This window comes from Malania oleifera, chromosome 2, assembly GCF_029873635.1.
Source record: "Malania oleifera isolate guangnan ecotype guangnan chromosome 2, ASM2987363v1, whole genome shotgun sequence".
NCBI classification, from domain to species: domain Eukaryota; kingdom Viridiplantae; phylum Streptophyta; class Magnoliopsida; order Santalales; family Ximeniaceae; genus Malania; species Malania oleifera.
The window spans coordinates 113,843,930-113,916,018 of NC_080418.1; the positions used below are offsets into that span (position 1 = coordinate 113,843,930).

At 35.6% G+C, this 72,089-nt stretch overlaps 2 protein-coding genes across 2 annotated transcripts; both read right to left on the minus strand.

The window, feature by feature from the left end:
* Positions 1–9,836: 9,836 nt before the first annotated feature.
* On the minus strand, positions 9,837–33,815 carry LOC131148317 (L-ascorbate oxidase homolog). The gene is made up of 11 exons (XM_058098032.1): positions 33,665–33,815; positions 24,104–24,241; positions 23,901–23,989; positions 21,961–22,158; positions 14,526–14,635; positions 14,169–14,439; positions 13,788–13,893; positions 12,876–13,221; positions 10,819–11,187; positions 10,560–10,638; positions 9,837–10,374 (listed from the first exon to the last, which is right to left on the minus strand). Exons 1-11 carry the CDS (start codon positions 33,813–33,815, stop codon positions 10,162–10,164), a joined length of 2,070 nt encoding a protein of 689 aa, XP_057954015.1. The 3' UTR covers positions 9,837–10,161.
* A 5,694-nt stretch (positions 33,816–39,509) lies between these two features.
* Positions 39,510–45,337, minus strand: LOC131148475 (L-ascorbate oxidase homolog). Its single transcript, XM_058098171.1, has 8 exons — positions 44,807–45,337; positions 44,588–44,697; positions 41,876–42,146; positions 41,434–41,536; positions 40,989–41,334; positions 40,512–40,877; positions 40,236–40,314; positions 39,510–39,922 (listed from the first exon to the last, which is right to left on the minus strand). The coding sequence occupies exons 1-8, from the start codon at positions 44,957–44,959 to the stop codon at positions 39,710–39,712; spliced, it is 1,641 nt and encodes a 546-aa protein (XP_057954154.1). The 5' UTR covers positions 44,960–45,337; the 3' UTR covers positions 39,510–39,709.
* Between the last annotated feature and the right edge of the window lie 26,752 nt (positions 45,338–72,089).

Consider the following 72,089-nt stretch of genomic DNA (forward strand, 5'->3'; position numbering starts at 1 on the left):
GTATTCACTTTCCTTTAAGTTTACACATATTTGATATAGAAAGAAAATAAGTGGACAATGGAGGTGGTTGTGTGCTGTTCTTCAGCTTTGCCTCAGTCTTCTTTCTTGTGGATGGCGTTCCCGGGCTAAGTTGTTGATTATTTAGGAATCCTTTTGCTTTCATTGTCTTACGGCTTGCTGTTGGAGGGTGCTACGCCTTGATTCATTCTGGAGTGGATATCCATCATCTCATGACATTCTTTCTGGTGATGACTTGAGTTCTAAGGTATCTTATTTCCTTTTGACTGAATTATGGTATTTAGTTAATTTTTGGTTTTGGTTTTATAGCTTATTGCCCCTAGGAATGCTTAGGTTTGATGTAATAGTGATAAACTTTTGATGGAAGTCTTATTTGGCTTCCTCTCGGGTATGCCCAGAGTTTCTGTACATATCCATTTAGTCAATATATTTTATCATTTACTCATAAAAAAAAAAATGGACAATTAGTTTCTTTCCCGTTTTCCTTTTCTTTCCTTTGACAAAATCCTTGATCCAAATGAATCTTAAAGCTCCACTTGAAACTTGAAAAATATTAGGATAAGGAAAGAAAAATATTAAGGAATCCTTATTTTGATGTTTGGTCATCAAGAAAAGTGAAAAAGAAAATAAAAAATATACCAAATTTATGAACAAAATTCTAATTTTACGCAAGATTAATATTTAATTTTTATTACTTTTAATTATATTAAAATAAATTTTTTCTTTTTATGATATTTAATAGAGAAGGAAAATATAAGAAAAAATGAGTCTCTTCCTTATTTTCATTTTGTTTCCTTTTCCCAATTAAATCTTTGATCCAAATAGATCTAAAAGTTTCTTTATGCAAATATAAGGTTGTTTAGTCACTTCTAAAAATGATAAAAATGAAAATTTAAAATAAAAATTAATATCATAAATAAAAAAGTAAATATTTGAAACCTATTAATATGTATAAATTAATAGTTTTTAAATTTTCAAATAAAAAATGCTCATTTTTGTTCTTGAATCAACTAATAATTAAAGAATATAATTTTATAATGAAATATAAAATTAAAAATAAAATTATTTTAATAAAATAGAAATCATATTTCCAAACCAACTTTTTAGTACTATAAGAAGAATCTTATTGCATATAAAAATTTTTTTAAACAAAAAAACCAAATGACGTATTATTTTGTTTTCAAAATTATAGAAAATTTATGGATATTTTTGTTTTAATTATATTTTCAATTACAAAGTCATTTCATTTTAATTTGAATTAAAATATGTATAGAATGATGATTTAACTAATACAAGTTAATTACGTATAAGAAAGTATTATGACAATAGGTTGGGATCTTTGAGAGTTATCTTATTGTGTATTAATATAGTTATTCGACTTTAATTTGGGTTATTCTCTATGTTTCTTTTCTAGTTGTATGTTTATGATCAAATTACCAAAAAAAAGGTGCATTTCTACAAGTAACATATTAGACTGCCATTATTCAATTTACTAATTATATATTTTTATCTTTATAATTTTGTAAAAAATTATTCTTACATTATTCAATTTACTTTTTTACTTTTTTAAATTTTCTATGGGAGAAAATACAACTTTCACTTTTTTATTCTTCCATTATTCAATTTACTCAAAAATTTAAGACATGACACAATGAACAATATAATAACAATTTTTTATCTACCCAAAATTAATAGGTACATTCATAAGGGCATGCCTCTACCACTATAAAAGGGTACTTCAAGAGGAGGTAAGCATCTCATTCTCAACCTTTCTTCTTTACTACCTAACTTAAGGCATCAAAGTCATCCCCCAAAGTACACCTCGGATCCTCCAAGCCATTCTTTTTTGAGTTATTATAGGTGGTCATGATCGAAGGTTAATCCATGTACGCCATTCAATTTTTGGCAGCAACAATTGGCGCCATCTATGGGCACTTGGGGAGGTTTTCCATCTTTTACCATGACCATGTCATAATAACTCTAAATCAAAACTCGCTATAAGATACCAATCGCCCTAGTCAATCCATTCTACTCCGACAGACAATTCTTTATCGAGTGTGCCTCTAATTGAATTTTTGGCTTTCCAAAGGAGGTGATATTTATTTCTTAGTTGTTATTGTTATAAGTGAAATTATCCACAAAGACCCAACTCTTTTTCCTCCCTCATGCACTACCCCATCCTATTTTACAAGTAATACCTCCAAGGTTTGAAAATGTTGACAGTGTCCTACAACACTCAAACTATAAAACTACCACTATAAACTTGGCTAGCTATCTAGATCTTCCAACAGTTCCATTCAAGAATTGTATTGATCTGCATATTTGTTTCGTCGTTGTTGGATTCAATCGTTAAAAGCTACCTTTAGACACCAAAAACAACTCCCTATGAAAATTTGAAAGCAAAAAAAAAATCCAATGCATACACAAAATAGGAGAAGCAACCGACACTCATAGTAGTGGCCGTATCTTCAGGTGAGGAGTAGTTGATTCTAAGTGGTTACTCCATTGAGAAGCAAGGGGTATGATTTAAAAAATGTCTGTAGAGCTTTGTGCCTTTAGAAACCCTAGAAAATGGCGGTTCACTTGGGAAGCCCTTTCTCACAATCCCCCTCTCAGACTACCTCTCTTCGATTCGCACACCAAAATCGTCGATCAAAGTAAGAATCTAAGCATCGATTTGAATATCTAATAATCTTTGTCTCTGGTGAACTTGCTCGAGGACGTTCAAGTCTTGCTTAGGGTTCCTATTCCTAAAGTTTTGAATGATGTCGAATCCCCCACTAGTTTCAGCGCATTGGAGAATCACATCCGAGTTAAGTTCGTTCTTCTTCCTCTCCTTGATCACCCTATTGTTTTTAACTTCAATTCCATGTTGAAAAATTTATCTACATATAATTCTCAAGGGGAAGATGAATTATCAAACGACTCACTGCCAATTTTGTTGGATTCTGATTTTAAAGAGTCTAACTTCAAATGAAGTGGCATGTTGCATGTTGATTTTGAAGGCATTCGAGGTCCAATCGACTATATGTTAAGTTCGGTCTACTGATCATATAGTTTGGTCAACCCAATCAAAAATGAACTAGAGGTTCAGTTGGTTAAACAGTTGGGTGTCAGACACAAGCCAACTCGGTCAACTGAAGAGGATATGTTCAAAATCGTTTGGTCGGCTGAACCATGGTCAAACAGTTGACTCGTGAGTGGTTTGGTCGACTAAGCTTAATATGCACAGCTGGGTTAGGTCGACCAAGCCCCCTTCAAAGTTCATTCTAGGTTCTGATTTTGATAAGTAGTCACCCCTATTCATATACTTATAACTCTTGAGTTATAGGGGATTTGTCATGAGGTGCTTTGTGGACCAAGAGTTAGTCTACGACCTAGCATTTTAAATTAAGGCCAAAAATTCGGCTTCAATCGATCAGGTTTGGTTACCTATGGTCATTTTATGGCTTTTGAGCATTTAAACCTTATCATGCATGCAGATGCATTATTATAGACCATAATATATTACATACCCAAAAATGATTAAAATTACAAGTTAAAACAAAAATCATTCTTCATGCGCTGCTCCTTTGCAATTCCATGGAATACGTCGGGGTATGCTTGTTTCGGTGTTCTTTATGGCTTCCAAATTGCATCATCATCTGTGCTAACTAAAACATAACCTACTCAAATACTCAAAAAACACAGATGAGATATTGTGGTTTGTCATAATCAAAATAGGGATCTGACCAAAAAGTCAACAATAGGATTACAAGCAAATCAACCTTGTGGTCAGGATCCATATTAGGATGCACCACCTGCTCTAGCTATTCCATATACTGATGCTCCTTCGTGGTTCATGAATTATCATTGACATATAGACTCCCAACTGAGTGCCTTTCGTGATGATATGGATTCAAAGTATAATCCACTCCAGTCCAGTGTCAATTCATTCGATCAAAGGCTCGCACTCATTGAGAGCCATATGGGTAGTTCTTCCTCTTTGAAAGGAAAAGCTCCCATGGAGACGAGTTCAGATGATGAGGATAACAGTAATGATGAGGATGAGGAGACTTCTTCTGGTGGTGATGACGTTGATGCTAACTAGTTATTTGCTTGAACTCAGTTGATGAAAACAATTTGGATTGTAATATTGTGATACTATCTTTTCTTTTTCTTTAAACTCTTAGTTATTATGACTCCTAAACACTAATGATATTTTCTCCTGATTACTACATTCATATTATTTTGAACTACATACTCGAAAAAGGATCTTATTGATGATATGTTGCATGATGGTTTAATTGACATTGCTAGATATTGTTTGAGAATGGCATATTGATATTGGACATATTGTTTGTGAGCTGAATGCTGGTAACCAGTCCTTTTGAGAACTACATGCCGAATTGTCCATTTCATCCCTTTTTGTTGATGTCAAAAGGGGGAGAAGCTTAAGAAAAATGAGAAGTTAAGTTAAATTGTTGAAATGTAAATGATAAGTTCAATGCTAAAAGTTGCTTATTTGCTTAAGGGAATATGATATTAAGGGGGAGTGATACATGTTATATTGTTATGTTGATATATGTTATATTTGCTGAAGCTAAACTATGTTATGTTGAATACATGTTGAAATTCTGAAATAAGATTTGTAAGCTTTGTTGAAATTCTGAATACATGTGTAAGTGGAATACATAATAGAATATGTTATTCTTGGAAAATATGTTTTATAAATGACTTGTTGAGGACAATTTTTTGAAACAGAGAAAAGCCAAATCATGGTTAAGCTTGAACAAGTATATGTATATTGATTATGTTTTTGTGTTTTATGCTTATTGTAAGGGGGAGCCTTATCAAGGCTACCTCATTTTGCTCCTTATTTATCATCATCAAAAAGGGGGACATTGTTAGCCTAATAAGGTGTAATCTCGTTTTGATGATAACAAATTAAGGATACTTATTGTGCTTTCAAGATTAAAGTTTAGGTATTATATTTTGCACAAGCACAATGGTTAAACCTGATGAAAATTGACTAAAGCTAACCTTAATTTCATAAGTCGTTAAGAATACAAGTTTACTAAAGTATTGATCAAGCTTGGACACCGTTAAAGTGATACGACATGAAGAGTTGGGATTTAAATGTATTTAATTATTCTTAGAGTCTCATGTAAGTATTTTTAAACTTCAAATTTGTGACCAAAACTCTTAGGAATTAGTACTGGACTTAGTGACCTGCTTAAGAATGTGGAAAATATTTTGATAAAGTCCAAAATTCTTTTAAAAGTAAATACAAACAGGTTTTGGAATCAAAATATGAAAAACACTGAGTTACATAGTGTCTAGACGACTGAGGCTTATTGCTCACGCAACTAAATTGCTACTGCCAGTGTTAAAAAAAAATTAGAACAGGGTCAGGCGAATGAGCTCACGAGTTCAGACAACTGATATGCTACTACCAGTTTAGAGCACATATTTTAAATGGTTTAGGCGACTGAAGTCTATGTTTTAAACTTTTGAACAATAATTTTTTTCCTAAATTAAAAGTTATGGTTTCCAAACTTAGGGAAAACAGTAAGATTTCTTCCTAAACTATATAAGGACTATTATTTTCACATTAGGGCAACCAATAAAAACCAATACACATGCATACACATTGAATTCTCTTTGATTCATACTCTAAAATAGCAATTGTGCTTATTCTTGAGACCTAATTGATTTCTAATTTCTACTACTGATTTTCTCAATCCACAAATCAAAAAACCTTCAAATTCTTAGTGAGCTTCAATTATATATTTTTTATTAAGGGTGCATAGTGTTTATTATTATACAAAATCTACTCTATTGTGAGAGTATTCAACTTGTACGAACAAATTGATTTGCTGTTTTTATAATCTAACGACTCGGGGATAGAGTTGTTGCCTAGAGAGAGGGTGTTCTTGTTAAAGAGGGGTCTCCACCTTCAAGCGAAGAGAGGCTACTCCACCTATTGAACGAATTAGGTAAAGGAAAATCCTCACAGCAAGTTGTTTGGGGCATGGACGTACGCAGGAAGACGGACCTTATAAAAAATCTTGTGTTCAATCTTCTTTCCCTAACTTTAATTTCAAAGGTGGACAATCCATCTACTTTTGATAAATTTATGCCTATTAGTTTATGCTCTGTGGCTTACAAATTTTTTTCCAAGATTATTGTTTTTAAGCTAACTGAGATTATTGATAAGTTGGTCTCGCATAAGCAAAGTGCTTTTATTCCCGGGTATAGTGTTTTTGAGAATATTACGCTTGCATAGGAAATGGTTCATTCTTTGCACAAAAAAAATGGTTGGCAGCAATGTGATGGTAAAACTGAATATGGCTAAGGCTTATGACAGAGTGAATTGGAATTTTCTTCTAGAGGTTCTTAAGGCTTTTTGCTTCTTTGAGAGGTTTTGCAAGTTCATAAAAAATTGTGTGGAGTCCTTGTAGTTTTCCATTATGATGAACGGAACCTTTAAAGGGGTTTTTCAATCGACTAGAGGCTTGAGGCAAGGGGATCCACTTTCTCCTTATTTATTCATTATAATGGAGGAGGTTTTGACAAGGTTGCTTAGAAAAACTATGAGACAGGTCGTATTGGACAATTTAATCATCCGATTGGGGCCCCTTTGGTTTTGCATTTTCTTTATGCAAATGATATTCTTATTTTTGCAAATGGTGGGAAAAAGTCTATTAGAAATTTGATTTACACTTTGGAGATGTATGAGAAGTGGTTGGATCAAAAAATCATAAAGATAAAGTTTGCGTTATTCCTTTCGAAATACATTAATCCCACTCGGAAACGTGGTTTATTGAGAATCACAGGTTTCATGGAAGGTAAATTCTCAATTACATATTTGGGTGCGCCTTTGGTTTCTGGAAAATTGTCTTCCAGGATCTTGGAGCCTTTGGTGGAGAAGATTAGGAAGAAAAGTACAGGGTGAAAATTTAAGTTGCTCTTACAAGGTGGAAGATTGATTTTATGAAGACTTGTGTTGTCTAGCATGCCGATACATTTTATGTCGGTTATTAATGTTTCGCATGTCACATTTTCTCGCATCAACTCTCTTCTTGCTAATTTTTTATGGTGAGAGGTGAAAGGTAAAAAGAAGATTTATTGGCACTCTTGGGAGAAAATTTGTAAACTTACCTCAAAAGGAGGTATGGGCTTGAGAGATCTTAAAGAAGTCCAAAAATCGCAACTCATGAAATTTGCCTTCAGACTGCTCACTTATAACAATCTATAATCAGGTATTTTCAGGGCTAAATATTGCAGAAATGATCATTTATTAATAATGAATGGGAGACCAAATAATTCTCGGTTTTGGAAATCAATGATGGCCACCATTCTGAAAGTTATGGATAGTGTTAAAATTTTGGTGAGAGGTGGGAACTCTTCTTTTTGGTTCAATATGTGGCTTACATCAGGCCTGTTAGCTGTGCACATTAAGGATAATTCGAATAAGAAGCTAAGTATTAAGGATTATTGGCTGAATAACAACTGGAACTCTATGGTTGGGGCCGATAGAACAAAGGAAATCTTGCATAATATGCCAACTGGGTAAAGTGGTCAGGATATATTGATCTGGAAGCCTGCCCTTGACGGCAATTTCTCTACAAAAACAGCTTGGGAGGCAGTGAGGAGCAGAAGTCATAATTTTGACTGGAATGACTGGTTTTGGCATTCTTTATTGCCTAGAAGAATATCAATGTTTTTATAGAAAGCCTAGTTTAGATGCTTGGCAGTAGATGATAGAATTCAAGCCAAAGGAATATTGATGGCTTTGGCTTTTGATTGTTGTGTGCAGAGAAGTTAGGAAAACACTAATCACATTCTTTCTTTAGGCGAGGTGGCTTTAGAGGTTTGGCATCAGGCTGGTGTGATGTTGGGGATTCCTTTCCAACGAATCCTTCCTTGGAAAAATAGGATTGCAAACTGGTTCCACTATGCTGGAAAATCATCTATTAAAGGTATTTTAATCGGTCTAATTTCGTGCTTGATTACGTGGTGCCTATGGAATTGAAGATGCAAAGTGAGAATGGAAGGAGTTTATCAAAGTGCGGATCAGACGTAGAGAAATGTTTGATATTGGGTTAGTTCTTTAGCTGAGAGCTTTAATTCTTTCCGAAAATTGAAGATATTGGACATTATGATTTTGAAAGAATTTCAAATTTAGCATTAGGGAGTTTGGGCTAGGCCCGGAAAAATTATTTCGTGGGTTAAACCCCTTAACAAGGTGGATAAAACTTAATTGTGATGGGAGCTGTAGGGGCAATCCAGGAACTTCAGGAGGTGGGGGAATTATTCGAGACTACCATGGCATGGTGAAAGCGGCTTTTTCAAGCTATTTTGGCAATGGTATGAACAATAGTGCGGAAATAAAAACAATTATGAAAGGAATTCATTTATGCAAACGACTTCATTATTTTAATATGATCATTGAAAGTGACTCCAAATTGTTATTGATTGGCTTCGGAAAGGTAGATGTACCTTATGGTATCTTTGAGATTTTTGGGAGGACCTCATGGTGGAGCTAGAAAGAGTGAACTTTATGGTGATCCATCAATATAGAGAAGACAATAGTGCGACTAATTTTCTCGCTAGGAAGGAGAAATGAGAAACAATGTCATGTATGAAGAACAACATCTTTTACCACAATTTCTGAAAAGTATCCTTTGGATGGATAGGTTAGGTCTTATTTCCTTTCGTCATTAGTTCAACCTCTCGATTTTTATTTGATTGGTTTAGATTTTTTGATTTTAGTTTATTTTATTATTTTTGGTTTTTGATAGGCCTACTTAGATTTGTTTCTTATTTAGCTTTATTTGAATTTGTAGTCCTGTTGTGGTTGGTTGTTAGTGTTATTTTTGGGAGGCCTTTAATTTTTTTATCTGTAATCTCCCAATGCTTGTCTTATAATCACAGTTTTCATCTCTAAAAGTGAGGGTATATTAATAAATAAATGGAGGTGCCGCCCTCCTTTAGTATTTAAAAAAAAAAAAAAATCTCTTTAATTTATGCACTTATTAACTATTGTGTATGTTTTAAAGTTAATGGGAAAATCTGTTGAATGCTGAGATTTGATTGAGTTTACTTTGAATAACTAAATTCGTTGGTTAATGTTGTGTATGGTTTATGTTTCCGATTGAAATTCAGACAATTGCTAAAACTATGAATTAAGTTTTGGTTGGCTAAGGTAAAGTTATTTCAAATTGTTTGATTGTTCAAGTATAGTAAGGATACTCACTTGATTAATATTATTGAAACTTATTTTAATAATATACTTTTTTTTTGGTTGGAATTCTGAGTTAATATTTGACTCACTGAAGGTAAAATTTAGTTTTTGTTTTTGAATTTCATATATACCTAGGATTGTCTATTAGTATAGTAAATTCGCTGCTTAGTTTCTTTTTTAAAAAAAAGAAGGGCGGCACCTCCATTATTTATAGTAAATTCGCTGCTTAGTTGATTGTATTGTGATTGATACTGTTGAAAGGTTTAAAATAAACCAATCTTTCGCGTAATAAATTTTAAAATAGCCAATTCACCCCTATACCGTTACTTTCATTTATGATTCTCATAAGCACCCAACAAGGGTTAGAAATGGCTAGAAGTTTAATTTGGACGTAGAAATTGGCATGTCATGCATGTTGAGAATGTACAAGAGGCCAGCAACCACATCAATATGGTAAAAAAATTGGAACTGTGTGATGTGGATTCGAATCATACTTTACTTCTCCTATTCGGGGAGCTTCCCCTCCCTGGAAGCATGTAAGTTTGATTACCCAAAATAAAAAATCTGATAAGAAAAGAAACAAGCACCATTTAGCACCACGTAGTTTCAAGTATTATAGGAGATATAAAACAATACAATACTGTCTGAAGACAACATTACCACTGGTCTAATTGAAGGGAAAAGGTTAAAAAGTCACTGAAAATAAAAGGAAGAATGTTGAGTTACACAAACTGGATTATTTAATTCCAAATCAACTTGGATTTTCCAAGAAATAATGCAACATGAGTTGTTGAACTTTGCAAGTAACTTGCACGAGTAATGAATATATTTTTCTTTTAAAGAAATCCAGTACTCAATCCATATCAGCATCTTCATCTAGCATTCCCTCATGATAATTAATCGATGGTAAGGGTTCATAAAGGTCTGGTCTTATGGCCCAATGCCCGACCACAGAGACGAGCACCCGTTGGGATGGGATATTCATCTCTCCAAGACAGTTTAGGAGAATAGACCCGTAGATAGAACTGCTCGCCCAAGTATTGGCGTGCCCAGTTCTCGGACCTTATGTTCCACATTCCCACATTGTCCAGAGCCATGTATATTGCAGTCCAAGATTTGGGATACACCTGTGCTCAAATCGAAATAGCAACAAATCAGGAATACACCATCTTAATATTATTATTTTGCTTCCTATGAATCATCAAGATGTCTTTAATTGGCAGGTACTTTTATTGAACAGCTCACAAATTTATTGAATGATATAATCATATAATGATTGAATGAACAAAAAAGATTAGGCAACTCAATGTACCTGAGTAGTGCAACGAGAAACTGCATCTCTTAAATTGTAAGTTTGTCTGCTCTGATTAGTCCACTGCCCATTTTCCATCCTATTCATATATATGTATATATATATCACAATGTATCAAAGTTGAAAAACTGACTCGGCAAACCTATAGCTCTCATCAGAAAAAAGGCAACAGCAAATTCCAAATCAAAACTCACAACTGACACTAACATTTTTCTTATTCACACTATTCCACGAGTAGTGAGTTGCAAGAAAAACTCACCCAACAACAAAGAATGCATAACCATCAATGTGCCATGATTGTAGAGTGTCCTCATTGTTCTGGAAAACAATCTCGACAAAAGCTCGAAAATTGGCATCCATGACTGATGTCTGGATGGTAGGATAGCCAGTGATGGGGGGATTGTCCAGGATGCTCCCAAGTTTGAAAACACCAGAGATGTTGAACCAGTCAGCCAATTTAAGTGGCGTGTCGGCAGGGATGAAGGACACACTATTCACAGCATATCTCTGCTTCCCATTGAAAATTGGAGCAGTGTTGGCCAGGAAGATTGTACGAGAAGCATTGATCATTCCGTAATGATAAGAGCCTTGGGGATTGGGTCTTGGCCCACTTGCTGTAAGATTCGTCCTGGTTTGAACAGAAAGATGAGTAAGACATGGTCTGCAGACGTCAAAAGGAACATAGAACATGAAAAAGATAATATTTTGCATCAAGTGATATATGTTTATTGCACTAGGTTAACTCATTAGTAATTAGAGAAGTTTAATATTATTATCCTATATATAGTTTAATGATTAAGATTATTAGAAATCTCATGCAATAAATGCAAATGTATTCCACGTAAGTGCCCAGTACTCCAGTTTATGTGTTTGCTTATTGCAAGCGCATAGAGCAATAGTTAAACTCCTGCATGCGCATAAAAATAAGGAGATGAGAGCTTTGGGGCTTCCATGTTTCGAATTCATATTTTGGAGGATTAGAAAGAGGCATTAGATGGGAAATAGATTTCCCGTCATTCTGTATTTCAGGCAGAACTCAAATGCAGAGAGAGAGAGAAATAGACTCTGGGAAGTAGTCAACACTCCTAAACTTCTCAAACCTTTTGGTATTCCCACCTACTATTATACGTTTACTACCTTTCAATAAATATGAGAGGAGGACTTAGTAGAACTTACATGAAGCATCTACTGTCTGCAGATTTTAGGAGGCATGTTTAAAAGAAAAAAAACAAGAATATATTAGCCTTTTTTTTTTTTTTTTTTTTTTAAACCTTCTATAAATGTAAAGATAATGCTAAATTTAAATTTTCACTTCAATTTTCGTCATGGAGCCTACACTTTGCTCCTTAGGACACAAATCTTGTTTTTGCATAGCATGCTGTGTTTGTGTTCCAATCTCAGTATGATATCATTTTCTTTCTCCCACTGAAGTTCACGCCTGATAAAAGAAGCTTGACAAGATTGAAACATATTCCATCCTTATATACCCAATATCCTCCCTAAAAATCGCCTGGATGGTGACATGGCTTTCATAACTGATCTTTGACAAGAACTACACCTCTCTTTAGACCCACCCACATGGCAATGCCCCTAGTGTAGTTCTGGTGTCAAATATTATGGCCTTGGCTCAACTTCTCTTGAGGATTATTTATTTTAACTCATTCTACCTTATGGCTTTACCTCATAGAAGGCGCATAATGAAATCTACTTCATCCTAGTATGCCAAAGATTTCCTTATTAAACACAGTGTGGGATCGTAACATGCAGCTTTGTAGAATTTAGAAATTTTTTTTGTTCGTTTATTTATTGGTAAATTGGAAGAGTAATATAGACTTTCATAATAATGGTGGTAGCTTATCTATCATGCATCCTAAACCCATTTCAATCCTTAATAAAATTTGAATCGACAAGCTCCAACATGACTATTGTAATCAAGTTAGTTTGTCCCTAGTAGGAAAACAATAAGAAAGAATATTTTGAGTGTAAGACAAAGTCCATAGAATGTACCCAGGGGAAAAGAAAAGCCAGAAGATCAACTTAAAGCCTCAGTTGGTCAAATGATTCCTTTCTTTTCTTTTTCTGAAGCAATATTTCTACTTTCCTTTTGTTTGATGCCATGTCTCAAGGAAAAAAAATACATCTCAATAATGTCAACAAAATAACTCCCTCAAATAATTAATTAAAACAAATTTTGCTCCAAGCTAACAAATAAAACTTTAAAAAATAATTTTCTTATTTTTGAAAGAAAACACTTTCTGTCCAACCAAACAAACAGTGCATATGTGAGATAAGTTTAAGGTGCAGTGACAGAAATACCTGATAGATTTAGCTTGCTTAAGAGAATAATCAATCTGATAGGTTGGCCCAACAGGAGGAAGACCAGAAACATGTCTTGCAGAGTTGCTGTAGCGAAGAATGCAGGTTGCAGTGAGCACTTTGGGAGTGAAACGGGAAGAAGCAACAATGAAGTAATCTTGGGCTATTTGGTTGGCAGTAACCAAAACAGAGTAGGACTGCCCCACATGGACGTCAAGAGAAGAGTAAGTGTTTTGGAGGGTGTGGGTTCCCTCCACCTCCACCAGCAGCATGCTGTGCCCCTGTATTCTGAAATTTATTGAACTTGCAGATCCCACATTCGATATCCGAAACCTGTATGTCTTTCCTGTTCAACAGTTCTCTCATTCATTAATATTAAACTCTAGGCTTAATTCAACCCTGTAAATTAAAGCAACGGACAAGAATGAATATATATATATATATATATATATATATATATATATATATTGCTATGGGCTGCTACTGCTATATAGTTCAAATCAAAAGAAAGCCCCTTAATGAAGGTACCATGTGGATAAGAATGTTGTTTTAAGAAAAGGAATTGAAAAGAAAAGAAGACAAAATGAGAACAAAATTTATATATCGTCGATTCAAAAAAGTTCCTACTGCCCAGTATCTATTCATGATTTTTCCCCTAAATAACCAATCAATCAACCCTAAACAAATAAAAGAAATGATAAAAATTGAAATATTTTTCAGTTATATTCCATAGTGGTTCAAAGGGTATCATTTTCGAATGAAATTGTATGCCCTGGTTCTTTTTTATTTTGTTAGTTTACTCAAGAGCTGTTCAATGCATCTGTTGATTCCAAATCATAGGTAGACGACTTATTTATGATTTTTTCTAATTATTTATATTTGTGCTGAAAAAAGAAAAGGAAAAAGATTTACCTGGATCAACTGTGAATATCGAACCATTCGATGCGATTCCATTAATCATCAGAAGCCCATCAGGGAAAGGGAGCATTTGTCCATTGTCTAGATTTTTCTTCAAATCCTACAATTAAACTCTGCCCGTTAGCAAATGCACAAAGCAGGGCAAGCTGAAAATAGAGTTTGGCTCGCCAAATCTTTCACAATTTCTGGAAATGCAGTAACCATAACATCCTGTTTTCTTAATTATTTTGGAGCTGAAAAAGTGATACCGTAATATTTTGAAAACGAGATAAATATCTAATTTTTGGAAATAAGAGTTGTGGAATATATATGTTACGGAAAGAATCTTGAATTTCGCAAACCCAATGAGATGTAAAATGTCAATGGGCAGCTTACTTTGTGATATTTGGTGAACCAGTCGCCGGCGAGAATGGTGAAATCTCCGGCGAGAGTACCATAAGGGATGGGTATTTGGGGGCGACTGGCAATTTTGATGGAACCAATACCTCCGGCGAGCTTGTGGAGTGCAAGGGAAGGGAAGTAGAAGTAGGTGCCAATTTGGTCCTTCACTTGCAGAACGTATGTCAAATTCTGGCCCGGCGGGATTGGGCAGTTCGTCCCGTACACCCCATCTTGCCATGAGTTCCTCCTGTTCTGTATCCCATTCCTGCTCCATCATTACCATTCACAACCTCACCACACCACAATTTTACCAGAGAGAGAGAGTGAGGGAGAGAGAGGGAGAGAGATTACCAAGAGAGGAGGAAAGGTTCGTCCAAACAATTGACAACAGTGATAATCAAGTTATCATTCGTTACGCATTCAATCTGTGGCCCCGGGAACTGCCCGTTTATCAATATCCCCTGCCATTTCAGTTAAAAAATTTTCACATTATTCCTCCATTCTTCTCATATGAATAAAAATTACCAAATAAATAATTATAAGCTGAAAATAAATGGCTTGACTGAACAAAAATAAAAATAAAAATTAAAAAATTGAAGGATCTAACCAGAAGTTTAATTATTTTCTTTTTTAATTTCTGTTTGTTTGTGGCTCTCTGTGAGGTGGGGGAGATTTTCAGAAGGCAAGAAAGAAAGAAGATGTATTCTCCTCGACAAAAAGACAGAGTAAAGTTAAATGTTTTTAAAATTTAAATTCTAAATTTTTGAAAATTAGTTTTGATTTTTTAAATATTGAAAAGAAAATGCTGATTTCTTTTAAATATATTTTGTTGATTTTTAATTAATAATAAAAAATTAAGTGAAATTATTGATTAAAAATAAATAGATAAAATTATCAAAAATAACAATAACAAAATTCATGGTACCTTTTGTTTTACTCCAAGAGGGGAGATGGTTCCATATGTGACAGTCCATGTGTAGAACCTATAAGGGTTTTCCCCACTTGTGCAGCTGATCAGTTGTATGAATATAAGTAGGATTTGACAGGTCACCTTGTAGCCTCTCATTTGGGCTTTACCCTCTTCCTCAAAAAACTCTTGTGCAATTTTTTGGAGAGCAACCTATGGAATGAAATGCAAGGAGAGGTCTCCCACAAAAGCTCTTTTGCTTTGTAAAAGGATGGTGATAAAAAATGGTGTTTGAGGAGGAGACAAAATTTCTCTAAAAATGTTATGTGGATTTTGGTTGGGGGATCGCTTTTTATATGGGTCAAATACAACGCGACCGAAAGTGTAGAAAAAATATGTTGAACTGTATAATCACTTTATTTTTTAAGTGTGTTGGATAATTATGTATTAAATGTAATAAATATTTTAAAGTCGAGAGCGTTTTGTAGCACTACTTTAGATGGTCCATATTTATAATGACAATGCCGTGTATTGTCCTTATTTTTTTGACTTAACATTTTGACTTCGGTGTGCAATCATGTTTGTTAAAGAAATTGAAAAGCCTACAATCACTCTTAAGCGACTCCTCTCTCTATCCCCTCCCCCCTCTCCAAGAATGTAACATTGTCGGCTAGTTTCTGCAACTCTAGTCTAAGCTATATCATGTGAAAATGTTGTTAGCCACTTTATGTGAGGCGTAAAAGGTAAGTTTTGACAGTTGTGATCATATCTCATCATAGATTGTGACTATGTTGATCATAGCTTTTAAAAAATCATTTTGATAATTTCTCACTACTTCATTATTGAGTAAAATTTTTTAATGTGAATACACTAATGTAAATTTGCAGCTGTCACTTATTATATTTTTAGACACAAATAAATGTCAATTGCACATCTACATTAGAACACAACATGCGCCCAAAGATTTATTGATATTAAGTCATATGATAGCAATGCTAGTTTATTATCAAGGTAAACAATTCTTAATATTTTATGGAAAATTAAAAAATATTCAAAAATTTATGTGAAACCATTATATTCCAAAATCACTTTTTTTAAGTGATTGGAGGACAAGAGTTCAAATATATTAATCCAGCCTAGAATTTGGACTATACATTTGAATTTGTGTAAAGTTGGATAAAATGAACTATGAAAGTATCTTAAATTTAATTTAAATTCATATCCGAGACATGAAATTCATGCATTCAAATACAACAAACATTGAGAAGATATAAAGTGACAGAAAGTTAGGAAAGAATTCAAGTTAGAAACTGGATATTCAGTTTTATTACATCGAGCATGTTGGTAATTATTTCAAAAAAATAGAAAAGAATACAACATATGAGACTTTTTTTTTTTCTTTAATATGATAGTACTTGAATTATAGAATTGGCCTCTAGTACAAAGCAATCATATAAAATGGTCTTAGGTTGAGGAATACAATAGAAAATGATAACTAACTACTAAATGAGCATGTGAACAAAGAATTGGAAAAAGAAAAGAAAGAAAAAGAAAAGTAAATTTTTTTTTTTTTTAGGGATCCACTTTAATTAAAGATATGAGAATTAGAAGATGCTACAAAATTAATGTTTTACAATTTGCCTAAGGTGCATGTCAACGAATTTTAAGTGCCAAGTTTCTTTTAGAATTAGTTGTGTAAATAATTATAATATATTAGTGAAATTATTAAAAAAAGGGAAAATTTTTAACACAACATGAAACCAATAAGATACAAGTATGCATCTTCTCCTAGATAGATTTTGAGACTTTTATGTTGAAGGAGGTTTAAATGTTTAAGATGGGTAAAACCTTAGCAAGCAAAGCACTTCCTTTCTTTGTAACTCTATTTTGATTGGTCTCTCACACTACGAAAAATTTGACTATTAGAGACCTACAAAAATTGTCATTAATAATCATAATCCTTCATTAATAGTATCGTTTTGGTTTCTAGTTACCGAAACAAATAGTCACAGATAAAGCCGCCATTAATTATTGAGTGACGATCACTAATAAAGTCATCACTAAAAGTCACTATTAGCAACAATAAAAAGAAAAAAATCAATAATAGACACTCCTACTAACAAATTCAAAATCATCACTAATAATTCAAGGATTTAGTCACATAATGGGAAGAATGTCCATTTGAATGCCTTCTCACTCCTGTAATAACCCGAAAAAATAAAATAAAAAAAATTAATTAATAAATTAAAATTATTAATCAATTAATTAGTTAAATATTATTAAATTAATGTATTAAATAAATAAATAAATAAGAAATAGTTGGAAAAAAATAAAGAGTAATTATGAAATAATTAATTAGTTAATTAGATATTATTAAATTGAATTAATTAAGTTAAGTAAAATGGTGGTTATATATATATATGCAAAAATGTATAAGGATAAGTGATATATATATATTGTTAGCTTTGGTGTATTCCCAAGAGGGGGGTGAATTGGAATTTAAAACTTTTTCCTAGGTTTGACCTAAATAGCAGCAGTATATTCACAACCTAGGGTCTGTCTATGCAGTTCCAAATGCGCAGATAAATATAACGTGCGGAAATTAAAATCATGCGCAACATTCACAAACTATAACATACATGTGCAGGAATGTAAATTGCAGAAAGATAAATAGATACACGATATGTTATCGGAGTTCGGCCAACTGTGCTTACGTCCCTACCTCTAACTCGCAAGCCCGAGGATTCCACTAATGCTCACTTAACGGGTGGAGTGACACCTAATACAACCAGGTCAATTAGCACACGACTGACCTCAACCTTTACAACTAGGTTAATTAATACAGGGCTGACCTCAACATACACAATCCTTCCCGGGCTGGATTACCGCCCCCTCAGGCCACGTCTGGAAATACAACAATATGTTCACTCAAATGGTACAATGATTATCCTTTCATGTAAAGCAGATATGTACCCAATATGCGCAATCACATATACATCAACAATATAGGTAAATTGTAAGCTCAGTGATGTGTATTTTTGTGCAATCCACACTCAACTAGATATGATCGCTAATATGCTCAAGAGTTTTCTAATCAAGCTATTTCTTTGAAAAAGTATATATCAAATCTCAATAATAATCAGGGTTTCAAAGATGCTACAAATATTCAAAACAACTCAAAATATTTTCTTCAATGTATTATGCTCAAGAGTTGCTTGAAAGAATAATATAACTTGTAGAAAAATATTTTTGCACAACAAAATCAAGCTATAGGAATCTTTGCAATGACAATGCAAAGATCCTTAAGCTAATGTGTAACGACCCGACCCTTTATACGGACCCAGGTGTCACTCACTCATACAAAATACCTGTACCTGTTCAAGATACATAGACAACCCGCCTTATATAGGGACATATGAGTGTAACTCCTACATAATAGGAATGTAAATGTTGTGGAAAAATATAAACATTCATTGGGATTTGTAATAGACATATACCAAAGTTTACTGTTGTATCATCAAATACATTTATACAGACTTAGAACATATCCTAATAATACAACCCCAAAAGAGATATTCAAACTAAGTTCAATATACACATAAACCACTTACGTATGCTACAACCAAAAACAATTCTCCAAGTCCCTTAAGCAACTAGGACCAATGTCCTAATGGACCTAAAAAAAAAGGTTGTATAATGGGGTGAGACACCTCTCAGTAAGGAAGAAAGTGTTACAACAGTGTGTGACCACATATGCACATTTGACTAAAACTCATATATATATATATATATATATATATATATATGTAAAACATTTCTTCACAATATTGCAATATATAAGATTTATTTGCACATTCTAGTATTTAAATCATGCATATGAATATTAGAACAACTACCAGCTTGTCATAACATGTTTTTCCTATTTACCCCGTGGCACGGGTTGTGCACTGATATCTCCAACAATGCCCTGTTCGTGCAGGCATTTGTCAAGTATCTAATATATAGTCTGACTGCCCCTATCTGGTCTATTATTTCACCAGTGGTTTCATTACTCCTGCTAGCCGACTATCTATGTACCCACACTGATTCAAATGTGTGGTTGCACTATACCCTTCTAGCTGAGGAATTCCCTGCCATTGGGAGTATCTTTCACCTCCATTAATGAAGTTTTTTCAACTTCTCACATTGGAGTATCTTTCAACCCCTTTTTCTTGAGTATCTTTCAACCCCTTTTACTGGAGTATCTTTCAACTCCTTTGGTAGCAAGCTATGGTTCCATTTATCATATATACAATTTATAGCAAAATATAATAACCTATGCAGTTCTAGTATTTCCACAAATTCAGATAATCACATCGGGTTCAAACCGGCGCCTATCCACTCGGTTTACCCCTTTCTGTTTCACTGATAAAGCTCGGCGTACAACCGGTCTCTATTTTCCACATTTTTAGTATAACAAATTTGGAACTTCAATTCCCATATCTCATATACATAGTATATAAAATTCATACATTTCCATTTCAACATATATCACACGAGTTTAATCCAAAAATCCGCTAAATGATAAAAAGTTTAGTAACCACAATTTAAATGGAAAAGTAAAAGATTTAAGCATCTCCTACTACAGTTTAAATGAAAATAAGTGATTTTCATAAGATTTGGAGATCATACGCCAAAATCCTCGTTTTTACCAAAAATCGTAAAATCGTAAATCCGGCATTTTTACTCAGTAGAATTTAGCAAATAAGCAGTTAAATCATACATATAAATATAAACTAACTTTTTAGCAGTTTAGTTTTTCCAAAAATAATGGTTGTAATCAAATTCCTCTTACCTAAATCCCAAAAATGAAATCACGTACGAAACGGTCCAAACTGATAACCCGGGATCCTCGAAACCTAAAAACCACAGAACATAACCTTACTATAACTTCGACTACTATCCAAATATCCAATCAAAATTGAGATCGTATCCTTACCTCAAGTTTTGGGAAAACCCAAAAATCCTCAAAACAATGATCCGATCTACTAAAGTTGTAGAACTTCCTCCTTTGATCCCCACAGGAACTTCTATTTTTAGAAACGAGCGTCGAACGATGAAGATTCTTAGAGAGAGAAAGAGAAATTTCATGGGTAAAGAGAGAGAGACAGAGACAGAGAGAGCTTTTGGGAAGAAACTTAACTTCTAAGCAACCAAAATGGATATTTATAGGGCCTTTGACCAAGTCCAACTCGTCGACGAGGCGGCGTCTTCATCGACTAATCCACCACACAGCTCGTTGACGAAGTCATCCCTTCGTCAGTGAGACCAAGTTCCGGATATTTCTCTGAACCGCTTGGTATTTGCTCGTCGACGAGGCTCTGAAGGACTTCGTCGACGAACCCAGCTTATTTCGGGTTTGGGTCTCTACAATCTCCCCTCCTTGTAAGAATTTCGTTCTCAAAATTTACTAACCATTGCTCAACATAAAATTTTCTTATTATCCCGCTTTACAAAAGAGTCGATTGTCACCTACAAAGTGACTTTGGCTCAAATTCATTACATACCCTCACATATGGTGGAGGAATATCATGGTTATACAAAAGATATTTCGGAAGATTACATACATAAACAAAATTCTCCCAAAGATCATATCATTAATCTAAACCATTATATACTATCAAATAAATGCAGATACTTCTAGTATATTTCAGACTCTAATTCCCATGAAGCTTCTTCCACTGCATTGTTATGCCATAATACCTTTATAAGAGGTATTTCCTTAGTCCGTAACTGCTGCACCTTCCGATCCAATATTTGCACTTGTACTTCCTCATACGATAACGCATCATTGATCTCTAGAGGTTCGTAACTCAGTACGTGTGATGGATCTGGTACATACATTCTCAGTACAGACACATGGAATATATCATGGAGTCTAGATAATGCTAGAGGTGGAGCCACTCGATAAGCAACCGAACCTTTCCTTTCAAGGATCTCAAAAGATCTGATATATCGAGGACTTAGCTTTCCCTTCTTCCTAAACCTCATCACCCCTTTCATTGGATCGATTCTCAGGAATACCATATCTCCTATCTCAAATTCCAACTCTTGTCGACGAGTATCAGCATAACTGTTTTGTTGACTCTGAGCTGCTTTGATTCTCTCCCTGATCAATCCGACCTTTGTAGAAGTCTACTAAATTAATTCTGGACCCAGTATCTGCTGCTCACCTACCTGATCCCAGTACAACGGAGATCGACACTGACGACCATACAAAGCCTCATAAGGTGCCATCTCTATGCTCGCCTGGTAACTGTTGTTATATGCAAATTCAAAAAGTGGTAGATATCGTATCCAACTATCACTGAAATCTAGTACACAAGCCCGCAACATATTTTCTAACGTCTGAATAGTCCTCTCCGACTATCCATCCATCTGTGGGTGAAAAGGCGTTTTGAATGTCAATCACGATCCCAGGGCATCTTGTAAACTTTTCCACAAACGAGATGTAAAATGCGGATCCCAATCCGAAACAATAGAAATAGGAACACCATGGAGTCATACCACCTCCTGCACATAAAGTTTTGTCAGCATATTCAGAGAGTAGCTGACTCTGATTGAAATGAAATGTGCAGTCTTCATCAACCGATCCACTATATCCCAAATAGCATTCTGCCCATGTACCTCCGCAGGTAGACCCGTCACAAAATCCATCGAGAAGTGTTCCCATTTCCACTCAGGGACATCGAGTGGCTGAAGTGGTCTTGCCGATTTCTAATATTCTGCTTTGATCCGCTGACATGTCAGATACTGCTCTACAAAACGGGCGATCTCTCTTTTCATGTTGGACCGCCAGAAAGATTCCCTCAAATCCTGGTACATTTTTCTACTACCAACATGTACAGTGTAAAGTGAACGATGTGCCTCCTCTAGAATGACCGGTTTAATCATGGCATCATTCGATACACGAACCTTGCCGTGAAATCTCAATATCCCATCACCAGAGATGCTGAAATTCGGCTTTAACCCCTTCTGAACTCCTTCCATAACCTCAACCAACTCAGGATCCTCCTTCTGCGCCACACGGATCCTTTCCTGCAAAGTTGGTTGTACCACCAAGCTAGCAAGAACAGCCTGATGGTTTCCTTCCGCTACCTCCAAACTCAACCTTTCAAGGTCCATACAGATCTGATGCTGAACCTCAACTGCTGAGACTGACGCATCAATAGGCTTCCGACTCAGAGCATCAGCTACCACATAAGCCTTTCCTGGATGATAGTTATTAATATAATCGTAGTCTTTAATCAACTCAAGCCATTTGCGTTGTCTCATATTAAGCTCCTTCTAGGTGAAAAAGTATTTAAGACTTTTATGATCGGTAAAAATATCACACCTTTCACAGTACAAGTAGTGCCTCCAAATTTTCAGTGTAAACACTACCACTGCTAACTCCATATCATGCGTTGGGTAGGTCTTCTCGTATTCTTTGAGTTGACGAGAAGCGTAAGCAACTACCTTACCTTGCTACATTAGAACACAACCAAAGCCCTTTTTCAAAGCATCACTATAAATAACAAAGCCACCATCACTCGATGGAAGAGTCAAAACTAGAGTAGTGACTAGTCGCTGTTTTAGCTCCTAGAAACTCAGCTCGCACTCATCTGTCCAATCATACCTTACATCTTTCTGTGTGAGTTTCATCAAAGCACCTGCTAAACTAGAGAACCCTTCCACGAACTGACAGTAGTAACCTGCAAGACCCAAAAAACTTCTGACCTCCTGAACATTCTTCGATCTCGCTGAGTCCACTCTTGCTTCAATCTTACATGGGTCCACGGATATACTTTCTTTAGACACCACGTGCCCCAGAAATGCAAACTGTTCCAGCCAGAACTCGCATTTCTTCTGTTTAGCATACAACCTCTTATCCCTAAGCATTTGCAATACAAGCCTCAAATGAACTTCATGCTCTACCGCACTCCTAGAATACACTAAGATATCATCAATAAATACCATGAGGAACTGGTCTAGATACTCGTGGAAGACCCTGTTCATCAAATCCATAAATGTGTTAGGTGCATTAGTCAAACCAAAAGGCATAACCATAAATTCAAAATGGTCATACCGAGTTCAAAATGCAGTTTTGGAGACGTCCCCGCTTTCACCTTAAGTTGGTGATACCCAGACCGTAGGTCAATCTTGGAGAAGACCTACGTGCCCTAAAGTTGGTTAAACTCCTGGCTAGCGGATATTTATTCTTTACCGTCACTTTGTTAAGCTCCCTATAGTCGATGCACATTCTCATCAACCCATCCTTCTTCTTCACAAATAACATCGGTGCTTCCCAAGGAGAAACACTAGGTCGAATGTACCCCTTGTCAAGCAGCTCCTAAAGTTGTTCTTTCAACTCTCTCAGTTCGGTTGGAGCCATACGATACAAAGCTTTTGATATCGGTGCCGTACCTGGAGCTAACTCAATAGCAAATTCCACTTCATGGTCTAGGGGTAACCCTAGAAAGTCCTCTGGAAACACATCAAAAACTCGCGTACTATACAAATCATGTCCAATTCCTATTCTTCTGCTGGCGTGTCTTTCACAAACGCCAGATACCCTTGGCACCCTTTAAGGAGTAGCCTTCTAACTTGCATAGCAGAAAGGATCCGTGGTGTAGAACGTACGCACGATCCAAGGAATTGAAATTCCTGCTTTCCTAGTGGTCTAAACAACACATCCCTCCTGTGCAATCGATACTAGCATAACGGGTAGACAACCAGTCCATTCCTAAGATGATATCAAAGCCATACATGTCATACACCACAAGATCAACTGGTAGCACCTTTCCTCGAATTTCAACCGGGAAGTCACGAACTACCTTGCTACACTCGACCACAGATCCAGACGGTGTAGCCACCATCAGTTCATAATCTAACAATTGCACCTCTAATCCACACAATTTAACAAAACCTTGGGAAATAAAAGAATGTGTTGCCTCGAAATCAAATAATACAACAGCTTTATGAGAAAACATGTAAATGATACCTGTGACTACATCACCCGCATTCTCAGCATCACTGGGAGTCAAAGAGTACACCCTAGCCTGGGCCGTACCCCCTTGCTGACCACCACCCTGTGTTAGAGTATTCCCTCTATATAGCTGCAGCGAGGCTCCACTGTTTCCTTGCATCCCACATATAACAACCCAAATAAAAATGTAATTTAAATAATAAAGGGGAAAGGGAATTATCAGAGGACTCGTCGATGAAGACAGGATTCGTCGACGAGGGTATAAGAAAATTCGTCGACGAAGACAGGATTCGTCGATGAGGAAACACCGAGAGAGGTTTTGAGCCGACTGAATTTCGTCGATGAATGACGTGGCTCATCGATGAATCCCCTGTTCTTTAAATATCAAAAATCCGAGTTTTAACTTCTTAACTAAGCTAACTCTCTCCTCTCTCTCTCTCTCTCTCTCTCTCTCTCTCTCCCCCCCCCCCTTTGGTCCTCTCTCTCTTTTTCTCGATTTTGGGCCGGATTTACGCCGTATAGACAATCTAAAGCCACCACGACGCTCCTGGGGAAGTTCTCTCAAAATTTGCCGGAGCAGATCATTGTTAAAAGTAAGTTGGAAATTATCCCTGAGTTGAGGTAAGGCTTTTTAAGCCAAATTTGGTCTTACAGTAGTTATAGGAAATTATATACACGTAGAAATACTGAAGTTTAATACGAGGAGTTTTCATTTTCAGGGTATTGATTAGGAAATCCTACGGGTGTGAGACCAGAGTTCATAGGGGCTTTTCTCAGTAGCCAGGTAATGGAATCAAATAAAGCAGTTATTTTTATGCAAACTATCATTATTTATGAGAAAAGTTATTTTTCTGAAAAGCATGTGTTATATTTGCAAATTATGAAGGAAAGGTACGTTTGAGAAAAATACTGCTATTACATTGAAATATATATATATATATATATATATATATATATGTATGAGATGCCAGAAATTATGAATTTTTTTAGAATGCAATGCATGGTTTTATACAGCAATTGTGTGGCATGAATATTATTTTAGATGGAAGAATATCATGATATGATAATGATACGAATGGAATATGTTTTGAGAAATTACGGAAGAATACAGTACCTGATGAAGTTGAAATGCATGATAAATTGATTATTTTCAGAATGACATGTATGAAATATTCAACACGAGGCCGTATTTATAAAATATTTGACACGGGGCCGTAATTTGAAATGTTCAGTACGAGGCCATAATTATGAAATGTTCGACACGAGGCCGTATTTATGAAATGATCGGCACGAGGCCTCTATAATATCATGTATTATATGTTATCAGAACCCGGATGTTAGTTTAGTTTAGTTTTAGGAGCTCGGTACTGTAGCTACATAGATCAGATATCTATGTTCAGACTTGTGCTAATCACCCCACGAGGGGGTGAGAGATGGATAGTCGATGTGGCTTTCAATATAGAGTTGTAGACGTTCACCTAGCAGTCCAGACTTGGGTGTGGTGGGCCCATCATACTTACAGATATATTTGACTCGGTAGTAGTCGACCAGACATTGTCGGGTCCTGCCTTCGAATTGCACAACCTGTCATGGGGGGTAATATATGACATTAGCTAGCTATTCATCCTGGGTATATTTTCAGTATTATCCGTTATAAAAGATGTTTTATGTACGTTATGATTTATTAATAATTATGAAAGTATATGAGAATTTAGTATGTTATGATGAATGTTTACCAATATATGAAATGTATTGTATATGTATAATTGCATTAATTGTTCATGTTGCCTCACAACTGTATTTAGTTTATTTTCCCTTACTGAGAAGTATCTCACCCCTGAACTTAATATATTTTTCAAGAGATCCTGAGTGACCGGTGGGTCGTGACCACCGTTGAGTTTACTAAGCTACCCCGTTAGGAGGGTAAGCAACATACTAGGATCAGAATTGTTTTGATTATGGGATCCTAGATGTATTTTGAAATATTTTGGAAGAATGTAAATAGATACAGTATTTTGGGAATGTAGATAACTCTGGTATTATTCTTATGGTATTATGCTTCATGGATGGATGATTTAGATTTTATGCTTGCTGCTGCTTAGGTTTCTCTGTGATTGACAAGTGTCCCTGTTACCCACGGGTTCGGGTTGAATTTTCCATTTATTATGTTACATTTTATATTAAGGAATTTGAGGTCATTACAGTTTGGTATCAGAGCCTAGGATACTAGGTTTTGTAGACTCTAGAGTACAGTAGTAATAATACCAAAGTATAAGATAAGGAAATTTGAGGTATGGTTTTGTAGTCTGGATGCAAGACTTCCGTGGTGGTTTGTGTGATTTTCCTGAGGTGACGATTTCAGGAAATTCATAGTAAACTATCGTCGGGTTGGGTATCTAGGTTGCAGGATTGAGCCTTGAATTAAGATAATAAGAGATGAATTAATTAGGAGAATATATTATATGAGTTTGATGATATGTATGGAGAAGGGGGTTCTGAGTTAAGTTATTTTCTTTTCAGGATGGACCCTGGTGGCAGTAGTGCCCACGCTAGTGGGAGTGAGGGTGCTGGACCCTCAGGTGCTGCAGGTAGTGATTCGGATGTCGTCTTACGTAGCATGGCACAACAGGTTATGGCAGAAATTGCCAGGAGTTTGAGGGAACAGGGTAGTCCATCTACAGGCCACAGTAGCTTGATAGAGAAGTTCATAAAGATGAATCCTCTGATTTTTTTAGGAGGAATAGATCTTGCAGTCGCTGAAAATTGGGTACAGGAGATAGAGAAAATGTTTGCAGTACTGCAGTCTTTGGAGGAGTAGAGGGTACTATTTGCCACATATAGACTGACTGGAGAGGCCGAGAGATGGTGGTTGGAGGTAAGATTATTAGAGCAGCAGAGGACTATACTTGTGGAGATGACATAGGAGCAGTTTAAAGAGATATTCTTTGATAGGTATTTTCCAGCCTCGTCTAGGGAGGCTAAGATTGAGGAGTTCCTAAATCTGAAACAGGGACAGTTGTCAGTGCAGTAGTACGTGGCGAGGTTCATCGAGCTATCTCGCTTTGCCCCGTACATCATTCCAGATGAGGTAAAGAAGGTATGATAGTTTGAAAGAGGCATGAGGAGATAAATATACAAGTAGGTATCGATACTGAACTTGCAGGACTTCGCTGAGCTGGTTGACCGAGCCACTATAGTAGAGATTGGTAAGCGGTTGGAGGCTGAGGAATAGAGACAGAAGAAGAGATTCACACCTTTCGGTTACCAGTAGGGAGTCGGCGATGCTACATGGAAGAGAGGTGGCTATTATAGAGACCGGAGATAGGAGACTGAGAATCGCGGTTTACAGGGTGTGCAGCCATCTCCAGCTTGACCATCTTGCGGGAAGAGACACCTGGGGGAGTGTCATGCTGAGCGAGGTGTCTACTATAGGTGCGGGGAGCCAGGAGATACGATGAGGGAGTGTCCGGCACAGACGGGTGCTTCTCCTTCTCCTAGACCTGCACGAGGAGGTTACTAGGCACCACGAGGAGGCCAATAAAGAAATATGGCCCCAGCCAGGGTTTTTGCTTTAACGCCGGGTGATGCTAAGGCAGCCGGCGATGTGGTGATAGGTACGATTAATATGTTTTCATTTAATGTTATTGCACTTTTTGATTCTGGTGCCACACATTCATTTGTGTCCTTAGGGTGTGTTAAATTATGTGGGCCAGAAATGCAATCATTAGATGTTGAACTATTAGTGGCTACACCGACTGGGTCAGCGGTGAGATGCAGTAGGATACTCTACGGTTGTCCAGTTGATGTTCAAGGGAGAATTTTATCTGTTGATTTGGTAGTGCTGGATATGCATGGGTTTGACATCATCTTTGGCATGGATTGGCTAGTAGCTAATTCTGGTATTATAGATTGTCGTGCAAGGGAAGTGATATTCAAACCTCCAAGGAAACTAGAATTCAGATTTACAGGGTCACGAGTGCAATCTTTACCTCATATGGTCTCAGGAGTTCAGGCGAGGAGACTGCTCCAGAATGGCTGTCTATGACTTTTGTAAAGGAAATGTCAGAAAATGAATTGAAACTTATTACTACACCTGTGGTAAAAGAATTTATAGATGTGTTCCCAGATGAATTACTAGGTTTGCCGCCTGATCATGAGGTAGATTTCCCTATTGATCTACTTCTAGGTAGAACACCGATTTCTAAAGCACCGTATCGAATTGCGCCGGCAGAGTTGGAAAAATTGAAAGATCAATTGTAGGATTTGCTTGATAAGAGCTTTATACGACCTAGTGTATCTCCGTGGGGAGTTCCAGTGCTATTTGTGAAGAAGAAGGACGGGTCTATAAGGATGTGTATAGATTTTAGAGAGATTAACAAAGTGACAATCAAGAACAAGTATCCTTTACCCCGTATAAATAACTTATTCGATAAGCTCCAAGATATACGGGTATATTCTAAAATTGACCTTAGATCAGGTTACCATCAGGTAAAGGTGAGAGCAGAGGATGTATCGAAGACAGCTTTCAGGACCAGGTATGGGCATTACAAGTTTTTTGTTATACCAATTGGTCTAATGAATGCTCCGGCGATATTTATGGATTTGATGAATAGGATTTTCCATCCATTTTTAGATCAGTTTGTGGCTGTTTTTATTGATGATGTATTGGTCTATTCGAGAAGCTTTGAGGAGCATGAGATACATTAGAGGCAGGTTTTGTAGATGCTCAGGGAAAAGAAGTTGTATGCAAAATTCAGTAATTGCGACTTCTAGCTCGAGAAAGTTGTGTTTTTTGGGCATGTAATCTCAAGAGACGGAATTTATGTGGATCCTAGTAATATTGAGGCGGTAGTGAATTGGGCTAGACCGAGGAACATCCAGGAGATCAGGAGTTTCTTGGGGTTAGCTGGTTATTACTGTCGTTTTGTCGAGGGGTTCTCAGCTTTATTAGGGCCTGTGACACGACTAACTAGGAAGAATGCCAGATTTGAATGGGATGACATTTGTGAGTAGAGTTTTCAAGAACTGAAGCAGAGGTTAGTCACAGCATCTGTATTGATCATCCCATTTGGGGGTGAGTGTTATACTATTTTCAGTGACGCGTCCTTGAAGGAACTTGGCTGTGTATTCATGCAGCACGGCAGGGTAGTGGCGTATGCGTCCAGGCAGTTGAAAGAATATGAAAAGAACTATCCTACCCATTATCTTGAATTACCTGCAATGGTACACGCATTAAAAATTTGGAGGCATTACTTGTACGACGAGCAGTGCGAGATTTTCTCCAACCACAAGAGCTTAAAGTATTTCTTCACCCAGAAGAAATTGAATATGAGACAGAGAAGGTGGTTAGAGTTAATTAAGTATTTTGATTGTACTATCAGTTATCACCTAGGGAAAGCAAATGTGGTAGCTGATGCATTGAGTAGGAAGACCGCGTGCGCAGTGTTAGCAGCTATGGAGATCTAGCATCCGATTATTATGGATCTAGAGAGACTCGATTTAGAGTTGGTAGAGAGTAATACTCCAGTATGTATCGCCAGCTTAGTGGTACAGTCTACTCTACAGGAAACAATTAAAGCCACCCAGAAAGAAGATCCATAATTGGTAGAGGTAATGGTCAGAGTGCAGAGTGGTCAGGGAGAGGAATTCTGCATTTTAGATGATGGAGCTTTGCGGTCCCGTTCCAAACTGTGTGTTCCTGCTGATGCTAACATTAGGAGGACTATTTTAGATGAGGCTCATAGATCTTTGTATATGGTTCATCCCGGTAGTACGAAAATGTACAGGGATCTGCGAGAGTTTTACTGGTGGAGTGGTATGAAGAGGGAGATTGCCGAGTATGTAGCCCAGTGCTTGACGTGCCAACAGGTAAAAGCTAAACATCAGAGGCCAGTGGGTTAGTTGCAGCCGCTATGCATCCCAGAGTGGAAGTGGGATCATATTTCCATGGACTTTGTTTCAGGGCTGCCATCGACATCCCATGGCTAGAATGCGATTTGGGTGATAGTAGATCGGTTGACTAAGTCCGCCAATTTCCTCCCTATCAAGATCAGCTATTCCCTCAGCCATATAATGGAGATTTACATTCAGGAGATAGTTCGTTCTCATGGGGTGCCTGTATCAATTGTGTCAGATCGAGACTCGCGATTCACGTCACGATTTTGGAGGAGCTTGTAGGAGGCTCTAGGGTCTTAGTTGTCGTTTAGCTCGACATTCCATCCTCAGTCAGGCGGATAGACTGAGAGGATGATATAGATACTAGAAAATATGCTTTGTGCATGTGTATTAAATTTTGGGGGAAGCTGGACTCAGTTCATGCCATTGGTGGAGTTCACGTATAATAACAGTTACCAGTCCAGTATTGGCATGGTACCATTTGGGGCCTTGTACTGTAGGAGATGTCGATCTCCTTTGTATTGGGACAAAATGGGTGAGCGGCAAGTTGTGGGTCCAGAAATGGTGCAGCAGGCATATGATAAGGTTCGACTCATCAAGGAAAGAATTAGTGCAGCTCAGAGCTGACAGAAGAGTTATGCCGATAATCGCCGCAAGAATTTGGAGTTTGATGTGGGTGACCACGTATTTTTGAAGATAGCTTCGTTGAAAGGAGTTATGAAATTCAGAAAGAAGGGTAAACTTAGCCTTAGGTTTATCAGTCCGTTTGAGATTTTAGAGAAAGTGGGGTCGTGGCCTACAGGCTAGCTTTGCCACCTACACTATCCAGAATACACGACGTATTCCATGTATCTATGTTGAGGAAATACCTCCCAAATCTTTCTCATAGTATCAGCTATGGTGAGTTAGAGTTCAGTGACTCGCTAGTCTATGAGGAGGTACCAGTGCAGATTCTAGACCGAAAGGAACAAGAACTACGAAATAAGAGAATTCCTCTGGTAAAAGTTCTATGGAGGAATCACACAATAGAAAAGGCTTCTTGGGAGCTTGAGGAGCTGATTAGATAGAAGTATCCACAATTGTTCCAAGAAGTTCATATGTAAATAAGAAATGTAAGTAAATATGTAATGTTTCTTTCGCAACTACATGTAATACTTTAGTTAGTATGTGGTCTTTTAGTTTCGGGGGGAATATCTTTTGGTATGTGTAATCTCCCAGAACTTGAGTTGTAAAAAATGGTATTCCTTCACCACAAGTGAGGGTAAGTAATGAAATAAGTAGACCATTTTGCTTAAGGGATGATAAACTATGTGAATAGTAAATTTTGAAGACGAAATTTTATAAGGAGCGGAGAATGTAACAACCCAAATAAAAATGGAATTTAAATAATAAATGGGAAATGGAATTATCAGAGAACTCATCGACGAAGACAGGATTCGTCAATGAGGGTATAAGAAAATTCGTCGACAAAGACAGGATTCGTCGACGAGGAAGTACCGAGAGAGGTTTTGAGCCGACTGAATTTCGTCGACGAAATTATTAAAGGACTCGTCGATGAATCCCTTGTTCTATAAATATCAAAAATTTGAGTTTTAACTTCTTAACTAAGTTAACTCTCTCCTCTCTCTCTCTCCCCTTCGGTCCTCTCTCTCTCATTCTTCGATTTTGGTATGGATTTACGCCGAATCGATAATCTAAAGCCATCACGACGCTCTTGGGAATGTTCTCTCAAAATTTGCCGGAGCGGATCGTTGGTAAAAGTAAGTTGGAAATCATCCCTGAGTTGAGGTAAGGCTTGTTAAGCCAAATTTGGTCTTACGGTAGTTACAGGAAATGATATGCACATAAAAATACTGAAGTTTAATACTGGGAGTTTTCATTTTCTGGGTATTGATTAGGAAATCCTACGGGTGTGAGACCAGAGTTCATAGAGGCTTTTCTCAGTAGTCAGGTAAGGGAATAAACTAAAGCAGTTATTTTTATGCAAACTATCATTATTTATGAGAAAAGTTATTTTCTGAAAAGCATGTGTTATATTTGTAAATTACAAAGGAAAGGTACGTTTGAGAAAAATACTGCTAATATATTGAAATGTATATATATGTATGAGATGCCAGAAATTATGAATTTTTTAGAATGCAATGCATGGTTTTATACAGCAATTGTGTGGCATGAATATTATTTTAGATGGAAGAATATCATGATATGATAATGATACGAATGGAATATGTTTTGAGAAATTACGGAAGAATTCAGTACCTTATGATGTTGAAATGCATGATAAATTGATTATTTTCAGAATGACATGTATGAAATATTTGGCACAAGGCCATATTTATAAAATGTTCGGCACGAGGCCGTAATTTGAAATGTTCGGTACGAGGCCGCAATTATGAAATGTTCGGCACGAGACCGTAGTTATGAAATATTCGACACGAGACCGTATTTATGAAATGATCAGCATGAGGCCACTATAATATCATGTATTGTATGTTATCAGAACCCGGATGTTAGTTTAGTTCAGTTTCAGGAGCTCAGTACTGTAGCTATATAGATCCGATATCTATGTTCAGACTTGTGCTAACCACCCCATGAGGGGGTGGGAGATGGATAGTCGATGTGGTTTTCAGCATAGAGTTGTAGAAGTCCACTTGGTAGTCCGGACCAAGGTGTGGTGGGCCCATCGTACTTACAGACATACTTGACTCGGCAATGGTCGGCCAGCCATTTTCGGGTCCCACCTTCGGGCTGCACAACCCGTCACGGGAGGTAATACATGACATTGGCTAACTATTCATCCTGGGTATGTTTTCAGTATTATCAGTTATAACAGATGTTTTATGTACGTTATGATTTATTAATAATTATGAAAGTATATGAGAATTTAGTATGTTATGATGAATGTTTACCGATATATGAAATGTACTGTATATGTATAATTGCATTAAATGTTCATGTTGCCACACAACTGTATTTAGTTTATTTTCCCTTACTGAGAAGTGTCTCACCCCCGAACTTAATATATTTTTCAAGAGACCCTGAGTGACTGGTGGGTCGTGACCGCCATTGAGTTTACTAGGCTACCCCGTTCGGAGGGTAAGCAACGTACTAGGATCAGAATTGTTTTGATTATGAGATCCTAGATGTATTTTGAAATATTTTGAAAGAGTGTAAATAGATACAGTATTTTGGGAATGTAGATAACTCTGGTATTATGCTTCTGGTATTATGCTTTATGGATGGATGATTTAGATTTTATGCTTGTTGCCGCTTAGGTTTCTGCCGTGATTGACAGGTGTCCCCATTATCCACGGGTTTGAGTTGATTTTTCCATTTATTATGTTACATTTTATGTTAAGGAATTTGAGATCGTTACACCACAGTCTCTCGCTTGGTGCCTTTGCTTACCACACCGCATACAAGCCCCCGTAGACAACCAACACTGCCCAAGGTGTCTCCTACCACACAAAGGGCAATGCTGAAAACGTGCAGTGTTCTGAGATATACCACCACTGTTCTTTTTCCAATTACCCTACTTTGCCCCATACAAAAAACTAGGACGCGTTAGCCTCTTCTTCGGAACCTAGACCTCTGCGTCCTCAAGCAAACACTCCTCTGCCACGGTGGCTTTGTCAACCAACGTAGCAAAGTCTTGTAACTGCAGAATCACCGTCTACCTACGGATCTCCTTCCTCAGACCCCTATGAAACTTATAGGCCTTCTTCACTTCATCCGGTATCACGAATTGAGTGAATCGGGATAGCTCCAAGAATTTGGCAGCGTACTGCCACACTGTCAACAATTCCTGAGTCAGATTCATGAATTCTTCCATCTTTACATTTCTGACCACGGCCGGAAAATACCATTCAAAGAATAACTCTTTGAACCGAGCCCACGTTAACGCTACGGGTATCGGTCGGAGTTCCTCCATCTTCTTTATAGACACCCACCATCTCTCAGCCTCTCCTGCCAACTTGAATGTGGCAAAAGTGACCTTCTAATTCACCGTACAGTTCAAGACATCCAGGATCTTCTCAACTTCTTGGATCCAATTCTCAGCATGAACTGGATCTGCACTTCCTACGAAATTCGAAGGCTTCAATCTGGCGAACTGATCAATGGAGCAACCCATCTTAGTTGTAGAATGGTCTTGACCTCTATTCGTTCGCACTACCTTAGCCATGAGTTGGTGTGCGAAATCACGCAATACACTAGTGGAGTCACTACTAGCCTCAAGGCCGACACCCTCACTACTACTGCCTCCCATGTTGGCCGTAATATCCTTGGATTCCATCTTGAAAACAATTACAAGAATCCATTAGAAAAGTAATAGCCTACCCATCAACTACTGCTATCACAATATAAGGTCAATTCTCTAAGTTCATATCCTTAACATTGACGTACTCCATAAATTTGACACCCTCATTCTAGCTCAAGTTCCACTCTTCCACTTGGAAACAAAACCATCAATTGATTGTCGTGATCTTCTTGAACCTTTTGATTGATCCAGAAAAACACAGAAGTCTATCAATAGATTTATGTCTCCAGGTATACAAAGCAAAACTCAAGGTCTTATCCATGTCCTATACTCTAGTATATTCTAGACGATCAAAACTAGCAACTTCTAAGTTATGCACGTATCCCTAACCAGGCAGCATGAATTAAATCATACTTCCGACTAGTTAAAGGCTCTGATACCAACTGTAATGACTCAACCCTTTATATGGACTCAGGTGTCACTCACTCACACAAAATACCTGTACCTGTTCAAGATACATAGACAACCCGCCCTAAAAAGGGACATACTTGTGTAACTCATACATAATAGGAATGTAAATGTTGTGAAAAAACATAAACATTCATCGAGATTTCTAATAGACATATACCAGAGTTTACTTTTGTATCCTCAAACACATTTATGCCGACTTAGAACATATCCTAATAATACAACCCCAGAAGAGATATTCAAACTAAGTTCAATATACACATAAACCACTTACATATGCTACAACCAAAAACAATTCTCCAAGTCCCTTAAGCAACTAGGACCGACGTCCTGATGGACCTGAAAACAAAGGTTATATAATGGGGTGAGACACCTCTCAGTAAGGAAGAAAGTGTTACAACAGTGTGTGACCACATATGCACATTTGAATAAAACTCATATATATATATATATATGTAAAACATTTCTTCACAATATTGCAATATATAAGATTTATTTGCACATTCTAGTATTTAAATAATGCTTATGAATATTAGAACAACTACCAGCTTGTCATAACATGTTTTTCCTATTTACCCTGTGGCACGGGTTGTGCACTAATATCTCCAACAATGCCCTATTCGTGCAGGCATTTGTCAAGTATCTAGTATATAGTCTGACTGCCCCCATCTAGTCTATTATTTCGCCAGTGGTTTCATTACTCCTGCTAGTCGACTATCTATGTACCCACACTGATTTAAATGTGTGGTTGTACTGTACCCTTCCAGCTGAGGAATTCCCTACCATTGGGAGTATCTTTCACCTCCATTAATGAAGTTTTTTCAACTTCTCACATTGGAGTATCTTTCAACCCCTTTTTCTAGAGTATCTTTCAACCCCCATTTTTTTCTTGGTCGACCAGATGGTCAAATTATTGACTCATGGGGTTTCGGTCAACTGGAGTTTTTTGAACTGCAATTTTTCGGTCAACCAGGACCTTGGTCAACTGTTGACCTAGGTCTATTTCGGTGAACCAGGGCAAAATGAATTGCCTTGGCCGGTCGATCGAAAGTGCACAATGTGTGCATTTCGGTCCTGTTATGCATCACACAAACCCTAATCAAGTGTCTATCAAACATAGGTGCAAATTTGTGTGTCTTATGGTCATTTATGTCCGATTTTGAAGACACCGAAAAAGTTCGGTGTCGGTTGACCAAAGGGTAAACCCTAAGGTCATTCTAAGGTCACTTTTAGTTCATATTTTGGTTTGAGCTTACATAATAAACCATGCATGTGTCGTGTGTGCTTATTACAAACCAAATGTCCTAATTACTATTGCAGACCAATTTCACCACTGAATATATATATTACAACTAAAAAACATGAACTAGTCTTCAAGCCTTAAGCTTTCACGTGCTATCAATGTATTTGCTAATATAGACCTACACATGAGCTAAATATTCATTAAATACATAAGTATTTGTCATTATCAAAACCGGGCGTGACCTATAAGGTCAACAGTAAACTATTTTCTTCCTTACTGAGAGGTGTCTCATCTCGACATATGTTAAATCTTTTCAGGTTATCCAGGTGATCGATGTTAGGTAGCTCTAGGGCGGGGTAGTTTTGTGAGTGAAATTGGAACAAACCTATTTAGTTTTATGTTTCTTTATATTTTATCCATGTTTGTAAACTAAAGTACATGACCATATGTTATGAATCTATTGATGTTTAAATTTAGAACTCTAGTATATTTTGTTCGAGGTTATTTTATTATTATTTTCTGCTGCGTTATTGGTATCAGGGACGTGTGTTGATCTCTTAACACTCTGGGCCCCACGTGACGGGTCTAGGGCGTTATAGTATGAGTCAGCTAGAGCTTTTTTTCTTTTTTTAATGAAAAGAAGGCGGCACCTCCATTTATTTTTTAATATACCCTCACTTTCGGCGGGGGAATACATTGGTTACAAGATAAAACAAAAGGGAGAGTATAGAAAAACCCTCCTAAAAAACCAACACCAGCAACCAACCAAACTAGGTCAACAAGACTAAACATAACTAACAAAGAAGATAAGAAAAGAAACACAACCAAAATCAAAACAAAATACACCAAACGAAACTCTAGAGATGAACTACTGACGAACGGAAATGAGACCCCACCTATCCATCCGAAGAATACCTTTCAGATAACATGGTAGAAGGTGTTATTCTTCGTAAATTACATTGATTCCCATTTCTCCTTTTTTAGCAAGAAAATCAGTCTCACTATTGCCTTCCCTATATTGATGCATCACCATGACGTTCAGTCCTTCTAGCTCCACCACGAGCTTCTCCCAAAATTCCCAAAGATACCACAAAGTACATTTACCTTTCTAAAGTCAATCAACTACAATTCGCAAATCACTTTCAATAATCACATTAAAATAATGCAAACGTTTATACAAACGAATTCTTTCCCTGATTGCTTTTAGTTCCGCACTATTATTCGTACCATTGCCAAAATACCTTGAAAAAACCACTTTTACCATGCCATGACAATCCAGAATAATTCCTCCACCTCCTGAAGTACCCGAATTGCCCCTATAACTCCCATCATAATTAAGTTTGATCCACCCTACTGGAGGTTTAACCAAAGAAATAATTTTTCCAGGCCTGTCACAAACTTTGTGATGCTTAATATGAAACTTATTCAAAATCTTAATGTTTGACTTCTTTAGTTTTTTAAAAGAATTGGTGCTCTTAGCTATAAAACTAACCCAGAATTGAACATTTCTCCATATCTGATATGCACTTTGATAAACTCCTTCCATTCTCGCTTTACATCTTCGATTCAAGAGGCACCACGTAATCAAATATGGAATCAACCCGATTAAAATACATTTAATAGACGATTTTTGAGCATAGTGAAACCAATTTGCCATTTTATTTTTCTAGGGAAGGGATCATTAGAAAGGAATCCCCAACGCCACACTAGCCTAACGCCAAACCTCTAAAGCCACCTCACCTAAAGAAAAAATATGATCAATGTTTTCTTGGCTTCTCTGAACGCAGTAATCACAAGACGAAGCCATTAATATTCCTTTGGCCTGAATTCTATCATCTACCGCCAAACATCTAAACCAAGCTCTCCATAAACACATTGAGATTCTTCTGGGTAATAAAGAATGCCAAAACAAGTCATTCCACACAAAATTATCACTTCTTCTCCTCACTGCCTTCCAAGCCGTTTTTGGTAGAAAAATTACCGTCAAGGGCAGGTTTCTAGACAAAAATATCCTGCCAACTTTTACCCGCCGGCACCTGGTGCAAAATTTCCCTTATTTTGTTGGCACCAACCAATTCCAGAACTAAATCAGAGTTCCAATTATTATTTAGCCAGCAATCCTTAATACGCAGTTTCTTATTCAAAATATCCTCAGTGCTCACAGATAACGGGCCTAATGATAGCCACCTATCGAACCAAAAAGAAGAGTTCCCACCTCTCACCAAAATTTTAACATTATCCATAACTTCTGGAATGGTAATCATAATTGATTTCCAGAACTGAGAGTCATTTGGTCTTCCCTTCCTTATTAATAAATGATCATTCTTACAATATTTAGCCCTGAAAAAACTTGCCCACAAGTTGTTAGAAATGAGCAATCTAAAGGCAAATTTCATGAGAAGAGATTTCCAAACTTCTTTAAGATCTCTTAGGCCCAGGCCCCATTTCAAGGTAGGTTTGCAAATTTTCCCCTAAGAGCGCCAATGAATCTTCCTTTTATCTTTCACCTCTCCCCATAAAAAATTAGAAAGAAGAGAGTTAATGTGAGAAAAAGTGACTTGCGTAACCTTAATAACAGACATCAAATGAATAGGCATGCTAGACAACACATGTCTTAATAAAATCAATCTTTCACCTTGCGAGAGTAACTTAGATTTTCACCCTGCAATTTTTTTCCTAATCTTCTCCACAAGAGGCTCCAATGTCCTAGAAGTCAATTTTCCAAACACTAAAGGCGCACCCAAATATGTAACTGGGAATTTACCTTCCATGAAATCCATGATTCTCAATAAACCACGCTTTCGAGCAGGAGTGATGTATTTCGAAAGGAATAACGCTGACTTTGTCTCACTGATTTTTTGACCCGACCACTTCTCATACATTTTCAGAGCGTAAACTAAATTTCTAATAGACCTCTTCCCACCATTTGCAAAAATAAGAATATAGGATTCCAATTTTGTTGGTTGTACAATTACCTAAAGAAGTAAAAACTAGAGGGAAGGAAAGTAAGATTATGTTTCACAATCCACATTGGACTAAGTAGATGGATCAGTGACTATTAATTTAATTAGCAACCAAAGTGGCTAATCTACAATAATTTTTGAACATCTTCTAGCGCTGCCTTTTATGAAGCAACCCTATAGTGATTTTTATAAAAACTTAGCAATTGCAAAGGATACTAAAAGTCACTCCAATGGAAAACACAAATGAGGGAAAATTTCACTATACCAAATTAACTTATGCTAAATAAACATGATGAATATCGTGTCATTTACGGATAATATTTTTTTGTAGCTGTGTTAAATAATCATGTTCAAAATACGAGCTTATACTTTGTTAGATGCATTGAAATCATGATAAATTTTTTTTTTTTTGAATATTGATAATAATTCTATAAGAATGCTTTCTGGAGTTGATGTTGTAGTTGTTTTATTAGTGGATTAGTCAATGATGATACTTGGGAAATGCACAGATCCAACTTCTTTATTAAGCTTATGCTTACATTTATATGCGTGGTAAGAAAAATATATGTTTCAAATAGAAGGAAGAAAAGAAAATGAAGAAGGAAAAAGACTAGGTTCCATAAAAAAAACTTGATTCTACAAGCTAACAACGTAACAAATCATGCAACAATTCTTGCATGTAATTGTGTAAATACGTAATAATATATTTAAAGAAAAACACCCTTATCCTATTTCGGTAGAAAAAAACCAGCCACCCCTTCGTGACCATCACTCAGTCATATTGGTTTACAGAATTATAGGAGCCGAGTTGTATGGCCCAATGCACGACCACAAAGAAGAGCATTCTTTGGGATGGGAAATTCGTCTCTCCATGAATTGGCAGGGGAATACACACGAAGATAGAACTGCTGACCCAGGTATTGGCGCGCCCAGTTCTCAGACCTTACATTCCACATTCCCACATTGTCAAGAGGCATGTAAATTGCAGTCCATGAGTTGGGATACACCTGCACTCGCATTGAATACAGCAACAGAATCAGAAACACACTTCTTTTTTTTTTCCCCTTATAATCTCGATAAACGCAAGGATTTCCCATTATAGATGAGCATGGCTGCAAACTGTCCATGATAGGGAATAGCTTTGCATTTAGGATTTAACAGCTGCTTGATAGATGAAACCAATGTATAAATACACTTTATGGGTCGTTATTTTGGAATTTGTGTGGAATATGAGAATTTTTTGTCGATTAATCCATTGATTTTCTGAAATATGTACAATGTAACTGCATAAACAAATAAGTTTAGGCTGACTCGATGTACCTGAACCGTGCAGCGTGATACTGTGTCCCTTAGGTTGTAATTTAGTCTGCTGGCAGAAGTCCACTGCCCTCCATCCATCCTGATCATATCACATTGTACATAATTTTAGAACTAAGCAAACAAATATCTCCCTCTCACAGAACAAGGGAATTGCAAATTCAATTCCATCAAGCTTTTCCTTCGTTGGATATGTTATGGCGCCATTTAAAAGAGTACTAATATCAGTTGATGAATTCAGGCGAGCTATGAAGAAAATAAGGAGCCAGAAGAACTTACCCAACAACAAAGAAGTTATGACCATCAATGTGCCATGACTGCACCGTGCTTTCTGAGTTCTCAAACACAATCTCAACATAAGCTCGGAAATCAGCAGACATGACAGACGTCTGGAGGTATGTGCCGCCACCAGTGGGGCTGTCTGGGATGCTTCCGAGGGAGAAAACTCCCGGGATCTTGAAGTTGTCAGCAAGTTTAAGCGGTGTGTCAGCTGGGATGAAGGACACACTATTAACAGCATACCTCTGCTTCTCGTTGATCACTGGAGCACTGTTTGCAAGCCTAATTGTGCGAGTTGTGTTAATCATTCCATAATGGTAGGAGCCTTGGGGATTAGGTCTTGGTCCACTTGCTGTCTGATTCCGCCTGGTTTAGAATATAGTATTGACAGAATACATAAGACACAATGGGAAATGTCCAAGGAAATACAATTATGAGGTTAGTTTACCAAGAGACGCAATAAATAATAGGAAATACCTGATTGATCGGGCCTGTTCCACAGACCAGTCAATCTCAATTGTTGGCCCACCAGGGGGAGGACCAGACACTTTTCCTGCAGAGTTACTGTAATGCAGAATGGAGGTTGTCGTGAGGACTTGGGACGTGAAACGCGTAGAAATGACAATATAGTAATCTTCAGGGGGTTGGTCAGCTGTGACCAAAACAGAGTAAGACTGCCCCAGATGAATGTCAAGAGAAGAGTAGGTGTTCTGAAGGGTGTGAGTTCCCTCCACCTCCACCAACAGCATCTTGTGTCCTTGGATTCTGAAATTGATTGATGTTGTAAGGCCAACATTTGATATCCGAAACCTGCAAGTCTTACCTGCCCAACAAGTTCCACAGAAAAACAAATTATACACAACATCAACACCTTAAATATGAAAATTTTCCAAAGTTCAAAATGTCAATCATTATCAGTTACCTTGATCAACTGTGAATGTATACCCGTTTGATCCACGACCATTGATAAGAAGCCCATCTGGGAAGGGAAGATCATGTCCATTGTCTAAAATTGCCTTCAAATCCTGTCAAAGCCATTGGTACATGTATATTATTCATACGTCAAACAGTGCTAAAGAATATGTACACCTTTCATTTTTTCTTTTTCACCAAGTAATATAAGAAATTGGGATTAAAAAAGGGTGTCCCGAGGCCATAAGGCTCTCCGCTTCGCGAGAGTAAGGGGAGGGTTGTCACAATGTACGCAACCTTACCCCTAATTTTATGTAGAGAGAATGTTTCTTTGGACTCGAACCCATGACCAACCAGTCACAAAGGAGCAACCTTACTGTTGATCCAAGGTCTGCCCTCTATATAACAATCCGGGATGGGTAAATAGAAATTGTTCTAAGCAGGCTGCTTACAGTGTGATTTTGCTTGAACCAATCACCGGCCAATATGGTGTAATCTCCAGCAGGAGGAGGGAATGGGACAGGAATTACTGAGCGGCTAGCAATTTTGATGCCACCGTAACCTCCTGCAGCCTTGTGAAAGGCAAGAGAAGGAAAGTAGAAGTAGCTACCAATTTGATCCTTGACTTGGAGAACGTAAGTGAAATTCTTCCCTGGTGGGATTGGACAGTTAGTTCCATAGACTCCATCCTGCCATGAGTTCCTTCTCTGCTGTATCCCATTCCTGTCAACATTCAAGTGATTAAACCATCAGCCTGACCATTGATTGATTGCAAAACTAATAATTCACATCCCCTTCACACTTTAATAGTTTTTGCTACGTGATAAACACAATCAATACAAAACTTATGAATGCAAAAACTAATGTGTACATGCTAGCCAAACAGATTTTGCTTATACTATCCATCCACTTGACCAATTATTAATCTTAAGCTCAGAAGGACTTCTCTGTTTGTGAGAAAAGGTTAAACTAGGTCCATCCAGCATAACAATAACCAAATTGGCACTGTTTCATTTTCTCATGCAAATCTGGAGAAGGAATATGCACAATTAAATTCTATATGGTCTGGTCCAAATGGAGAAACAAAATGAAATTTTCCATTCCAGGAATTTTAGCCATGTTATGCTTATAATAATGCTGAGGGAAAAAGAAGAAGCAGAATTTCAGTCATGTTGCATAAAAATTCCAATAATAGAGAAGATAGTTTTAGGATATTTTGATTGATATTAATTATATATTATTTTTTTGGAATTTTGAAATCATTTTCCTTGCTTTTAAGGGTCACAATCAATTCTGGTTTTTGCTTTCAAAATGAGTGAAGTGCTCTCATTGTTGAACATGGTCCCAACTGACATATGTTGAAGGATAAAAACCACTCATGAGTTACATTAATCAGCTCAGCTGAAACATTCAGCACACAAGACTCCAGAACATCTTTACATTGCAATTAGGAGCATGGATTTTGATTATTTGATTTGGAATTGTTGATTTGGATGAAGAGCAAGTTATGCTTGTTAGACTACCACTTTACTTAAAAGCTTAAACTACTAGGTTGTGAGTCAACAATGTATATCAAGCTTTAACACTCCCCCACACCTGCAGCCTGACAGCATGTGGAGAGATAAACACATAATAAATTTTTAAATACCATAGAATAAATGCAGGCGATGAGATTAGAACCCAGAGCTTCCTAGTAACCAGCTTTGATACCATGTTAGACTACTACTTTACCTAAAAGCTTAAGCTATTAAATTGTGGACAACAATGTATATCAAGTTTTAACAAAGCCAAACAAAATTTTACTACATCCAGTCCAAATCCGTACAACAGCAAATCCAAGAACCAATTTCATGTTCCCAAACAAAGCATTAGTATTTTCTAATCTAAATGGGCCTCATCTACATTAAGGGTAAATTGGCCATCTCAATTTAGGGGCTTTGAGTGGGGCCACATCACCTGCCAAGTAATGAATGGCCAGACCTAATGCCCCAATAGCTTGGAAACCCAACTCCTTTCAACCATACTAATGTCATAAGTCCTAAATAGGCATCATTGTTGGAGCCATTAAATTTGATTTCTCCTCTTCCTCGTCCACCTTTCTTCCTTTAATGTTACTACTTATTAAATGTAAAAAGAATGTGATGCTAGACCCTGACCATATGAAAGAAGCCATGCAGAATCGCAGATTGTTGTTCAACTTCAACTTCAACTTCGACTTCAACCCCAACAGGCTCGTATTTGAGGGAGGGTGACCATTCTAGGACCCTCATCTAACCTCATCAAAAGACTTGAGCTTGTTGGTTGAGTGGTCCTTCAATTAGAAGGACCAATTTCAAATTAAGTAGTGTATGCCTAATGGTTAAAGCTTGCAGTCTTTTTCTTAAGTTAAAAATGTTGCTGTCAAAACAATGAAAAAGACTAGCGCAGAACGGGGAATCGCTTACGAACTACAACACACCTGTCTTATTCTATTAGCATTTTTCAAGCAAGCGAACCACATGTATCCACATTTTGCATTTGCGGCAGCCGTATTATCTTCCCGGTGAGTCCCACTTGCATGAAAAATGCTAAAATGAAAAAAGCAAAGTCCATTGATGCATAGTAAATGTTAGGCTTTCCTGTGCGAGTTTTCTCCAGAAGAACATGGTTTCAGGTGCCCTTCTTTCCCCACTGTTCGATGATTTGGGCATGTGACATGCTGCCGGTTTATCCATATTGGGAGCCCTAAATTGGGATGGCCAAGTGACTCCCTAATTTACTACCGGCCTCAATTCCACAATAATAATGTTACTATTAACGAGAAAACAGTCCCGTTATGAACTATTTCGCTCATAATCACCAAAACCATGTCACTCCAAAGAAATTTTCTTGCATTCTTATCATAAGAATATATGTATTGAACAACCCATAATACACAAAAAAATGTGGGGATCGATGGAGCTATATAGGTAGGCACATAGATCTAAGTAACTGAGCACATCCAAGGACTATGGCACTTCATTCTCCACAACAGAAAGTGCCTTTTAATGATGAATGAACTATACAAAAAAAAAACTCCCAACTAAGAACTGCATCGGTAAAACGGCATTTCATAATCTAAAAAGAAACACGAAGAAAGATGATAACCGCAGTGTCTTAGGAATTTCATGAGAAAGAGTACTAACCAAGAGAGGAGAAAAGGTTCGTCCAAGCTGTTGAAAACACTGATAATCAAGTTATCATTGGTTACCGACTCAATCTGAGGCCCGGGAAACTGTCCATTTATCAATATCCCCTGCCATTTTCCACACAAATACTTCATGCAATGATTCTGAACTCCACTTTTCTTTTCTGCTAAGCCAAACAGTGGAAAAAGGAAAAAAGAAAAAGCAACTGAAATGTACCTGTTGCTTAACCCCCAGCGGGTATATGTCACCGTAAGTAACATTCCATGTATAAAACCTATAAGGGTCTTCCCCACTGATGCAGGCCACCAGTAAGAATTCCAGCAGGAGCCAACACATGCTCTTGCAACTCCCCGTTTGTGTCATTTTCATCTTCTTCTTCCAAAAAATCCTGAAGAGTAGTGTAGTATTTCTGAACTGAAAAATGGAAAGAATGCGACTCTCAACTCTGAGGTGCAAGTGGAAATATACTGAACAAAAAAATAAGAAAAGAGAAGCGTTATTATATCCCTCCCTTTTTCTGGCTTCTTGGAGCTTTGGTTCTTCACTTCTTTTTAAACAGCTTTAGTTATGGCTGGGAGCCTTTATCCCTGTAGCGTGGAGTGTAGTGATCTACTGTCAGGGAAGTCGGTGCTGGAAAGAGACAAAGGATGCGCAGAGGGTAGATAGATCTGGCTTATGGAATGGGCCCTTCTTTGTAATATAATTAAGAATACGCTGCAAAACCCAACCCATCCCAAGGCATGAGCTGTACTGTACAGCTTTCATCAGGAATTCATACTAAGGCCGCCCTTGGTCCACACGGAATGCATGACTCACTCGGTTGGATGCCATTTATGTGATTAACTTACCCAAACTAAATACGTATCTTAAACCCTTTATTTAGTAATTATATAATATATACCTATTTGTTACAAAAGATATAGAAAAATAAATAGAAATGAGATAGAAATTTTAAGTGGTTTAACTACGCATAGATATAGAAAAATAAATAAAAATGAGATAGAAATTTTAAGTGGTTTAACTACGCATACTCCACGGTCGGATGAGATAAAAAACTTTATTATTTTGAGAGGAATTATAAGATGATTTGGAAATAATATTGTACAAAATAACTCTCTTCTTTCTATCTCTCATCTTCCCTAATCCTTTCTATATGCTACTTACTTTAAGCATGCAATATGTATTCAAGCATTCAATATGTATTCAATTGAAAAGGGGAGGGTGCCCTTTTATAGGGCAGTAAGGATAGATAAGTATTTATTGTGGGTGAACAACGAAGGGGGGAAGATGGGACGACATTCATATCTTTCATAACACTCCCCCTTGGATGACTTCTTTGTTAAAATCTTTAAGATGTCTTATTTCAATGAGATGAACCAATTTCATGAATGTTGAAGTAGCAAAGTTTTGGTGAACAAATTTGTTAGATTATCACTTGATCGGATATGCTAAACATTTATATCATCATTCTTCTAGAGTTCATGTGTATAGGAGAATTTTGGAGAGATATGCTTTGTTATGCCACCTTTTTATATATCCTCCTCTTAATTGAGTTATACATGCATCGTTGTCTTCATATAAAACTGTTGGAATATCCTTGATTGATTGAAGACCACAATTTGCTTAAATACGAGAAATCATTGATCTGAGTCGCACGCATTTTCTACTAGTTTAATGGATAACTAGTATTTTAGAATGATTGGAGGATGTTACTGTAATCGTTTGCTTGACTGATTTCCAAGATATAATAGTTTTTCTGTAAAGAAATACAAATCCAGTTTGAGATTTAGCATTGTGAGGATCACAGAGATATCCAGCATTTACACATCCTACTAGTTAAGATTTGGAATCAAATGAGTAGAACTGACCCGAATCAGATGTACCTTTCAAATAGCGTAGAATATGCTTAATTCCATTCTAGTGTCGCTTAGTAGGAGCAGAACTATATCTTACTAGTAGATTTACAAATAAAATGCAATTTCGGGTCTTGTATGATTGACCAAATACATTAAAGAGCTGATAGCACTTAAATATGATACTTTCGGAACAAGTAATTCCTCCCCCTCATTATGATGTCGAAATGGATCCTTCTTAACATTAAGTGATCGCACCATTATTGGAGATCCCAAAAGATGAATGTTGTCCATGTAGAATTGCCTTAACACCTTTTTGGTATATTTAGATTGATGAACAAGAATTTCGCCATTTACATGTTCAATCTGTAGGCCAAGACAATATTTTGTTTTTCCTAAATCTTTCATTTCGAATTCCGCCATTAAATAATTAGCAACTTTAGTGAGCTCTTCAGGAGTCCTAATTAAATTCAAATCATCAACATAAATAACAATTATAGTAAATTAGGATTCTGATCTTCTAATAAAAATGCATTGACAAATTGGATCATTAATGAATCCTTCTTTCACAAGTTACTCACTTAATTGGTTGCACCACATGCGTCCAGATTGCTCTAATCCTTATAAAGAATGTTAGAGTTTAATTAAATACACATTTCTGGGTTTTGCTTTAGGCAATTTTTCCTTCAAGAATTTTCATATAAATTTCATTATCCAACGATCCATGTAGGTATGCTGTTACTATGTCCATAAAATGCATGCTCAGTCATTCAGCGACTGTTAGCCCAATTAAGAATCTGAAAGTGATTCCAGATATGTAAGATATGTAAGATACAACACTTCTATTTAAACAATCAAGTAATCAATCAACCAAACCAATTATCCAAAACATAATATTCAAACCAAGATATGTAAGATACAAGATTTCAGCTCTTATTTATTTGACCCTCCGAAAATATGATGGTTTTATTCAAGCCCTGTGGTTAATTTCAATCCTTTTGATAATGAATTAGCTTTCTCAAAATAATTTTCAACAAAAAATTCACACTTTTCCCAAAATTCAGAATTCAAATAAACTCTTAATAAATTTATCTTTCGGTGTTAACCAAGTAACATACTCCTTTATGGTTTCGGTAAAGTATGGTTTAACCAACGTACTCCCTTTCGGTTTCCACAACCCAAATCAAAATTAGACTTTAAGTTTACATGATTTCCAAATATACGTAGTATATATGATTAAGAAATTAAATCATCAATGCAATTTATATATGCTGAAATTAAAGAATAAGGGAAATAAAGAGTGAGACTGAGATTTTTACGAGGTTCGGCTTATACCCAACCTATGTCCTCGCCTTTGGAAAACCATCAAAGGATTACTAAAATCAGTTCCTTTACCTGGTGGAACAACACCGCTTACACACTCCTTCAGTAGGCTAGAGTCTGCCTCTCCAAACGATGTACCCTCGTTCGGTCACTCCTTCAATAATGCTAGAGTCCACTTCTCTAAGAGATATCCCCATGCTTAGCCAACGATCTAAATAATCTTGAACTGTCAATATCTACAAGATACAAATCAAATAGATATACAAAGAATGCTCTCAAATAGAGCTGATTAGTACAATAATTCAGCACTATAATATACTTCAAAGTAAATAACAATATGGAATTTAACTTGAAGTTCAAGGGAGTTTATCACCGATTAATTCTTTCAATGATTGAAAGATTTAGAATTTGTAACACAATATTGGTGATTGAATGTCAGCAATACTCAGTTGAATTCGTGCATAAGATATGAGCAAGAAAGTCTTTCAATGATGAGACCAGTTGAGAGAGTTTGATAGCTGAATTTGATTCTTGGTAATTAATTCAATGATCTTTGAGGCTTACTTATAGACTTGAAAAAGTATGTAAGTAAGCCTCAGGAGTATTCCCCAAGTTTTCACAAAGTTTAAGCTCCAAGCAATCTCATTTAAAAAATTTGTCCATTATAGAAATTTAAAATCTGCCGCATGATAATTGAGTGTCCCTTTTTGGATAGTCTTCTATCTAGTTATTTTAAAGGGGCAGCAGGGTGATAGTTGCCTGTCAAAACACAGATAGGTGCCTCAAATTTCACTGACAGTCACCTATAAGAACATGGACAGTCGGCTATTAAGCTATCAATTTCGAGCACCCTTCAGTTTTTTTTTCCTAACGTTTTCTACATAACTTCAAATTCGACGTTCTTGGTGTCAAACGAAAGCTACGAGAAAATCCTACAACTTTCATGTTTAAAACTTTTTAAATTAAGGAGTGTTTGATAGAGAGAAATGCACCTCAATGTGGATGTAGAAAAATTAACAACATTTGGAAAATCTTCTTTTTGGTGCTTTTCATTCCAAAAAAGATTCTAACCTTTTTGAAATAATTTTTGACCTTATAAAAATATTTTCCAAGTATGTTAAAAAGTATCTAGATCCAATAAATTAACCTAAGAGTTTCATGCATCCATATTGAAATTATTTGAAGTACTTACATGAAATTTCCTATAGACTCTTTCAAATTTTCAATTCTTGAATTACTTGAGGTCTTTATACTTACTTCATCTTTCTTTGAGCTTTCGTCAAGCTCTCTTTGATCCTCATGCTCTCATGATCTTCAAGCTTTATCTTTAAAATCCATTTTTGAATCCTTGCTTTAAGCTTCATATTGATCATCCTTCTTTTGAAATATAAGCTTTCATAAATCCTTCTAAACACTTGACCTTGCTTTCATCATTGATTCCTAAAATGACATCACTTAACCAAATATGTTAAGTTCTACTTGTTTGTTAGCATCAAAATAAGATGTTAAGCCTTGTAAGGCAAAAAATCTCTCTTTTTTTGATGATGACAAACAAGAAGTAAAAATTGGAGTGAGGCTTAAAAAAACTACTCCTTTTAATAAGCATCATCTTAACAATATTCACAAGATCAATATTATTTTCAAAAACTCTTTTACAATCATGCTCATCACTTCATTCAAGTTCAAGTTTATCAATCAATATCAAATACTTCTCCTCCTTTTGATATATATTATGTTCATGTTCAATTTTTGCAATACCATGCTCAATTTTTTCTTAAAACTTCTCCCCCTTTTGACATCAATCAAAAAGAGAAAAATGATTAAGTTCAAATAAAATCATATTCCGAGCATATCATCAAACATATGAACACACTCAATTTATTATTTTTCAAAATAGCATGTGTAGTGTGTTTTAATAGTCATGTATGTGAGTTGTAACATCTTTACTAACAACTCCCCCCCCCCCTTTGACATTATTCAAGATACCAATTGTTGATTTTATGATACCAATTTAAAATTGCATTCATGATATCAATTTAAAATTTTTATTAATTTATGATTCCAATTTATTAATAGGGAAACGATCATAATATAAGCAATAAGTCATAACACTCCCCCTGAATTCAATACATTCAGTTTTGTTACCAATTATGCTTTTATCATCCCATGTTTCAAAACATTGATTCAAATCATGTATCAAATATCAATATCATGCTAATATCATTAATGTCATACCATGCTCATAGATATAATAATACTTTGTCATGCTCAAAAGACAAATTGAACTTTTAGATTGTGATACCAAGTGAGCTTTTAAATTTTGAAATCAATTAAAATATTCATGGATACCAAAGTACTTTATAGATACTAAAGCCAATATCACATCATGCATAGCTCATGGATACCAATATAACTATTATATCTTTCATAACTCATAGATATCAATATAAAGATCAGTAAGTTTATCCATGTGATTCATCAATAGCATGCATGGTCAAGAATTAATCTCATATCAAAATTCATGCTTATGCTCAATAATCTCATGCTCAAATTTTCAACATAGTGAGTCATAAATTTTCAATATAAGTCAAGTCAAGTCAAGTCATACACATGTAGCATATAACATATCATATAGGCATGTAAGCATGTAGCATATAGGCTTTTATTCTCAAATATCTTTTTCTTAATCAAGGTACTTATGTAATAAGCTCAATTTGATATTTTCTTAATATTTTATTAAGTTAAGCCTTGTAAAAATCATCCTATGATTTTGGCCAACAATGTTATTTATGTTTGTTATAATAAGATCTTAAACTCATCTTTAAGTTTTTCTATTTCAACTAGTTCGTTTGTTGATCATGAGTTAAGTTACTTTCTCAATTTTTAAAGGAGAATGACTTAATTCATGGAGTTTTTCATTTATGAATTAGTCTTTCATCTTAGTACCCATACTTTCTTGGGTCTGGTTGGTTTAATAAAGGATGCTTCTTTAATTCTCCAAACTTGTTTAGTCTTCACACTCTTTCTTTTAAATGGACATTCAAACTTTATATGCCCCTTTTTCTTACATTGATAGCATATGGTGTTAGTGTAGGCATTAGAAGATGTGCTAGCATAATCTTTGGATGCTTTTGAAAAACAACCCATGTAAAGATTCTTTTTCTTTTTATTTTCAACACCATTAAATCCAATGCTTTCTTTGTTTAAGGTCATCCTTTGTGAGCCTATTATTTTGTCAAAGTTTTCCTTTTCTTTTGTGAAGTTGTAAATGATCTTTTCTTTATCTTCAATTTGATTTTTGAGATCATTTATCTCATTATATTTCTTGTTATCAACCTTCTTTAGTGATTTCTCTAATTCTTGAGATAATTTTCTGATTTTATCTTCTAATTCAAATATATATATATATATATATATATATATATATATATATATCTTTCTCATATTCCATAGAGGATAGGGATCAAAGGTCTTCTATCATCTTTTCATTCTTACCTTCTGATTTCTTGATTTTCAAGTCTTTTTCTTGTTCAGTAAGATTTTTAGCTTCTAATTCTTTTATTGCAGCATCATACTTATTTTCTACTTTCTTGAGTTTTGTATCTTTATCATTTTCAGCAATCTTACTTGATTCTAGCTCTTTCATTGTTCCATTGATCTTGTTTTTCAATGATGTGTTTTGTTTAGTTACTTTGATTAGCATCTTATGTACTTTGAATAAATCATTTTGTAATTCATCATAAGATGACATACACTCATCATTGGATTCATTTGATGAATTATTACAAGAATTATTTAAGGATTTGGATGAGAAGGTTTCCTCATCGTCCTAAGCCATAAAGCAAGTATAAGTAACCTCTTGGTCACTTGATTCATATTTTGAACTACTTGTACTATCCCAAGTAGTGGCTTTCATGGCCTTTTTGTTTTTCTTCTTAGACTTTTTCTTTAGCAGTGGACATTCCGGTTTTATATGTCCAACTTTGTTGCAATTATAACACGTAGGAGTTTTATTTTTAGATTTATTTTTGCTAATATATTCTTCTTCTGATTCGGAGTCTTGGTTTCTTCTTTTGAATTTATTTTTCCTTTTAAGGATTTTTGCAAGTTTCTTAGATATGAAGGCTAGTTCATCTTCATCCATTTCTTCTTCACTACTAGAGTTTTCTTTTGAGACTTTGAAGTCTATTTATTCTTGGGCTTTGGTTTTTCCACTCCTTTCATTCATTGCCATTTCGTATGTGAGAAGAAAACCTAGAAGCTTATCTAAGGAAGTATTTTTCAAATTTCTTCCTTTGGTTATTGTAGTAGCTTTAGGTTTCCATATAGGTGGAACACCTCTAAGTATTTTTCGAATCATCTCATAGGCAGTGTATGTTTTTCCCAAGGCATTTAGAGAATTTATTATGTGAATGAACCTAGTGTACATGCTAGTTATAGATTCATCTGGGTTCATCTTAAAAGCTTCATATTCTCTTGTAAGCATATCAATCCTATTATCCCTAACATCTATAGTGCCTTCGTAAATGACTTCTAGCTTGTCCTATATTTCCTTAGCCAATTTGCAAGCCATTACTCTATTAAATTCATTAGCATTTAAAGTACAATACAAAACATTCATAGCACTAGAATTAACTTGTAGCATCTTATGATCTAAGTTTGTCATATCATTTTTCTCCTTAGGAACTTGTTTTCCATCTACTAGTTTAAGGGGAATTAGGCCACCATCTGTGACAACCTCCCAAGCTTTCCAATTCATAGTTTGAAGATAGATTTGCATTCGTTTTTTCCAAAAAGTGTAGTTATGTCCACAAAAGATAGGAAGCCTATTTGAAGATTGTCCCTCTCCAAAGGGAGCTACGCCTATCTAAGCCATTAAAATCTTTTTATAGCTACTAATTAAGATTTTCTATAACCTGGTTCTGATACCAATTGAAAACAAAAGTGCAGTCCCAAGAGGGAGGGGGGTGAATTGGATTTTAAAAATTTCCCTTAATTTCTTTTAAGACTTCTTAACCTCTTTTTTTTTTTTTTTCTTTTAACCAATTCTTGACTTGTTTGTTTAATTTGTTAATCACACGAGAACTTAGTTTCTTTTATATAATCCACAACACAACTATTTAAACAATTAAGTAATCAATCAACCAAACCAATTATCCAAAACACAATATTCAAACCAAGATATGTAAGATACAAGATTTCAACTCTTGTTTATTTGCAGCCCTGAAAATATGAAGGTTTGATTCAAGCCCTGCGGTTAATTTTAATCCTTTTGATAATGAATTAGCTTTCTCAAAGTGATTTTCAACAAAACATTCACACTCTTCCCAAAATTCAGAATTCAAATAAACTCTTAGTAAATTTATCTTTGGGTGTTAACCAAGTAACATACTCCCTTATGGTTTCTGCAAAGTATGGTTTAACCAACATACTCGCTTTCGCTTTCCACAACCCAAATCAAAATTAGACTTTAAGTTTACATGATTTCCAAATATACGTAGTATATATGATTAAGAAATTAAATCATCCACGTAGTTTATATGTGCTGAAATTCAAGAATAAGGGAAAGAGAGAGTGAGACCGGGATTTTTACGAAGTTCAATTTATACCCAGCGTACGTCCTCGTCGTTGGCAAACCACCAAAGGATTATTAAAATTAGTTCCTTTACCAGGCGGAACAACACCGATTACACACTCCTTCACTAGGCTAGGGCCCCTCTCTCCAAACGATGTACCCTCGTTCGGTCACTCCTTCAATTAGGCTAGAGCCTGCCTCTCTAAGCGATATCCCCATGCTTAGCCAACGATCCAAATAACCTTGAACCGTCAATATCTACAAGATACAAATCAAATATATGTACAAAGAATGATCTCAAATAGAGCTGATTAGTACAACAATTCAACACAATAATATACTTCAAAGTAAATGACAATATGGAATTTAACTTGAAGCTCAAGGGAGTATATCACCGATTAATTCTTTCAATGATTAAAATATTTAGAATTTGTAGCACAAGATTGGAGATTGAATGTCAGAAATACTCAGTTGAATTCGTGCACAAGATATGAGCAAGGGAGCCTTTCAATGATGAGAGCAATTGAGAGAGTTTGATAGCTGAATTTGATTCTTGGTACTTAATTCAATGATCTTTGAGGCTTATTTATAGACTTGAAAAAGTATGTAACTTGATCCCCAAGTGACTTGGAGTATTCCCTAAGTTTTCATAAAGTTTAAGCTCCAAGCAATCTCATTTAAAAAATTTTTCCGTTATAGAGATTTAAAATCTGCTGCATGATAGTTGAGTGTCCCTTTTTGGATAGTCACTTGTCTAGTTATTTTAAAGGGGCAGTAGGGTGGCATTCGCCTGTTGAAACATGGATAGGCGCCTCAGATTTCACTGATAGTCGCCTATAAGAACATGGATAGTCGGCTGTCAAGCTGTCAACTTCAAGCACCCTTCAGTTTGTTTGTCCTAACTTTTTCTACATAACTTCAAATTTGACTTCTTGGTTTCAAAAGAAAGCTAAGAGAAATTCCTACAACTTTTACGTTGAATACTTTTTGAATTAAGGAGTTTTGGATTGAGAAAAATGCACTTTAATGTGGATGTGAAAAAATTAATAGCATTTGGAAAATCCTCTTTTTAGTGCTTTTCATTCCAAAATAGATTCTAACCTCTTTGAAATACTTTTTGACCTTATAAAAATATTTTTCAAGTATTTTAAAAGGTATCTAGGTCCAAGAAATTAACCTAAGAGTTTCATGCATCCATATTGAAATTATTTGAAGTACTTATATGAAATTTTATATAGACTCTTTCAAATTTTCAATTCTTGAATTCCTTAATGTCTTTATACTTGCTTCATCTTTCTTTGAGCTTTCATCAACTTCTCTTTAATCCTCATGCTCTCATGATCTTCAAAATTTATCTTTGAATCCATTTTTGAATCCATGCTTTAAGCTTCATATTGATCATCCTTCTTGAAATATAAGCTTTCATGAATCGTTCTGAACACTTGACCTTGCTTTAATCATTGAATCATGAAATGACATCACTTAACCAAATATGTTAAGTTGTACTTGTTTGGTAGCATCAAAACAAGATGTTAAGCCTTGTAAGGCCAACAATCTCCCTTTTTTTTTTTATGACAAACAAGAAGCAAAAATTGGAATGAGAGCTTGGGGTTTAGGTTCATTAGCCGGCTATTGTCCTTTAACGACATCAATACGTGCTAGAATATTTGCAGCAGGTATATGAGATTTTAATATGGCCTTGGTATCTGCAAAAGAATTTGGTAATTGGTTTGCAACCCCTTGCAAATGTATAGTATTCTAAACTTCAAGTTCACTTTGATTTATATGAGAATCTAAATGAGATAAACACATGGCATTCCATGTGATTTCATGTCGTGCTTTAGGCACTGATTTTGTGTTGGCCTAACAAGGCTTAATTTCATTTTGATGATAACAAATCAAGGTTACCAAACATGTTTGAGTTCAGTTTCAGGACTCAAGTGATTAATGAAGCCAAGTGATTTTACTTGATGAAGTTTGTTGAAGCTTAAACTTAAATCTACAAGTCACGAGGAACATGAAATTTATTGAAGCACTGGTCAAAGCTCAGAAGGATACTGAAAGCTTCACAACATAAAGACTTAGGAACTTAGATAGTCTTATCTTGTTAAGTCTCATGTAAGTACGTCTATACTCAATATTGAAGATTGAAGCTCTTAGGATTCATTATGAACTTAGAGACCTATTTTTGAACATAGAAAATGTTGACTTTTTGAGTCCTTTCCCGCTTTGATAATGACAAATCACATCATCTTATTTGTGCGTTAAGTATTTGAACAAGTTTAAGTTTCAGAAAGCACAAATGATCGATGCAAAATGGAAGCCATGAAGTACCTAAATGAGCACATATCTTGGCGCATTCCATGGATATCTGAATAGCAAATCTTGAAGACCTTATATTTTTCAGCTGTAATGTTTTTAAGTTTTAATTGTGCATGCATAGCATCTGATTTGAATTGAAGCTCTCATATGACCTTAGATTGACCTTAGGTACTCTATATTTCATGAAAAATAATTTTACAAATGTGCAAAAATTATTTCTAGTGTAAAAATCATTTTTGGAATGAAAAACTCCAAAACGAGTTTTTGAAAAACCCCTTGATGTTTCTTCCATCGCATTAATGAGCACTTTTCTTTATCAATCCGTTCACATATTAAAAATTATTCAACACAAAAGTTGTGAGATTTCCTCTTAGCTTTCTTTTGATACCAAGAATGTTCCATTTAGAGGTTTTTATAAAAAGTAATGTCTAAAATACTAAAAGGTATCCACAGTAGAAAATTCCCTTCATACTCTTGCCGCCTCAATGATGAGTGATTGTCTTAATCAATCACTTCTTATCTTAAAACTTGTTCAATTTTAAAGTTGTGAGATTTTTTCTTAGCTTTATGTTGGTACCAAGAATGTCCAATTTGAAGTTTGGTAGAACAAATTATGCTTGAAATACTGAAGGGTATTCACAACCTCTCGGGAAAGGAGTAGAAACGGCTAGTTTTCAAAATAAATTATTTTTATAGTACCAAAACGATCATAAAATGGTCATTTGGGGTATTTGCCTGTAAATACCAAGCCCAAAGCATTTGAAATCATATTTTCACATATGTTTTCATACTCTTACATATTTGGGCATTTCTTACTCTCATTTTCTTAAATCAAATAGCACTCACTCTTATCTACTCTCTTCATTTGGCAAAATCATTTCTTATTCTTGAGTCTTTGAAGAAGCATTTATTGTGCATTTATTTTCACATAAAAGATCATATATATTTATTTTGCAAAAATCTTTTTGAGAGCAAAACCCTAACGTCTCCTACTCTTATCTTGAAAAATATTTTTAGAGAAATCTTTTATTGGGTTTGAATCTTTGAAGCATTCATTATACATATTTCACTCAAAGATCATTTACTCTTTTTTATTGCAAAAACCTTCTTGAGAGAAACACACAAAGTCTATTGAGCTTTAATCTTATCTTGTAAGAGTGTATTATATTTTCATTGTACAACTTAGCTTTTGAGAAGCATTTCTTTGTACGCAAAAATTCTTCTTCCCATTGTATTTGTGGTTTGGGTATAGAATCGTGCCGAGGGTGGGCTATTGCTTGGAGAGGTTGCTCCGCCTAGAAGGAGTGTGTTGGAATTGGTGTATTCCCAAGAGGTGGAGTGAATTGGGTATTTAAAATTTTCTTCCTAGGTAAATTCAAATTCCAGCAGCAGTATTACACAAGCCTAGGGTCTTTCTATACAATCATAAACTTAATCAAGAATTAAATGCAAACATTCAAGCGCTGAAATTTAAATTGCAGAAATTAAAAGCAGACACAAGAAATGTTATCGGGGTTCGGCCAATACTGCCTACATCCCCGCGCAAGCTCACAAGTAAGAGGATTCCATTAAGGCTCGCGTAACAGGTGGAGTGACACCTAATATAACACCTTAACAGGATGGTGCACCTAACTTTCCTAACCAGGTCAAAGCCAATCCGAGACTTTTCAAGGGCAAGTCTCTCTCTTTCGACCACATGTCAGGAACACAACAGATAATCAAATTTTTGTACAAACAAATATGCTTCTTACACTAAGAAGATATGTACCACTATGCTTAATCAATTAATGCACTCACATATGATAGGATATTAAACTCAAGTGAGATTTTGTTAACTAATGTGTTAACTCTCAACAATATGTCTGTCAATGTGTATACGTAAGAGTGAGACTTTTGATATCAAGCTAATATGCTTGTAATGTGAATAGTCAAACAGTCTCTACAACCCTAAATAAATATCACAATAATATTTCTCAAATGTAAAGCACAATAGATATTAGGGTTTAAACTTGCTAAAAATATTTTTGTCAAAGCATAAAGCAAGCTTATGAACCTTGCAATGAGGATGCAAGATCTTAAGGCAAGTAAGAGTTTTTCCCAATCAAATATCTATGAATGAAATATTATGGGAAAAACCTTAAGCTACTCTCCAAAAATCAATACACAGTCAAATACAAGTGAGGAAGAGTTTGAGCTTGTAGGATGAATATGAAAAACCAATCTCACTCAAAATAAATGGCTAGATGAGTATAGGAGGTAGATTTGGGCAATATATATAAAAGATATGGGAGTTTGAATGATTTTGGCTAATAAAATTTTCAGAGAAATTTGGCTAATCTAAAACCTAATCCTCTCTTAATTGTGACAAATGAGGAGGTATTTGTAGAGTTGAGAAAAATTATAACTATTGGGGACACGTTGGGTATTTTGAAAAAAGATTAATTGAGTTTAATTAATATTAACCCAGTTTAATCTCGGTAAAAATTGAGCAACTCGAGAGGTTCCGTCGACAATTTTTTAAGGTTCGGTAGACCAGATTTCTCAATTCGGCCGACCAGGGTGTTTTTGAACTAAGGTGTTGGTCGACTAGACATGAGGCAGTTTTTGAACCTTCGAGGTTCGGCCGACAAGGTGAAGTTTGGTTGACCAGATTCATACGTTCAGTCGACCATGTCTTTTTATAACTAGGAGTTCGGTCGACCAGGGCGTTGGAAAATCCCCATGTGCCAGTTCGATTGACTAGTGCATTGATGTTCATTTTAAGATTGGTCAACAGGATGGTCAAACTTTTGACCCTGGGGAGGTTTGGTTGATCGAAGGTACTTTGTATATTAAGGTTTAGTCAATCGAACACACTAAATTTGTGCATTCAATTCCTAACTCTCTTTTAAAGACACTCATGTTCACATAATTGATACTTCTAAGTTATAGGGGCTTTTTTCATGCAATAATATAGGACCTATGGTCAGTCTAAGGTCTTTGAACTTATCTGTCCTATTATGCATGCAATGCATTAATTATTATAGACTATTAATATTTAAATATTACATACTCGAATAGAACTTAATTAAATTAAAACAAATAAATATTCCATGTGCACCATATGAAACTTCCAATTGATCCTGCACACAAACTCATCAAACATTAAATACTAAAGTATTTGTCATAATCAAAACGGGATATGACCTATAAGGTCAACAATCTCCTCCTTTTTGATAATGACAAATATCTTTTGCAAAAGTGGGTACAACCAAGAAAGGCTCCCCTTGAAAGTATGCATAATAGAAATGTAAAGATTTTAAAGGTTCAAACATTTTCTTCTTAAGTACCTAGTTTTGCCTCTTCTCCCCCTTTTGGCAATAGCAAAAAGGGTCATGAAAAATTTGAAGTATATAGGCAAGGCATTGAGTAGGAAGCCTTTAAATACAAGATATTATTTGGGAGGATTTTAGAAACTTCGGCAGCATGCCGTTTGAAAATAGAGCAGTTCCCAAAAATATTGGTATAGAAATGACCTGATTGAGTTCAAATTGACAATATATCCACAACAACTAATCCAAGTAGTCCAGTATGAATCAAAACGGAAAACATAAGTATAATTATCAACATGCAAGAGATATGATAGCCTAGATGCTTTTAAGAGCTTAAAAAAAATTTCTTTCATTTAACAAACCTAGTAGTGTAAGCAACTATCTTAGATTCCCTAAGCATCGGATGATTATGTAAGGATGCAATTTGATATTTAATTAATTTCCACTCATCCTTTCAAAAAATGATAACTTTTATTATAATCATCGTTGTACTTGGTTTTATTTTGGAAAAATTAAAAAAAAAAAATTTGGCAGCATGCCATCTGTAAATTGAAAGTTTTCCCTTAAAACCTATACCTGATGAGTTCAAACAAGCAATTTATAATTCGGTATAAGCACGCACGAACCTACAGATAACTACCAACATGCAATTCACATCCACTACATCCGCCATGTAGGAGGCTTTCTAAACTACACATGCAATATAGTAGTACAATCAACAGTCCATATAAAATGTAAATCATCCATTAGTGAATATACATGATAAAGATTAGAGAATAGAATATGGATATATATATGATCATGGGAGAATTTTAATACACTAGTCATGAAGAACTAATGCTCCCCCTCAAGCAATAGCTACCGAAAAATGTAAATAACAGTGTGTTGACTCTATGAGTCCAATTCTATTTTGATAATGACAAATCACTTAATATTTAACCTGTGCAATTGAGTTTATGAACAGAATCAAAAGTTAGAATGCATGCATGGTAAGCATGATATGGAAGCCACAAGGAATCTACAGTGCATATCACTTGACTTAATCCATGGAACTAGAAGAATTAAAGGATGGAGAAGCAAGCTTCAAGTTCGAGATCATCAATGGGAATGAGTATTTAGAATTAAATGTATTTACATGTCATATGATATAATTCGAAGCTCAAATACATTTTAGAAAGACCTTATAACTCATGCATTCATGAAAAATTCATTTACATTAGTTTAGGTTGAATAATGTTTTCGAGGAAAATTTTAGTGGCCTCATCAATGAACCCAATAACCTCCCAATAACCTCATCGATGAACTCATGAAGGCCATTTAGCGATGAATAGTGTTCTCTCGTTGACGAAAAAAATACCGAGAGCTTTAAAAGTTTAGACAATGCTCTCGTCGACGAACGCATGGCTTCGTCGACGAATAAGTGTTGTACACTCGTCGATGAACAGGTCGGGACGCTGAAATGTGATTCAGCATGGAAACGGATCAAAACCATTATTTTTATTTGATCTAATGGCTAGGATTAAAGCTAAGGCCGAAAACACTTATAAAAGTAACCTAAAAACCCTAGTGCCTCAACTTTTTGAAGATTCATGGGAGCCTTGAACCTTTTGCACATCTTTTGAGCACATTACTAAGCCCTTGCTTGCGATTTCAAAGTATTCACATCAAATTTGAGCTTGGGTTACGTTGATATTCAAAAGGCATTCCAGTGAATATTGTGCAAACAACTTGGGTATTGAGGTTTGGTGATCAAACTAATTGTTTGTTTATTCTCAAGTTTTGTTTTCAAACTTATTCTTGAATATTTTATTTGAGAGATTGATCTTGAGTTATTAATTGTATATACATTTTGAGAAAGATCGTTATTTGAGAAAAGTTATGGTTAAAGGTTCAAATCTTTGAAAAATTATCAAGCTTATTATTTACTCAAAGATTTCATCTTAGCATAATTATTGTTTAAAGAAATTATCTGATTTAATATTCTAGAGAAAATTTATTGACTAAGTATTTTGATAAAGACTATAGTTTTGATCTTTACGGAAAATCAATTGTTTTGAGTAATTTTTGTGGAGATCATAAATCTGATTTTGGATTTCTGAACTGTACCGGCTATTCAAATAATTTTATAAAAATCGTACAGTTGATTAGATCATTGGAGTATCTTTGTCCTACACATTTTATATAATGATCATTCATCACTTATTTCAAGAAATATCATTGAATATCATACTCACACATTGAGCTTCAACTTCTATCATATGAGTATGTATTAGGTTTTTATTGTAATCACTAGCTTTGTGTAGAAGTGTTTTTGAGTTATTGTAAAAATTGTAATCTTCATTTTGTATACATGGTTCGGGTTGTGAACAAGGATTGAGGAGGAAGCTATGCCTCTTGTGAGCAGCAGGTTGTAAGGGAAGCTCCGTCCCAGTTAAAGGAGCGGATTATTTAGTGGAATCCTTGAGTGGGTTACTCAAGGCAAAGACGTAGGCTGGGGTAGGCCGAACCTCGTAAAATCAAGTTTGCATCTCTTTTACCCTTTTCTCTATTTAAATTCCGCATAATCATATTGTGTATGTGTTGATCACTTGGTGCATGTTTGAATAATTGGGTAACATTGTATGCTTGATAAAGACACTTAAAATTACTCATTGGGTTGATTAATAAAAAATTAATTGAGGTAGTAATTGGTAACTTGCAAGTTTAAAATTATCGTTTTCAAAATTAGAACCTAAAGAACCCGTTAGCTTTATCGTGATTCCAAGAGGGGGGGGGGGGTGAATTGGTATTTTTAAAATTTAAGCCCCAGGTCAATCACCTAACACCAGTATATTCACAACCTTATGGTCAATCTAGTGCAAGTAATGTAAATGTATACCTGAAAGTAAATAAAGCAATTTAATCAAACACACATGCAATAGAAAGCAATAAAGTAAGGGTGACACACATAAATGTTATCGAGGTTCGACCAATTGCCTATGTCCCCACCTTGGCTAACAAGTACAAGGATTACCACTATCACTTGCTCACTTAAACGGGTGGAGTGGCACCTATACAAACCAGGACAATTAGCACAGGGCTGACCTCAACCTTTACAACCAATCCATACTGGATTGGATTACCGCCCCCTCAGGCCACTTATGGAAACACACAAATTTTACAATCAAATGGTATAGAAATAGTGCTTTCACGTAAAGCAGAAATGTACCCAAATACGCACCATCACATACACATCAATATCATGGATATAGTGTAAGCTCAGTGATACAAGTTTTATTCCATCAATACTCAACATAGTATAATCAGTATGATGCTCAAGAGTATTCAACACAAGCAATAACTTGGAATCTAAACAAGATATTTCGATAACAGATTAATATTCCAAGTATACAAGTCAGATAATCAAACTAGCTTAAGAAAATATTCCTCAATGTAATATGCACAATACTAGTTTGAAAATATTTGCTTGTTCGAAAAATATTTGCACATAAAAAACAAAGCTATTGGACACTTGCAATAGAATGCAAATATCCTAAGCTTCCTTGGTTTAATCCCACAGAAGATTTATAATAGAGAAATTCATGGGATAAACCTAAGCTAAGCTCCCAAAGAAATTAACTCAAGCACACAAGCAAGTGGGAGTATTAGCACAGAACAACAATTACATTAAAACAAGAGGAACCCTCATAATCTCAAATTTTATCAAAAGGATGCAAGTTTGAGAGTATTTGGGCAAAGGGTAATTTTTCAGTAAAGAGAATTTTTTGGCTAATCACTTTGCTAATCTTTTCCTAATTATGCAAATGGAGTCATATTTATAGCCAGGGGTAAAAATATAACCGTTTGGGATATAATGAGAATAATTAAAAAAGTCCCAAATGATTAAAATCCAATTAGCCCTACTTGACCCAATTTTACCACGGTTAAAATAATTTTAACCAGCTGGGGTTCAGGTGGCTGAACCTAAGTTCGGTCGGCCGACAAGACACATACTAAAAAGGTAGTCAATGAATTTTGGTCGCCCGGATGGATCTTCGGCAGCCCGAATCAAAGTCAGTAGCAAAGCTTCGTGACTTCGGGTGCCCGATCTAATGTTTAGTGGCCTAAACGCATGTGTTTGGTTGCTTGGGCTTCTTTTTGAACTAAAAGCATCGGTCACCCGAGTTGGTGAACAGTCCCTTTTGAGGTGTTCGGGCGCCTGGAGAAGATATGTGCATGTTGGGTTCGGTCACCTAAGAGCCTAGTCAACACTTTGACTTGTCAAAGTTCGGGCGCCCGAGGAGTTTTGTACTCCAAGGGTTTGATCGCCCGAGATCGCTCAAAATGCTTATATTTGTTCAATTAATGCACAATTTGAACACACTTATATATTATATGTTATGTGTGTGAGTGTTGGAGCCTAGGGTCTTGCTATGGTCTAATTGAGCTTACGATATATCCTATATGCATGATGTGCAGGTAAGAAACATATAAACCACAACCTAGGTTACTATTATAGACCCATATTACAGACATTAAATTTGCAATTACAAATTAGAAGTCTTCATGGTCTTCTTGCTTCTTCAAGTGTCGTTCCTTAGGATATTTATTTGAGCCTGTACAAGCACTTGACAATCATCAAATATCAGTATTTGTCATTATCAAAACCCGGTGCGACCTATAAGGTCAACATTCTCCCCTTTTTAATGATGACAAATACACCATGCAAAAAATAGGTACAACCTTAAGAGGCTCCCCCTAACAATATGCATCATGTATTTAATCCAATTTTTTGCCCTACATCTCCCCCTTTTGGAAACAGCAAAAAGGGCTAGAAGTTAACACTCTAGGTGTTGACTCTACGAGTCCAATCCGGTTTTGATAATGACAAATCACTTGGTATTTGATTTGTGCATTGAATTTGTGAACATGACTTATATTAAGCATGCACGGAAGGATAACGAGTCATGGAAGCCTTCAAGTAAATCTTAGAAATCTTGGCAAGATCCATGGAACTCAAAGAGTACGAGAATTAAGATGCAAGTGGCAAAGTTCAAGAACATCTTGGGAATGGGTACTTAGAACTCATGTACTTACATTTTTGTATGATTTAATTTGAGGCTCAACATAACTTAGAAAGACTTTAGAATTCATGCATTTCATGTATATCATTAGGAAACTTTCATGGACTTGAAAATACTTTTAAAATCATCGAAAATATGTTTTACAAAAGACACAAGAAGGAGAGCAAAACATATTTTTAAATTAGAATAGAAAATTTTCATAATTAGGGACTTCGGTTGACTGAACTTGAAGTTTAGATGACTGAAGAATTTCCTCAGATGTCCGAAGATTAAGCTCAGTCGTCTGAAAAATTTAAGGTGCAAAACGGAAATAGGTAGAAGCACATCAGATTACTAAACCTTCACCTCAGTCGTCTGAAATCGACGCTTCGGTCGTCTAAACCTTGACCTTGGTCGTCTAACCCTGTGTCCAGGCTATTTTTTCAAAGGAATTCAATGACTTGGGTCATCTGGGCCTCTGACCTCGGTCGTATAAACTTGCGGGAAAACTGAAAACTATCATTTTTATTAAAAGAACTCGCAAGCTATCTTATTGATCCAACGGTTGAGATCAATTCTAAGGGAAAGACACCATAAATACTGATTATCTAAACCCTAGTAAGTGAGAAAAACACAAAAAAGATCAACGAAAAGCGAAGAACACATCTTGTTGAAAAGAGAACTGAGAAACTTGAGTTGATTGATATACGATTGCCTGCACTCTAACTTCTACACATCGTCTTTGGGCAAATCAACTCCGGAAGTCAAAGGGATTCATTAGCACAACTCTATTACCTCTTTGTATTGAGGTGTAGTTGATCCATTTAGTTTTTCCAAGTGATTCTCATATCAATATCTGTTATTGAATATATTTTTTGGAGTGTAAAATTGAGTTTCTTCATATTCACATAAAGATTGTTTTTTGACAAATTGAATACTTGAGAAAGTTTTTATTTGGCCATTGTTTAAAGAGTAATCACTCAAGTGTGTTCTTAGTTTAAGGCTTATATTTTGAATACATCTAAACTATTTGATTATATATATCCTTAGCAGAGCATAGAAATAGATACAAATATATATTGAAGGATAGTTTTTGAAAATCAAATATTAAGTTTGTTGATCTTTGGTATTCTCATCATATAGATATATACTTTAAGCCAAATATTACCAAGATCACTTTGAGATTGACATCTTGAGAAAAATATTGTTTTTGACAAACTGTAATTTACATCTTTGCAATCTTCAAAGCAATCTTTATATTCAAAGATCTATCCTAATTTCTCCAAAGTATTGATTCATACAAACATTTTGGGAGATTTGTTAAAAAGAGAATTGTGTGTTAAAGCATATCATTTATAAACGATTATATCATTTCATACATTTCGAGCTTCAGATTATATCATATGGTAAATGTATTAGGAATTTCAATTGTACTCACAAGCTTTTTTTTGGAAGTGATTTTGAGTGTTTTTACAGATTCTATTATAATCATGGTTCGGTGTGTGAATCGGTGTTTGAGAAGAGAGCTGTATCTCTTGTAAGCAGCGGGTGAAGAGGAAGTTGTACCTCGTGTAAGTAGTTAATTGTAAGGGAAGCTCCGTCCCAATTTAAGGAGCAGGGATTTTAGTGAAATCCTTGAGTCGTTGCTCAAGGCGAGGATGTAGGCCGAGTTGGCTGAACCTCGTAAAAATTGCGTTTGTCTTCTCTCTTCTCTTTACTCTTTACTTTTAGCACTACATTTCAATTGCTCATATTGCATGTATAGGTTGAATAACATTGCACACTATTAATTGGGAAATAAGAACTCGTTGCTAAATATACAAGTAGGGAGTAAGTGGTAAAAATATTCAAAGAATTATTAAAATACCCAATTCACTCCCCTCTTGGGATTACACCTAATTCAACATTTGGTATCAGAGCGGGTTTACATAGACTTAATAGTCAATTTGTAAAAAAATCACATGGCACATATCGGTGTAACTCCATTCGGTGAGGGACACTCATCCACTAGACCACCCATTTTCTGTGGTGTGAATTACACCTATTGGAAATGTAGGATGAACATATATCTACTGAATGTAGATTGGATGGTTTGGAAAATAGTGACTAAGGGAAATCACATTCCCATGAAAGTAATTGGTAAGGTCAATGTACCTAAAACTGATGATGAATATACTGAAGAAGATTGGAAGTCAGTACAAATCAATGCCACTGCCATGAACTTACTTTTCTGTGCATTAGATGTAAATGAGTTTAATAGGGTAAATGACATGTAACTCAGCTAAAGAAATTTGGGAAAAAAATTAGAAGTTACATATGAAGGTACTAAGGAAGTTAAGCATAGTAGGATAGACATGCTCACCAGTGAATATAAAGTATTTAAAATGACAGTTGATGAATCTATACAATCCATGTAGACTAGATTCACACACATCATTAACTCTCTTAATGCTCTTGGAAAAACTTACCCTACTTATGAATTGATCGGGAAATACTCAGGGGATTGCCTCCAGTGTGGGAAGCGAAAGCTACAGAAATAGCAGAAGGGAGAAGTCTCAAGGAGATGTCGGTGGATGAACTCATTGGATCGCTTATCACCTATGAGCTGGCAATAAACGAGAGGAAAAATGAGCAAAGCAAAGCAAAGAAGGTCACTGCACTTAAGGCATCACCAAGCTACTCAAGTGAAGGAAGTGATTCCGAAATGGATGATGACATGGCCTTGCTAACAAAGAAGTTCAGGAAGTTCTTGAAGAAGAACAAGAAGTCCAATAGAAAATTTCGGAACTCTAAATCGAAAAGAGGAGAGTCTAGCATGAAGAAAAAGAAGAAGGATCCACCAACATGCTACAACTGTAGAGAGGTTGGACACATCAAGCCTGAGTGCCCCAAACTAGTGAAAGCCTCAAAGAAAAAGAGGAAGGCGCTGAAAATCGGTTGGGATACACACAGTACTAACGGTTCAGAATCTGAATCCAGCGACGACGAGGTTGCCAATCTGTGTCTAATGGCACATGATGACCTTGAGGTATAATCATCTTTTTCATCATCTTCGTATTATTCTGGTGATTCTAAAAATGAAAATGATATGATATCATATGGTGAATTGAAACAAGAATATCTATACACTATTAAAATGCTTGAGAAGAAAACAAAGAAAATTTCTAAGTTGAGAAGCAAAGTCAAAGAACTTTCAAATCTAGTTAAATGCCAAAATGAATCCCATGCATCTTTCAAAAAAGATAAAGATTTGAAAATTGAGGAGTTAGAAAAGGATTTGAAAGATAAATCTAAAATTATTTGTCAATTTACTGAGGGACAAAACAATTTTGAAAAGCTCCTAGGATCTCAAAGAAATTCCCTAGAAAAGGAAGGACTTGACTTTAATGGAAGGGAAAATCTAAAGAATAGACATCTTTACATAAGTTATTTTACAAAAGAGTCAAAGTCATATGTTCCAACAAAGAACTATTATAGAAATACTACATGCTTTAAATGTAGAAGGTTGGATCACATACAATTCAACTGTCCTTTCAAAAATAAAGATGTAAAAATTAAGAAAGTATGGAAGGTCAAAGGTCAATCTAGCACTTACCCCCCTGGACCCAAGAAAATCTAGGTACCAAAACTAGTTGTTTAATTATGTCTTGCAGGTATGTTTAAGATCAGCATCCTCAAAAAATAAATGGCATATGGATAGTAGATGTTCATGTCATATGATTAGGGATAAATCAAAGTTCACATCCATCACACCCAAGGATGAAGGATTCGTCACTTTTGGAGACAATGCTAAGGGAAGGATCACAGGTGTAGGTAAAGTTGGTAATGATTCCTCACTCATTATAGATGATGTTTTATTAGTTGAAGGTTTAAAGCACAATTTATTGAGCATAAGTCAACTATGTGATAGATGTTACAAAGTATCTTTTGAACATGACAAGTGCATAGTTGAACGCAAAACTGATAATAAGACATTGTTCATTGTTAAGCGTCATGAAAACGTATATACCACAAGATTTGATAACTTAACTTCATAGAGTGTGACATGCTTATCTTCTATGAATGAAATAAGTTTGATTTGGCATAGGAGACTAGGACACGCAAACATGGATTTATCTCAAAACTTGTTAAGAAAGAATTAGTTAAGGGACTGCCTAAGACTAAATTTGTGAAAGATAAAATCTATGATGCATGTCAACTAGGAAAATAAGCAAGAACAAGCTTTAAGAAGAAGAAAGAAATCTCCACTACTAGGCCACTCCAAATGCTACACTTAGACTTATTTGGTCCAAACCCAATTCAGAGCTTAGGAGGAAAATCATATGCCTTTGTCATAGTTGATGACTTTTCAAGATTCACATGGGTATTATTCTTAGGATACAAAGATGAAGCATGTGAAAAATTCATAAACCTATGCAAGAAAATCCAAAATGAAAAGGGATATACAATCACTAAAATTAGAAGTGATAAGGGTAGAGAATTTAAAAATCAAGGCATGGAAGACTATTGTAATTCATTAGGAATTGCCCATTTTTTTTTAGCTCCGATAACACCACAACAAAATGGTGTAGTTGAAAGAAAGAATAGGTCTATACAAGAAATGACCAGAACTATGCTTAACGAACATAAATTACCTAAGTACTTCTGGGCTGAGGCAGCGAATACCGCCTGCTATGTTCTAAACAAAGTATTAATCAAACCATCACTTAATAAGACTCCTTACGAATTATGGAATGGCCATAGACCAGACATATCATATCTTCATGTCTTTGACTGTAAATGTTTTGTGCTTAGAGATAATGAACACCTAGGAAAGTTTGATGTGAAATTTGATGAAGGCATCTTCATAGGGTATGCATTAGATAGTAAAACCTATAGAGTATATAACAAACGAACATTGATGGTCATAGAGTCTATTCATGTAGTGTTCGATGAGTCAAATCCCTTCTCCAAAAGACCTGATGAAGATGAATTTGAGATAAACAAGGAACTTGAGAAACTATCCATTGAGAATGATTCATAAAAGAAAAATGAACTTAACGAACCATCCATTGAAATTTATCAAACTGAAAATGAGGTTAATGAACCACCTAGAGAATGGAAATATATAAAGAATCATCCTATAGATCAAATAATAGGTGAACAATTATGTGGAGTAGCCACTCGCTCCTCTCTTAGGAACATAATTACTTATTTTGCATTTCTATCTCAAGAAGAACCTAAGAATGTGAGTGAAGCTATAGAGAATGAATCATGGGTGTTGTCCATGCAAGAAGAGTTAAATCAATTTGAGAGAAATAAAGTATGGACACTAGTTCCTAGACCTGAGGATAAGTCAATCATTGGAACCAAGTGGATATATAAGAATAAAAAGGACGAACATGGAATAGTTGTGAGAAACAAGGCTAGATTAGTAGCTCTGGGATATAATCAAGAAGAAGGTATAGATTTTGAAGAAATATTTGCACCTGTAGCTAGAATGGAAACCATTCGAATGCTTTTAGCATATGTAACTTTTAAGGATTCTAAGTTATATTAAATGGACGTCAAAAACGCATTTTTAAATGGCTATATAAATGAAGAAGTGTATGTAGATCAACCCCCAAGCTTTGAAAACCATAAGAATCCAGATCATGTGTATAGACTGACAAAAGCCTTGTATGGTTTAAAGCAAGCTCCTAGAGCTTGGTATGAAAGGTTAAGCAATTTTTTATTAGAAAATGGATTTGTAAGATGAAAGATAGATACAACCTTGTTCATAAAGTCTAAGAAAGATGATATTCTCCTAGTGCAAGTATATGTAGATGACATCATATTTGGCGCTTCAAATAAAGAATTGTGTGATGAATTTGCCAATACCATGCAAAATGAATTTGAGATGAGCATGATGGGTGAGCTAAATTTCTTCCTAGGACTTCATATCAAACGAGAAAAACATGGAACATTCATAAATCAATCGAAGTATATTAGAGACCTACTCAAAAAGTTTAATATGAAGATGGAAAAATACTAGGTACACCTATGAGCACTTCATTGAAATTAGACAAAGATGAACAAGGTACACCAATAGATGTCATACTTTATCATGGAATGATTGGTAGCTTGTTATACTTGACTTCCATTAGACCTGATATAATGTTTAGCGTATGTTTGTGTGCAAGATTTCAGTTTGCACCAAAAGAGTCACATCTGGTAGCCATTAAAGAAATACTTAGATACTTGATAGGAACCGTGGAAATAGGGTTATGGTATCCTAAGTACACATCATTTGAGATTATTAGTTATTCAGATGCTGATTTTGCGGGTAGTAAAGTGGATAGGAAGAGCACTAGTGGTACTTGTCATTTCTTAGGACATTCCTTAGTCTCTTGGTTTTCCAAGAAGCAAAATTTAGTTGCTCTTTCCACAACTGAGGATTAATACATAGCGACAGGTAGTTGTTGTGCACAAACGCTTTGTATGAAGCAACAACTGAAGGATTTTGGATTAAGTTATGAAACAATCCCTATTAGATGCGATAATACAAGTGTGATAAATATTTCAAAGAATCCCGTATTACATTCGTGAACAAAGCACATAGAAATACGACATCACTTTCTTCGTGACCATGTACAAAAAGAGGATGTGACACTAGAGTTTGTATGCACGGATGAACTATGGGTAGATATATTCATGAAACCACTTACGGAGGATAGGTTTATCCAAATTAAGCATGAACTAGGTCTCATGCATAGTTGAGAGGTTGCCTAGAATTATGTTAGATGACATAATTTAGGGGGAGTAACGTCACTTACGATGTAATCACTTGGTATTGCATTCATCAACAATTGGTATATAGAATTTGACATAACATTTAATCAACATTTGGTATCCTCATGTAATCTTTGAAATGTATGTGTTAGCAAGGGGGATAGTTGATGTCAAAAAGCATGAGAAGGATTTTTTTTTATCTAATGGTTGAACACATTTAAAAACTTAAGATTTCAAAGGGGAGAAGCACATAAGGGTACATCTACTCATGTTTCTTATTTTACACCTTTTTGTTGATGTCAAAAGGGGGAGAAAATTGGGAGCAAAAATAATAGAAATCAAAAGAAAAAGCATAAATAAGAGAAATTGAACAATTAAGAAATTGATCAATTAAAACCTGGTGTTAGGGAGAAATATCAAGACCAAAAATGGTTGGCAAACTAATTGTGCAAACGGGGGAGAAGTATAATAACAAAAATTGTTGAAACATCATGAACATATTGTCATTCATTGAATATTTGATGCATTAATTGAGGGGGAGCCTTGTTTGACCTTACCCATTATATATATTTTTGCTAGTGCATTTGTCATCATCAAAAAGGGGGAGATTGTTGACTCTACGAGTCCAATCTAGTTTTGATAATGACAAATCACTTGGTATTTGATTTGTGGATGGAGTTTGTAATAAGACTTATAATAAGCATGCACGTAAGGATAACGAGTCATGGAAGCCTTCAAGTAAGGCTTACAAATCTTGGAAATATCCATGGAACTCAAAGAGTACGAGAATCAAGATGCAAGTGACAAAGTTCAAGAACATCTTGGGAATGGGTACTTAGAACTCATGTACTTACATTTTCGTATGATTTAATTTGAAGCTCAACATAACTTAAAAAGACTTTAGGATTCATGCATTTCATGTATATCATTAGGAAACTTTCATGGACTTTAAAATACTTTTAAAATCATGGAAAATATGTTTTACAAAAGACCTAAGAAGGAGAGCAAAGAAGATTTTTAAATTAGAATAGAAAAATTTTAAAATTAGGGACTTCGGTTAATTGAACTTGAAGTTCAGATGACTGAAGAATTTCCTTTGACCTCTGAAGATTAAGCTCAGTCGTTTGAAGAATTTAAGGTGCAAAACAGAAACAGGAAGACGCACTTCAGATGGCTGAACCTTCACCTCGGTTGTCTGAACTCGACACTTCAGTCGTCTGAACCTTGACCTCGGTCGTCTGACCCTGTGTCCAGGCTATTTTTTCAAAGGAATTCAATGACTTATCATTTGGGCCTATGGCTTCGGTCGTATGAACCTATGGG

Coding starts and splice junctions, on each gene's coding strand:
- LOC131148317 (XM_058098032.1), bottom strand. CDS start 33,815: ATGGAAGAATTCATGAATCTGACTCAGGAATTGTTGACAGTGTGGCAG. Junction 23,990..24,103: donor TGCGGGTGATGTAGTCACAG/GTATCATTTACA, acceptor TGCAATTGTTAG/ATTATGAACTGATGGTGGCT. Junction 14,440..14,525: donor GAACCTTTCCTCCTCTCTTG/GTAATCTCTCTC, acceptor ATGATGGAGCAG/GAATGGGATACAGAACAGGA.
- LOC131148475 (XM_058098171.1), bottom strand. CDS start 44,959: ATGAAAATGACACAAACGGGGAGTTGCAAGAGCATGTGTTGGCTCCTG. Junction 44,698..44,806: donor CGCTGGGGGTTAAGCAACAG/GTACATTTCAGT, acceptor GGAAAATGGCAG/GGGATATTGATAAATGGACA. Junction 41,335..41,433: donor TACATTCACAGTTGATCAAG/GTAACTGATAAT, acceptor CTTGTTGGGCAG/GTAAGACTTGCAGGTTTCGG.